The sequence below is a fragment of the Hordeum vulgare genome, chromosome 6H (genome assembly GCF_904849725.1).
Source record: "Hordeum vulgare subsp. vulgare chromosome 6H, MorexV3_pseudomolecules_assembly, whole genome shotgun sequence".
NCBI classification, from domain to species: domain Eukaryota; kingdom Viridiplantae; phylum Streptophyta; class Magnoliopsida; order Poales; family Poaceae; genus Hordeum; species Hordeum vulgare.
In genome coordinates this window covers 406,113,262-406,185,350 of record NC_058523.1, presented here as the reverse complement: position 1 = coordinate 406,185,350, position 72,089 = coordinate 406,113,262, and the positions used below count along the sequence as shown (strand labels likewise).

The 72,089-nt window shown below is 41.9% G+C and overlaps 1 protein-coding gene across 1 annotated transcript; it reads left to right on the top strand.

The window, feature by feature from the left end:
• The first annotated feature begins 30,812 nt into the window (after window positions 1–30,812).
• LOC123405092 (putrescine hydroxycinnamoyltransferase 3-like) lies at window positions 30,813–33,804 on the top strand. The gene is made up of 2 exons (XM_045098930.1): window positions 30,813–31,481; window positions 33,004–33,804. Exons 1-2 carry the CDS (start codon window positions 31,035–31,037, stop codon window positions 33,616–33,618), a joined length of 1,062 nt encoding a protein of 353 aa, XP_044954865.1. The 5' UTR covers window positions 30,813–31,034; the 3' UTR covers window positions 33,619–33,804.
• Window positions 33,805–72,089: the final 38,285 nt, after the last annotated feature.

The window sequence follows — 72,089 nt, the reverse complement described above, 5'->3', positions numbered from 1 at the left end:
TGGTCTTATAGCTCAAAATAATCAGTAAATGCATGAAAAATAACAAATGAAGTCAGAAAGGGTTGTAAATTGATGTTGTGGCTTTGAGTGGTGCATTTTGAACACAATAAAACAAGGGGGGTTCAAATAAGTTCAAAAAAATTCAAATCCCTTTGTAACAGGCAAGTTTCCGTATGAAACCCTAATACTTCGAAGGAGATTGTCTGTTTTGTACACGAAGTGCATCCAGTTTTTGTCGTAAGCCTTTCTACTTTCTTGCACATGCTATGTGTGTGAAATGATACCATGCCAACTTGGAACCTTTTCAGAGTTCATTTCAAATGCTTTACAATTTCATGGTCTTATAGCTCAAAATAATCACTAAATGCATGAAAAAGAACAAATGAAGTCAGAAAGGGTTGTAAATTGATGATGTGGCTTTGAATGGTGCATTTTGAACATAGAAAAACAAGAGGGTTCAAATAAGTTCAAAAAATTGAAATCCCATTGTAACAGACGAGTTTCCGTATGAAACCCTGCTACTTCGAAGGAGATTGTCTGTTTTGTACACGAAGTGCATCCAGTTTTTGCCGTAAGCCTCTCAACTTTCTTGCACATGCTATGTGGGTGAAATGATGATACCATGCCAACTTGGGACCTTTTCAGAATTCATTTCAAATGCTTTTCAATTTCATGGTCTTATAGCTCAAAATAATCAGTAAATGCATGAAAAATAACAAATGAAGTCAGAAAGGGTTGTAAATTTATGATGTGGCTTTGAGTGGTGCATTTTGAACACAATAAAACAAGGGGGGTTCAAATAAGGTCAAAAAAATTCAAATCCCTTTGTAACAAGCGAGTTTCCGTATGAAACCGTGATACTTCGAAGGAGATTGTCTGTTTTGTACACGAAGTGCATCCAGTTTTTGTCGTAAGCCTCTCTACTTTCTTGCACATGCTATGTGGGTGAAATGATGATACCATGCCAACTTGGAACCTTTTCGCAGTTCATTTCAAATGCTTTTCAATTTCATGGTCTTATAGCTCAAAATAATCAGTAAATGCATGAAAAATAACAAATGAAGTCAGAAAGCGTTGTAAATTGATGATGTGGCTTTGAGTGGTGCATTTTGAACACAATAAAACAAGGGGGGTTCAAATAAGTTCAAAAAAATTCAAATCCCTTTGTAACAGGCGAGTTTCCGTATGAAACCCTGATACTTCGAAGGAGATTGTTTGTTTTGTACACGAAGTGCATCCAGTTTTTGTCGTAAGCCTTTCTACTTTCTTGCACATGCTATGTGTGTGAAATGATGATACCATGCCAACTTGGAACCTTTTCAGAGTTCATTTCAAATGCTTTTCAATTTCATGGTCTTATAGCTCAAAATAATCGGTAAATGCATGAAAAATAACAAATGAAGTCAGAAAGGGTTGTAAATTGATGATGTGGCTTTGAGTGGTGCATTTTGAACACAATAAAACAAGGGGGGTTCAAATAAGTTCAAAAAAATTCAAATCCCCTTGTAACAGGCGAGTTTCCGTATGAAACCCTGATACTTCGAAGGAGACTGTCTGTTTTGTACACGAAGTGCATCCAGTTTTTGTCGTAAGCCTTTCTACTTTCTTACACATGCTATGTGTGTGAAATGATGATACCATGCCAACTTGGAACCTTTTCAGAGTTCATTTCAAATGCTTTACAATTTCATGGTCTTATAGCTCAAAATAATCAGTAAATGCATGAAAAATAACAAATGAAGTCAGAAAGGGTTGTAAATTGATGATGTGGCTTTGAATGGTGCATTTTGAACATAGAAAAACAAGAGGGTTCAAATAAGTTCAAAAAATTGAAATCCCATTGTAACAGACGAGTTTCCGTATGAAACCCTGCTACTTCGAAGGAGATTGTCCGTTTTGTACACGAAGTGCATCCAGTTTTTGTCGTAAGCCTCTCTACTTTCTTGCACATGCTATGTGGGTGAAATGATGATACCATGCCAACTTGGAACCTTTTCAGAGTTCATTTCAAATGCTTTACAATTTCATGGTCTTATAGCTCAAAATAATCAGTAAATGCATGAAAAATAACAAATGAAGTCAGAAAGGGTTGTAAATTGATGATGTGGCTTTGAATGGTGCATTTTGAACACCAAAAAACAAGGGGTTCAAATAAGTTCAAAACAATTGAAATCCCTTAGTAACAGACGAGTTTCCGTATGAAACCCTGATACTTCCAAGGAGATTGTCTGTTTTGTACACGAAGTGCATCCAGTTTTTGCCGTAAGCCTCTCTACTTTCTTGCACATGCTATGTGGGTGAAATGATGATACCATGCCAACTTGGAAACTTTTCAGAGTTCATTTCAAATGCTTTTCAATTTCATGGTCTTATAGCTCAAAATAATCAGTAAATGCATGAAAAATAACAAATGAAGTCAGAAAGGGTTGTAAATTGATGATGTGACTTTGAATGGTGCGTTTTGAACACAGAAAAACAAGGGGTTCAAATAAGTTCAAAAATTTAAAATCCCATTGTAAGAGACGAGTTTCTGTATGAAACCCTGCTACTTCGAAGGAGATTGTCTGTTTTGTACACGAAGTGCATCCAGTTTTTGTCGTAAGCCTCTCTACTTTCTTGCACATGCTATGTGGGTGAAATGATGATACCATGCCAACTTGGAAACTTTTCAGAGTTCATTTCAAATGCTTTTCAATTTCATGGTCTTATAGCTCAAAATAATCAGTAAATGCATGAAAAATAACAAATGAAGTCAGAAAGGGTTGTAAATTGATGATGTGACTTTGAATGGTGCGTTTTGAACACAGAAAAACAAGGGGTTCAAATAAGTTCAAAAATTTAAAATCCCATTGTAAGAGACGAGTTTCTGTATGAAACCCTGCTACTTCGAAGGAGATTGTCTGTTTTGTACACGAAGTGCATCCAGTTTTTGTCGTAAGCCTCTCTACTTTCTTGCACATGCTATGTGGGTGAAATGATGATACCATGCCAACTTGGAACCTTTTCAGAGTTCATTTCAAATGCTTTTCAATTTCATGGTCTTATAGCTCAAAATAATCAGTAAATGCATGAAAAATAACAAATGAAGTCAGAAAGGGTTGTAAATTGATGATGTGGCTTTGAGTGGTGCATTTTGAACACAATAAAACAAGGGGGGTTCAAATAAGTTCAAAAAAATTCAAATCCCTTTGTAACAGGCGAGTTTCCGTATGAAACCCTGATACTTCGAAGGAGATTGTCTGTTTTGTACACGAAGTGCATCCAGTTTTTGTCGTAAGCCTTTCTACTTTCTTGCACATGCTATGTGTGTGAAATGATACCATGCCAACTTGGAACCTTTTCAGAGTTCATTTCAAATGCTTTACAATTTCATGGTCTTATAGCTCAAAATAATCACTAAATGCATGAAAAAGAACAAATGAAGTCAGAAAGGGTTGTAAATTGATGATGTGGCTTTGAATGGTGCATTTTGAACATAGAAAAACAAGAGGGTTCAAATAAGTTCAAAAAATTGAAATCCCATTGTAACAGACGAGTTTCCGTATGAAACCCTGCTACTTCGAAGGAGATTGTCTGTTTTGTACACGAAGTGCATCCAGTTTTTGCCGTAAGCCTCTCAACTTTCTTGCACATGCTATGTGGGTGAAATGATGATACCATGCCAACTTGGAACCTTTTCAGAATTCATTTCAAATGCTTTTCAATTTCATGGTCTTATAGCTCAAAATAATCAGTAAATGCATGAAAAATAACAAATGAAGTCAGAAAGGGTTGTAAATTTATGATGTGGCTTTGAGTGGTGCATTTTGAACACAATAAAACATGGGGGGTTCAAATAAGTTCAAAAAAATTCAAATCCCTTTGTAACAAGCGAGTTTCCGTATGAAACCGTGATACTTCGAAGGAGATTGTCTGTTTTGTACACGAAGTGCATCCAGTTTTTGTCGTAAGCCTCTCTACTTTCTTGCACATGCTTTGTGGGTGAAATTATGATACCATGCCAACTTGGAACCTTTTCATTTCAAATGCTTTACAATTTCATGGTCTTATAGCTCAAAATAATCAGTAAATGCATGAAAAATAACAAATGAAGTCATAAAGGGTTGTAAATTGATGATGTGCCTTTGAATGGTGCATTTTGAACACAGAAAAACAAGGGGTTCAAATAAGTTCAAAAAATTGAAATCCCATTGTAACACACGAGTTTCCGTATGAAACCATGCTACTTCGAAGGAGATTGTCTGTTTTGTACACGAAGTGCATCCAGTTTTTGTCGTAAGCCTCTCTACTTTCTTGCACATGCTATGTGGGTGAAATGATGATACCATGCCAACTTGGAACCTTTTCAGAGTTCATTTCAAATGCTTTTCAATTTCATGGTCTTATAGCTCAAAATAATCAGTAAATGCATGAAAAATAACAAATGAAGTCAGAAAGGGTTGTAAATTGATGTTGTGGCTTTGAGTGGTGCATTTTGAACACAATAAAACAAGGGGGGTTCAAATAAGTTCAAAAAAATTCAAATCCCTTTGTAACAGGCAAGTTTCCGTATGAAACCCTAATACTTCGAAGGAGATTGTCTGTTTTGTACACGAAGTGCATCCAGTTTTTGTCGTAAGCCTTTCTACTTTCTTGCACATGCTATGTGTGTGAAATGATACCATGCCAACTTGGAACCTTTTCAGAGTTCATTTCAAATGCTTTACAATTTCATGGTCTTATAGCTCAAAATAATCACTAAATGCATGAAAAAGAACAAATGAAGTCAGAAAGGGTTGTAAATTGATGATGTGGCTTTGAATGGTGCATTTTGAACATAGAAAAACAAGAGGGTTCAAATAAGTTCAAAAAATTGAAATCCCATTGTAACAGACGAGTTTCCGTATGAAACCCTGCTACTTCAAAGGAGATTGTCTGTTTTGTACACGAAGTGCATCCAGTTTTTGCCGTAAGCCTCTCAACTTTCTTGCACATGCTATGTGGGTGAAATGATGATACCATGCCAACTTGGGACCTTTTCAGAATTCATTTCAAATGCTTTTCAATTTCATGGTCTTATAGCTCAAAATAATCAGTAAATGCATGAAAAATAACAAATGAAGTCAGAAAGGGTTGTAAATTTATGATGTGGCTTTGAGTGGTGCATTTTGAACACAATAAAACAAGGGGGGTTCAAATAAGGTCAAAAAAATTCAAATCCCTTTGTAACAAGCGAGTTTCCGTATGAAACCGTGATACTTCGAAGGAGATTGTCTGTTTTGTACACGAAGTGCATCCAGTTTTTGTCGTAAGCCTCTCTACTTTCTTGCACATGCTATGTGGGTGAAATGATGATACCATGCCAACTTGGAACCTTTTCGCAGTTCATTTCAAATGCTTTTCAATTTCATGGTCTTATAGCTCAAAATAATCAGTAAATGCATGAAAAATAACAAATGAAGTCAGAAAGCGTTGTAAATTGATGATGTGGCTTTGAGTGGTGCATTTTGAACACAATAAAACAAGGGGGGTTCAAATAAGTTCAAAAAAATTCAAATCCCTTTGTAACAGGCGAGTTTCCGTATGAAACCCTGATACTTCGAAGGAGATTGTTTGTTTTGTACACGAAGTGCATCCAGTTTTTGTCGTAAGCCTTTCTACTTTCTTGCACATGCTATGTGTGTGAAATGATGATACCATGCCAACTTGGAACCTTTTCAGAGTTCATTTCAAATGCTTTTCAATTTCATGGTCTTATAGCTCAAAATAATCGGTAAATGCATGAAAAATAACAAATGAAGTCAGAAAGGGTTGTAAATTGATGATGTGGCTTTGAGTGGTGCATTTTGAACACAATAAAACAAGGGGGGTTCAAATAAGTTCAAAAAAATTCAAATCCCCTTGTAACAGGCGAGTTTCCGTATGAAACCCTGATACTTCGAAGGAGACTGTCTGTTTTGTACACGAAGTGCATCCAGTTTTTGTCGTAAGCCTTTCTACTTTCTTACACATGCTATGTGTGTGAAATGATGATACCATGCCAACTTGGAACCTTTTCAGAGTTCATTTCAAATGCTTTACAATTTCATGGTCTTATAGCTCAAAATAATCAGTAAATGCATGAAAAATAACAAATGAAGTCAGAAAGGGTTGTAAATTGATGATGTGGCTTTGAATGGTGCATTTTGAACATAGAAAAACAAGAGGGTTCAAATAAGTTCAAAAAATTGAAATCCCATTGTAACAGACGAGTTTCCGTATGAAACCCTGCTACTTCGAAGGAGATTGTCCGTTTTGTACACGAAGTGCATCCAGTTTTTGTCGTAAGCCTCTCTACTTTCTTGCACATGCTATGTGGGTGAAATGATGATACCATGCCAACTTGGAACCTTTTCAGAGTTCATTTCAAATGCTTTACAATTTCATGGTCTTATAGCTCAAAATAATCAGTAAATGCATGAAAAATAACAAATGAAGTCAGAAAGGGTTGTAAATTGATGATGTGGCTTTGAATGGTGCATTTTGAACACCAAAAAACAAGGGGTTCAAATAAGTTCAAAACAATTGAAATCCCTTAGTAACAGACGAGTTTCCGTATGAAACCCTGATACTTCCAAGGAGATTGTCTGTTTTGTACACGAAGTGCATCCAGTTTTTGCCGTAAGCCTCTCTACTTTCTTGCACATGCTATGTGGGTGAAATGATGATACCATGCCAACTTGGAAACTTTTCAGAGTTCATTTCAAATGCTTTTCAATTTCATGGTCTTATAGCTCAAAATAATCAGTAAATGCATGAAAAATAACAAATGAAGTCAGAAAGGGTTGTAAATTGATGATGTGACTTTGAATGGTGCGTTTTGAACACAGAAAAACAAGGGGTTCAAATAAGTTCAAAAATTTAAAATCCCATTGTAAGAGACGAGTTTCTCTATGAAACCCTGCTACTTCGAAGGAGATTGTCTGTTTTGTACACGAAGTGCATCCAGTTTTTGTCGTAAGCCTCTCTACTTTCTTGCACATGCTATGTGGGTGAAATGATGATACCATGCCAACTTGGAAACTTTTCAGAGTTCATTTCAAATGCTTTTCAATTTCATGGTCTTATAGCTCAAAATAATCAGTAAATGCATGAAAAATAACAAATGAAGTCAGAAAGGGTTGTAAATTGATGATGTGGCTTTGAGTGGTGCATTTTGAACACAATAAAACAAGGGGGGTTCAAATAAGTTCAAAAAAATTCAAATCCCTTTGTAAAAGGCAAGTTTCCGTATGAAACCCTGATACTTCGAAGGAGATTGTCTGTTTTGTACACGAAGTGCATCCAGTTTTTGTCGTAAGCCTTTCTACTTTCTTGCACATGCTATGTGTGTGAAATGATACCATGCCAACTTGGAACCTTTTCAGAGTTCATTTCAAATGCTTTACAATGTCATGGTCTTATAGCTCAAAATAATCACTAAATGCATGAAAAATAACAAATGAAGTCAGAAAGGGTTGTAAATTGATGATGTGGCTTTGAATGGTGCATTTTGAACATAGAAAAACAAGAGGGTTCAAATAAGTTCAAAAAATTGAAATCCCTTTGTAACAGACGAGTTTCCGTATGAAACCCTCATACTTCGAAGGAGATTGTCTGTTTTGTACACGAAGTGCATCCAGTTTTTGCCGTAAGCCTCTCTACTTTCTTGCACATGCTATGTGGGTGAAATGATGATACCATGCCAACTTGGAACCTTTTCAGAATTCATTTCAAATGCTTTTCAATTTCATGGTCTTATAGCTCAAAATAATCAGTAAATGCATGAAAAATAACAAATGAAGTCGGAAAGGGTTGTAAATTGATGATGTGGCTTTGAATGGTGCATTTTGAACATAGAAAAACAAGAGGGTTCAAATAAGTTCAAAAAATTGAAATCCCATTGTAACAGACGAGTTTCCGTATGAAACCCTGCTACTTCGAAGGAGATTGTGTGTTTTGTACACGAAGTGCATCCAGTTTTTGTCGTAAGCCTCTCTACTTTCTTGCACATGCTATGTGGGTGAAATTATGATACCATGCCAACTTGGAACCTTTTCAGAGTTCATTTCAAATGCTTTACAATTTCATGGTCTTATAGCTCAAAATAATCGGTAAATGCTTGAAAAATAACAAATGAAGTCAGAAAGGGTTGTAAATTGATGATGTGGCTTTGAATGGTGCATTTTGAACACAGAAAAACAAGGGGGTTCAAATAAGTTCAAAAAAATTGAAATCCCTTTGTAACAAACGAGTTTCCGTATGAAACTGTGATACTTCGAAGGAGATTGTCTGTTTTGTACACGAAGTGCATCCAGTTTTTGCTGTAAGCCTCTCTACTTTCTTGCACATGCTTTTGGGTGAAATAATGATACCATGCCAACTTGGAACCTTTTCAGAGTTCATTTCAAATGCTTTTCAATTTCATGGTCTTATAGCTCAAAATAATCAGTAAATGCATGAAAAATAACAAATGAAGTCAGAAAGGGTTGTAAATTGATGATGTGGCTTTGAGTGGTGCATTTTGAACACAAAAAAACAAGGGGGGTTCAAATAAGTTCAAAAAAATTCAAATCCCTTTGTAACAGGCGAGTTTCCGTATGAAACCCTGATACTTCGAAGGAGATTGTCTGTTTTGTACTCGAAGTGCATCCAGTTTTTGTCGTAAGCCTTTATACTTTCTTGCACATGCTATGTGTGTGAAATGATGATACCATGCCAACTTGGAACCTTTTGAGAGTTCATTTCAAATGCTTTACAATTTCATGGTCTTATAGCTCAAAATAATTAGTAAATGCATGAAAAATAACAAATGAAGTCAGAAAGGGTTGTAAATTGATGATGTTGCTTTGAATGGTGCATTTTGAACATAGAAAAACAAGAGGGTTCAAATAAGTTCAAAAAATTAAAATCCCTTTGTAACAGACGAGTTTCCGTATGAAACCCTGATACTTCGAAGGAGATTGTCTGTTTTGTACACGAAGTGCATCCAGTTTTTGCCGTAAGCCTCTCTACTCTCTTGCACATGCTATGTGGGTGAAATGATGATACCATGCCAACTTGGAACCTTTTCAGAGTTCATTTCAAATGCTTTTCAATTTCATGGTCTTATAGCTCAAAATAATCAGTAAATGCATGAAAAATAACAAATGAAGTCAGAAAGGGTTGTAAATTGATGATGTGGCTTTGAATGGTGCATTTTGGACACAGAAAAACAAGGGGGGTTCAAATAAGTTCAAAAAAATTGTAATTCCCTTTGTAACAGACAAGTTTCCGTATGAAACCCTGATACTTCGAAGGAGATTGTCTATTTTGTACACGAAGTGCATCCAGTTTTTGCCGTAAGCCTCTCTACTTTCTTGCACATGCTATGTGGGTGAAATGATGATACCATGCCAACTTGGAACCTTTTCAGAGTTCATTTCAAATGCTTTACAATTTCATGGTCTTATAGCTCAAAATAATCAGTAAATGCATGAAAAATAACAAATGAAGTCAGAAAGGGTTGTACATTGATGATGTGGCTTTGAATGGTGCATTTTGAACACAGAAAAACAAGGGGGTTCAAATAAGTTCAAAAAATTGAAATCCTTTGTGACAAACGAGTTTCCGTATGAAACCGTGATACTTCGAAGGAGATTGTCTGTTCTGTACGCGAAGTGCATCCAGTGTTTGCTGTAAGCCTCTCTACTTTCTTGCACATGCTATGTGGGTGAAATGATGATACCATGCCAACTGGGAACCTTTTCAGAGTTCAATTCAAATGCTTTTCAATTTCATGGTCTTATAGTTCAAAATAATCAGTAAATGCATGAAAAATAACAAATGAAGTCAGAAAGGGTTGTAAATTGATGATGTGGCTTTGAATGGTGCATTTTGAACACAGAAATACAAGGGGGTTCAAATAAGTTCAAAAAAATTGAAATCCCTTTGTAACAGACGAGTTTCCGTATGAAATCGTGATACTTCGAAAGAGATTGTCCGTTTTGTACACGAAGTGCATCCAGTTTTTGCCGTAAGCCTCTCTACTTTCTTGCACATGCTATATGGGTGAAATGATGATACCATGCCAACTTCGAACCTTTTCAAAGTTTATTTCAAATGCTTTACAATTTCATGGTCTTATAGCTCAAAATAATAAGTAAATGCATGAAAAATAACAAATGAAGTCAGAAAGGGTTGTAAATTGATGATGTGGCTTTGAATGGTGCATATTGAACACAAAAAAACAAGGGGGTTCAAATAAGTTCAAAAAAATTGAAATCCCTTTGTAAGAGACGAGTTTCCGTATGAAACCCTAATACTTCGAAGGAGATTGTCTGTTTTGTACACGAATTGCATCCAGTTTTTACTGTAAGCCTCTCTACTTTCTTGCACATGCTATGTGGGTGAAATGATGATACCATGCCAACTTGGAACCTTTTCAGAGTTCATTTCAAATGCTTTTCAATTTCATTGTCTTATAGCTCAAAATAATCAGTAAATGCATGAAAAATAACAAATGAAGTCAGAAAGGGTTGTAAATTTATGATGTGGCTTTGAATGGTGCCTTTTGAACACTGAAAAACAAGGGCGTTGAAATAAGTTCAAAAAATGGAAATCCCTTTGTAACAGACGAGTTTCCGTATGAAACCCTGATACTTCGAAGGAGATTGTGTGTTTTGTACACGAAGTGCATCCAGTTTTTGCCGTAAGCCTGTCTACTTTCTTGCACATGCTATGTGGGTGAAATGATGATACCATGCCAACTTGGAACCTTTTCAGAGTTCATTTCAAATGCTTCAGAATTTCGTGGTCTTATAGCTCAAAATAATCAGTAAATGCATGAAAAATAACAAATGGAGTCAGAAAGGGTTGTAAATTGATAATGTGGCTTTGAATGGTGCATTTTGAACACAGAAAAACAAGGGGGATTAAATAAGTTCAAAAAAATTGAAATCCCTTTGTAACAAACGAGTTTCCGTATGAAACTGTGATACTTCGAAGGAGATTGTCTGTTTTGTACACGAAGTGCATCCAGTTTTTGCTGTAAGCCTCTCTACTTTCTTGCACATGCTTTCTGGGTGAAATAATGGTACCATGCCAACTTGGAACCTTTTCAGAGTTCATTTCAAATGCTTTTCAGTTTCATGGTCTTATAGCTCAAAATAATCAGTAAATGCATGAAAAATAGGAAATAAAGTCAGAAAGGGTTGTAAATTGATGATGTGGCTTTGAATGGTGCATTTTGAACACAGAAAAACAAGGGGGTTCAAATAAGTTCAAAAAATTGAAATCCCTTTGTAACACACGAGTTTCTGTATGAAACCATGATACTTCGAAGGAGATTGTCTATTTTGTACACGAAGTGCATCCAGTTTTTGCCGTAAGCCTCTCTACTTTCTTGCACATGCTATGTGGGTGAAATGATGATACCATGCCAACTTGGAACCATTTGAGAGTTCATGTCAAATGCTTTACAATTTCTTGGTTTTATAACTCAAAAGAATCAGTAAATGCATAAAAAATAACAAATGAAGTCAGAAAGGGTTGTAAATTGATGATGTGGCTTTGAATGGTGTATTTTGAACACAGAAAAACAAGGGGGGTCAAATAAGTTCAAAAAAATGAAATTCCTTTGTAACAGACGAGTTTCCGTATGAAACCGTGATACTTCGAAGGAGATTGTATGTTTTTTACACGAAGTGCATCCAGTTTTTGCCGTAAGCCTCTCTACTTTCTTGCACATGCTATGTGGGTGAAATGATGATACCATGCCAACTTGGAACCTTTTCAGAGTTCATTTCAAATGTTTTTCAATTTCATGGTCTTATAGCTCAAAATAATCAGTAAATGCCTGAAAAATAACAAATGAAGTCAGAAAGGGTTGTAAATTGATGATGTGGCTTTGAATGGTGCATTTTGAACACAGAAAAACAAGGGGGTTCAAATAAGTTCAAAAAAATTGAAATCCCTTTGTGACAAACGAATTTCCGTATGAAACCGTGATACTTCGAAGGAGATTGTCTGTTCTGTACGCGAAGTGCATCCAGTGTTTGCTGTAAGCCTCTCTACTTTCTTGCACATGCTATGTGGGTGAAATGATGATACCATGCCAACTTGGAACCTTTTCAGAGTTCATTTCAAATGCTTTTCAATTTCATGGTCTTATAGCTCAAAATAATAAGTAAATGCATGAAAAATAACAAATGAAGTCAGAAAGGGTTGTAAATTGCTGATGTGGCTTTGAATGGTGCATTTTGAACACAGAAAAAACAAGGGGGTTCAAATAAGTTCAAAAAAATTCAAATCCCTTAGTAATAGACTAGTTTCCGTATGAAACCCTGATACTTCGAAGGAGATTGTCTGTTTTGTACACGAAGTGCATCCAGTTATTGCCATAAGCCTCTCTACTTTCTTGCACATGCTATGTGGGTGAAATGATGATACCATGCCAACTTGGAACCTTTTCAGAGTTCATTTCAAATGTTTTTCAATTTCATGGTCTTATAGCTCAAAATAATCAGTAAATGCATGACAAATAACAAATGAAGTCAGAAAGGGTTGTAAATTGATGATGTGGCTTTGAATGGTGCATTTTGAACACAGAAAAACAAGGGGGTTCAAATAAGTTCTAAAAAATTGAAATCCCTTTGTGACAAACGAATTTCCGTATGAAACCGTGATACTTCGAAGGAGATTGTCTGTTCTGTACGCGAAGTGCATCCAGTGTTTGCTGTAAGCCTCTCTACTTTCTTGCACATGCTATGTGGGTGAAATGATGATACCATGCCAACTGGGAACCTTTTGAGAGTTCAATTCAAATGCTTTACAATTTCATGGTCTTATAGCTAAAAATAATAAGTAAATGCATGAAAAATAACAAATGAAGTCAGAAACGGTTGTAAATTGATGATGTGGCTTTGAATGGTGCATTTTGAGCACAAAAAAACAAGGGGGTTCAAATAAGTTCAAAAAAATTCAAATCCCTTTGTAATAGACGAGTTTCCGTATGAAACCCTAATACTTCGAAGGAGATTGTTTGTTTTGTACACGAAGTGCATCCAGTTTTTACTGTAAGCTTCTGTACTTTCTTGCACATGCTATGTGGGTGAAATGATGATACCATGCCAACTTAAAACCTTTTCAGAGTTCATTTCAAATGTTTTTCAATTTCATTGTCTTATAGCTCAAAATAATCAGTGAATGCATGAAAAATAACAAATGAAGTCAGAAAGGGTTGTAAATTTATGATGTGGGTTTGAATGGTGCCTTTTGAACACAGAAAAACAAGGGCGTTCAAATATGTTCAAAAAATGGAAATCCCTTTGTAACAGACGAGTTTCCGTATGAAACCGTGATACTTCGAAGGAGATTGTCTGTTTTGTACACGAAGTGCATCCAGTTTTTGCCGTAAGCCTCTCTACTTTCTTGCACATGCTATGTGGGTGAAATGATGATACCATGCCAACTTGGAACCTTTTCAGAGTTCATTTCAAATGCTTTACAATTTCGTGGTCTTATAGCTCAAAATAATCAGTAAATGCATGAAAAATAACAAATGGAGTCAGAAAGGGTTGTAAATTGATAATGTGGCTTTGAATGGTGCATTTTGAACACAGAAAAACAAGGGGGTTCAAATAAGTTCAAAAAAATTGAAATCCCTTTGTAACAGACGAGTTTCCGTATGAAACCCTGATACTTCGAAGGAGATTGTATGTTCTGTACACGAAGTGCATCCAGGTTTTGCTGTAAGCCTCTCTACTTTCTTGCACATGCTATGTGGGTGAAATGATGATACCATGCCAACTTGGAACCTTTTCAGAGTTCATTTCAAATGCTTTTCAATTTCATGGTCTTATAGCTCAAAATAATCAGTAAATGCATGAAAAATAACAAATGAAGTCAGAAGGGGTTGTAAATTGATGATGTGGCTTTGAATGGTGCATTTTGAACACGGAAAAACAAGGGGGTTCAAATAAGTTCAAAAAAATTGAAATCCCTTTGTAACAGACGAGTTTCCGTATGAAACCGTGATACTTCGACAGAGATTGTCCGTTTTGTACACGAAGTGCATCCAGTTTTTGCCATAAGCCTCTCTACTTTCTTGCACATGCTATGTGGGTGAAATGATGATACCATGCCAACTTGGAACCTTTTCAGAGTTCATTTCAAATGCTTTACAATTTCATGGTCTTATAGCTCAAAATAATAAGTAAATGCATGAAAAATAACAAACGAAGTCAGAAAGGGTTGTAAATTGATGATGTGGCTTTGAATGGTGCATTTTGAACACACAAAAATAAGGGGGTTCAAATAAGTTCAAAAAAATTGAAATCCCTTTGTAACAGACGAGTTTCCGTATGAAACCGTGATACTTCGAAGGAGATTGTCTGTTTTGTACACGAAGTGCATCCAGTTTTTGTTGTAACCTTCTCTACTTTCTTGCACATGCTTTCTGGGTGAAATAATGATACCATGCCAACTTGGAACCTTTTCAGAGTTCATTTCAAATGCTTTTCAATTTCATGGTCTTATAGCTCAAAATAATCAGTAAATGCATGAAAAATAGGAAATGAAGTCAGAAAGGGTTGTAAATTGATGATGTGGCTTTGAATGGTGCATTTTGAAAACAGAAAAACAAGGGGGTTCAAATAAGTTCAAAAAATTGAAATCCCTTTGTAACACACGAGTTTCTGTATGAAACCATGATACTTCGAAGGAGATTGTCTATTTTGTACATGAAGTGCATCCATTTTTGCCGTAAGCCTCTCTACTTTCTTGCACATGCTATGTGGGTGAAATGATGATACCATGCCAACTTGGAACCTTTTGAGAGTTCATGTCAAATGCTTTGCAATTTCATGATCTTATAGCTCAAAATAATCAGTAAATGCATGAAAAATAACAAATGAAGTCAGAAAGGGTTGTAAATTGATGATGTGGCTTTGAATGGTGCATTTTGAACATAGAAAAACAAGGGGATTCAAATAAGTTCAAAAAAATTGAAATCCCTTTGTAACAGACGAGCTTCCGTATGAAACCCTGATACTTCGAAGGAGATTGTCTGTTTTGTACACGAAGTGCAGCTAGTTTTTGCCGTAAGCCTCTCTACTTTCTTGCACATGCTATGTGGGTGAAATGATGATACCATGCCAACTTGGAACCTTTTCGAAGTTCATTTCAAATGCTTTTCAATTTCGTGGTCTTATAGCTCAAAATAATTAGTAAATGCATGAAAATAACAAATGAAGTCAGAAACAAAACAAAATAAAATAAATAATTAATTTGAAACAAAATAATGTAAACTTTAATAAAATAGATAAGTAGAAACAAAAAAACTTTAATAACATAAATAAAGTTTGTGAAACTAAAATTATCAAAGTATTTTCTGTTGAGAACATTATAAGCAACTTTTTTTTTATTGAAACTAAAATTATATAAAATTCATGCAACTAAAATTATCAAAGTATTTTCTGTTCAAAATCATTAAAAGCAAAAAGAATTTTCATAAAGAACTTTTTTTGTTAGAAACTTTAATAGCAAAAAGAATTATCGTAAAATAAAATTAATAAGTAATTATAAACAAAATAAAATAAAATAAATAAGTATTTTGTTGTAAGTAGAAACAAAACAAAATAAATAAAGCAAAAAAGAAAACAAAAAAAACTGGGGGAAAAAAAATAGCCACCAACTAGGCCACCACGGCGTGAATACGACTAGAAACCCATCCATGGGCCAGGATTCAGGCCCGCAGTAGGCCGAGAAGGCCCATCAGGCAAAGCAGTAGCAAGTAGGCCCGTAAGCCTGCAGTGGAGAGGAGCTCGAGAGGGGTGCGCAAGTGGGGCTTATAAACCACCGCGCGCCCCTCTCAACTAGCGAGGTGGGACTAAACTTTGGCCGCGACGCGGGCAGCCTTTGGTCCCGGTTGGTGGCACCAACCGGGACTAAAGGGGGTGCATTGGACCGGTTCGTGGCACCAACAGGGACCAAAGGCCGCCGATTCCCGCCCTTTGGGCTGTTGAAAAGTGACCTTTAGTCCCGGTTTGTGCCACCAACCGGGACCAAAGGCCGCCGCTTCCCGCCCTTTGGGTTCCTGAAAAGTGACCTTTGGTCCCAGTTAGTGGCACCAACCGGGACTAAATGGGGCATTGGTACCGGTTGGTGGCACCAACCAGGACCAATGGCTTTGCTATATAAGCCAACACTTGTGAAAATTTCGTTAGTTCTTCGATCCCTCCGACGATGCCGCCAGGCTGCCCGAGCTCGCCGTCGTCACCCCTGCCCCCGACCACGCCGCCGTTGCCCGGCCCGACCACGCCGTCGTCGCCCTCGCCGTGCCTCTACCGCGCCCCTACCCACCCCGTCGACGCCGTCGCCGCCCTTTGCCCCGTCGATCGCCATCGCCCCTGCCCCGACCACGCCGCCATCGCCCCTGCCCCGACCACGCCGTCGTCGCTGCCCTCTACACCAACGCCGACGCCGTGCCTCTCCTTGGTCAGGCCGGTGCCACCCACCGTGTCCTCTTCTTTGTTCATATAAATGAAGATTTGTTTTTTGCATTTTTATAAAAATGTATATATGTATGTATGTTCTCTGTGCATATAAAAGTTAGATTTTTAGTACATTTGGGTACATTTTAGGTTAGTTTTATCTATATATGTTCTCTGATTTAGTACATTTTAGGTTAGTCTCATTTTTAGAAAGTTTTATATATTTAGGAAAAGAAGGAAGAGAAGGAAGAAGGAAGAAGGAAGAAGAAGAAAAAGTTTTATATATGCAAAAGTTACATTTTTAGAAAAGTATTATATATAGCTAGGAAGATAACGAAGAAGAAGAAAAAGAATGAGAGGAGAAAAAGGAAAATAAGAAGAGGAAGAAAGGATAAGAAGAGGAGAGGAAGAAGAGGAGAAATAAATAAGAAGAGGAAAAAATAAGAGGAGAAGAAGAAAGGAATAGTGGAGAAAGAAGAACAAAAATAGAAAAATTTCTATTTTCTTTCTTCTTTCTCCTCTATTTTCTTTCTTCTTCTCCTTTTTTCTTCTTTTTTTTCTTCGATTGCTTCTCTTCTATTCCTTTCTTCTTCTCCTCTTTTTATTTCTTCTTTTGTCTTCTTATTTTTTATCGGGTATGTCGTTGTCGATATACCCCCTCCCGATCGAACTTCAACACGAGGGGGGCTACCGATATACCCCCTCCCCGATAACATTATTTTCCCATGTATATGTATATCGCGTCGTTGTCGATATAAACCCCTCCCGGATAGCTTCGACAAGAGGGGCGGTCGATATATATACCCACTCTCGACCGTGATAACTTATACCATGGGAGCACCCCCTCGGCCCTCTCGCTCGACCAAAACTCTCGAGGACACCCAAACCCTAGAGAAAAACGATGTTGGTCTCCTACCCCCTCCCGCCGCGCCCCTACCCGAGAAACTCTCTCGAGGCCACCCAAAATTGACCAAGTTAAAATAGCGTTGTCGTCAAGGCCACCCCAAACCCTTGAAGCGTTGTGTCGAGGCCACCCCAAACCCTTGAAGCGTTGTCTAGGCCACCCCAAACCCTAGAGAAGCAGCGTCGAGGCCACTAACATGATTCCTTATTATGATTAGCTAGTTAGTTCTACGTTTGCCACTAATATATATCCATTTGTACCATGTTTCAATAATAATTGACATGTTGTAAATATTTTTAGAAACTATGGACCACTCCCGAGACGAAGCAACAAAAGCAATGTTGGGGGAGATAATCGCACAAGGAAGTGATGTCATTGCGTCGTTTCTCTACGACACCGATGGTCAGGAAGGACCGGGTGAAGAGGGCTATGTTCATGATGGCTCCGGTGACCCATTAATGTCGGTACAAGAAGAGGGCTATGTTCATGATGGCTCTGGTGACCCAATGGAGGTACAAGAAGGAGACCGTGATGACGACTCCGGTGACCGAACCGAGTCCGGCCAGGTATATATATATTAGTTAAGCTCGTGCTGACTAGTTAATTGATGCATTCATTGTTTTCATATGTACACATATTAATTAACTCTCGTCTTTCTTCTTTGAAATCTAGCCCTCTGGATCGAGCTCAACTTCGGTAAAGAAACGAGGCCCGAAGAAAAAGTTGCACTCGGGTGAAAGGTTTGAGATCATAGCAATCGCGCGCGATGGCAAGCCGATTGAACCCATCCGGACAAGGGTTGCATTTCGTGCTCAGTGCAGGGTTCTTGTTAGGGACAAGATCCCGATCAGTATCCAGCAATGGTTAAAGCCAAAGAAGGAAGACCCTGAGGTGCCGGCGTCTTATGTCTCCGATATGCAAAAAGAAGATCTTTGGACAACGCTTAAGGCAAATTTCACCCTACCGCTAGAGGAGGATCTAGAGAAGCTAGTTAAAGAGGAATTGATCAAGTCTCATGCTCTTAAGAAGATGGCAGAACTATTCAGGAGGTGGAAGAATGAGCTGAAAACGTTTGTCGACAAAGAAGAGACACCAGAATTCACCGGCCGGTTTGAGAAGATCACAGATCAATGGCCCGCATTTGTGGCCCGCAAGACATCGGAAAAGAGTAAGAAGATGTCAGCGACAAACAAGAAAAATGCTACGAAGAAGAAGCATCACCATCGCACGGGGTCAGGTGGTTACCTCAAAGCCCGACCTTTGTGGGACAAGGCTGAGAATGACCTGATTGCTAAAGGGGTCGAACCAGAGACATTGAGATGGCCAGACCGTTGCCGGACTTGGTTCTTCGGGGTTGGCGGAACCTTGGACCCTGTATCAGGGAAGTGTGTTTGGACGGAAGAGCAACTGCAAATACCCGTCAGGAAGCTTCGTCACTATATCGCCGCAGCACAGGAAGGGACGCTCGTTCCAGACAGAGAGAAGGACGAGCTCACAATGGCCCTCGGGAATCCTGAGCACCCTGGACGGACACGAGGCACGCCAGGCTCCCTTCCGTGGAACGCTGGGTTTCCGGACGCAGGGGGTTACAAAACCCAGGAGAGGAGGAAGAAAGTGGAGCATAGCCAACTGCAGGCGCTGCACGAAAGGGTACAAGGGCTAGAGGAACGAGAAGCAGATCGCAGCAAACGACCTGCCGAAGCTTCCCCTGAAGCTACCCCGCCATCTCAGCAGAGAAGCAGCGTGGCTTCCACCGAGCAGACTCAGCAGCTGGAGCCTGTCTTCACATGCTACCCCGTGGATGCTATCACAGAGTCTCAACATTGCCACCTTATGACGCAATGGATGACATTTAAAGTCAAGGCGGCTGTTGGCTCTGTTTTACCTAATGAACCTGGCTCAACCTACCACGGCCAGTCGATTCCAGAAGGATATGCTAGGGTGATGGTGGATCAAATAACGGACAGATTTGAGGACCTTGAGCTTGACCACCCTACGGGTGAAACGGAGATTCGGCTGGGTTCTTCTCTGAAGACTACATGCCGCGGAAGGAGCTCATCAACCTTCTGAACTGTACGCCTCCGCCTCCTCCTCCTCCTCCGGTGAGTCAGGGCACTCCGCCTCCTCCTCCGCCTCCTCCGGCGAGTGATCAGGGCACTCAGCCTCCTTCTCCGGCGCGTGGCGGCACTCCGCCTCCTTCTCCGCCTGCGCCGGCGCGCCTGAGCAGCCAACTGCCTCCTCCTTCTCCGCCTCGTCAACAAGGGCGGAAGAGACCCGCCGCCGCTCCGGCTCCTCCGGCACGTCGTCCTTCTCCTTCGCCTCGTAAGAAAGGAAAGACAGCCGCAGCCGCTCCGTCTGCTTCGGCGTCTAGCACTACAGCCAGAGGTAGGCAATACAGATACGATCCTTCTCTGAAGACTCCAGAGAAGTTACCATACGAGAGGAGCCAGGAGGAAATCACGAAGATCGTGGAAGCCGAAGTGAAGAACTTCTTTGAAGGGGTGAAAGCAAAAAAACATCCACCTCCGGAGGAGAAGATAGATCCGGTAAAAGCAAAGCGTACTCTGGCTGCCCTGAAGAAACCACGAAAGTCTCCGGCGAAAGGCAACTATGAGCGCATTATTACAAAGTCATTTATCGAAGCGCAACGGTCGGGAAGTAATGTCAGTGATCAAAGGTTAGTAGAACGACGAGATGGGAAAAAAGTTGCCCAGCTCGGCGAACAAGCGAACCAATCGTTCCCCCGCTCAAGGTGTCTCTCGATATCGTCGCTAATCATCCGGGGATCTTGTTTCCCGGTACCAATCCTGCATATTACCTGCCCGATGATGCACATTTTGATTTATTGGAGGTGGACGAACACAAATACGTGCACGGGAAGCTTCTCATCAAAGATGAAAGATCTATAACAACGATGATGCGAAGATTCCATGATTGGTACATGAAAACTTGCAAAGAGTTTGGGGGGAGTAATATTTTGACGCTAAGAGTTAGAAAGGAGCATGACCTCGTTGTACTTGAACTGTTGATGGTTCCATTTGAGGAGTTCTTCCCGTTTTTCAATCTCCTGGCCCTCGATAAATTAATGATCACTTGCTACTGCCTGTAAGTAGTACTACTTCTGTCATTAAGTCTCTATATATAGGTCAGCTCTTTCATTGCATGTATTTTTAATTATCCTCACTATATTATATGCAGATTGAAGATCGTCGAATTGAAGAAAAGACAAATCGGTGATATTGGGTTCATTAACACAAATCTCGTAGATGCATTTATGATTAAATCTCAGGCCAAAGATACCGAGGCCAACCTGCTACAATCGTTTGTATTGAATCAAAACAAAGCTATAATACTCTTCCCTTACGAATTCCAGTGAGTGTTACTGTCTTGTGCATATTCGGTTTCCCTTATTAGTCAAGGTTATAGTAATGTAATTGATGAGTTATGCATGCGTGCGCAGTTTCCACTATATTCTCCTAGAGATTAAGCTTGAGAAGGGACTAGTAACCGTCTTAGACTCGAGACAAAAAGATCCCAACGAGTATGCGGACATGACTGAATTTCTAGAGAAGTAAGTTAAATCGATCATTATCGCACCATATCGGCAACTTTGTTCATTTCCTGATATCAAGTAATTGTTTTCTTTGTCTGACAGGGTTTGGAAAAACTTCACCGCAAAAACTCCGGGACTGTCGAAGAAGCTGCAATTTAGACACCCGAAAGTAAGTACTATAGTAGCATGTTCCACGCATCTCCTAGTGATTCAAACCCTAGTTTCATCAATACCATTTAGCATGCTTGCTAACTATCAGTTTGATTGACCTCTATTTCTTGTAAAGTGGTTGTGGCAGGAACCAGGGAATGATTACTGTGGATACTACATTTGCGAGTCCATCCGTCACACGACCTGTGAGCGGGGCTACTCTGACAAACAATATGACGTGCGTAAATAATAATATTCACAATTTTATTTTCTTACCATCATTTGTGTTCAGTTTCATTTATTCATATATATGTATTGACCCCCTTCTTCAAATTAGATATATCGGATGCGGAATGAACTCCTACCAGCAGATCGTATGCGAGGAATTCAAGAGGAATTGGCGGCATTCTTTCTTGACCACGTGATCGCTAAAGACGGAGAATACCATGTGAACCCTAATGAGTTGAATTTTAATTAGGAGATTATATTGTAAGAGATAATTATATTGTATATATGTAGCCAGTAGCATCGGATAGATATACGACAACTTGTTGTTCGACCAATCTCTCAGAGAAGGAGAGGTGGTCGATATCACTTCTCTTTGTATGCATATGTTCATGACGATCTTCTGTTTCCTTCATTTGCTTACTAGCTAGCGTATCTAGTCCTCTCTATACGTATAGTATGCAGCGTCGACCAAGCACGGAGATAAGAGAGGACACTTCTCTCTATTCATTAGCTAGCTAACACAATATATGAAACACCTAAATTAACCCTCCAAAACCCCCTAACCCCCCCCCCCTTTCAAAAAAACCATCACCTCAAATGCTGACGCGTGGATGCCTTTTGGTCCCGGTTGGTGTCACCAACCGGGACTAAAGGCCCCCGTGCCCGGGCTCGCCGCACCGGCCACGTGGAGGCCCATCTGTCTCGGTTCGTGTAAAAACCGGAACTAAAGGTCAAGGGCATTAGTAACGATATTTTAGTCCCGGTTCCGAAATCGAGATAGAAGGCCCTTACGAACCGGGACAAAATGCCTTTTTTCTACTAGTGATATATGAAATAAAATAAGTAAATTTATACTTTAAAATATGTCTATATACATCGATATATACTTCTTCCGTTGTTAAATATAAGTCTTTGAGATTTCACTACGAACTACATACGAAGTAAAATAAATGAATTTATATTTTAAAATATGTCTATATACTTCGTATGTAGTTTGAATTGAAATCTTTAAAGAGACTTATATTTAGAAATGGAGGTAGTAGTTTATAATAAAAAAAATTAAAAACACATATTTAAAAACAGAGGGAGTATATGGGAATAAAACATAAATAAGGAGTATCTATTTTCCTTCTTTTGACGGGAGACAAGTGTATATGTTTCTCGAACGGACCAATAAATGTCTCCATCGGAGCTGATACAACTAGATTTAGTTGGCATTGACAAAAGAATAAATTCGTACCCGTCCCTCAACAATAATAGGGTCCCATGAACGAGACCATGAGGACGAAACTCCAGCTTACGCGATTAGGACAACTTTAATTCTCAACGTCCCCGTAGCTCCTGACAGGCTAAACTAACAAGCGTACATCAGCTTGGGCGCTAAGGTCTCGACGTTTATCCTCCTATCCCTTCTGCCTTGTCCCGTGTGGCACTCACTGAGGCACTTGCTCGTTTTTTTAACACAATATAGACGCAAGCATTCATATACACGCACATACGTTCACCTCTATAAACGCACACGCGTACACTTTATTTTTATGAACACCTTAAAGAGACTGAGCCAGCATATCATCTTGAGATTTACGAAGTCATGTTAAGCATCTCGTCGTCGACGAGAACGTCTCCTTTCATTGAAAATGTATGGCCGAAAATCCTAAAATAAATAAAGAAATAACGCAAGCATCAGGATTTGAAATCTAATAGGCAAGGGATACGACAGTCTCTCTAACCATTCAACCACACAATGGTTTACAAGCATTTGTTCGTTTACCTCCCACACATGTCACACCCCAGCCACGCCCACTACGCAGCCATCTCGTCTTTGTGTGGTTTGAATTTTATACATAGTATTTTTAGAATTAATAAGTGTAATTTTTTATAAATATTTTTGTAAAACAAAGGTTTACCTTATCCATTAATTAAGTAGAAAAGATTTGTTTAATTTAATTAATGAAAAATTAAGAGAAAATCATACATCATGGGGCTAGTGCCCACTCAAATCGCTGAAGCACCTAGAGCCCAAGCCCACATTTGTCAACAACATGTCAAGAATAGCGCCCCACCATGCAAACACAAACTGCAAGAACCTCGTTCGTCGACGAACAAGTGGGCGTTTCCTCATTGTTGGAAAGAAGAAGGTTTGTAATATTTCTTTTATCCCTTAAATAATGTTGTTATGTATTTATGCATTATTTCTGTTAGAAATAATGGGCTAGACCCATGTTCAATTTCTGAAATTTCAAAAAGGTCCATGAATGAAATGGCAAGTGGTGGTTCTAAAGTGTAGTCTCACCCGGTTAGTGGCGGAAGTTTTTAAACTGTTTGTATAGTGGGTTCTTCCAACCATTCTAAGTGATGTGTTGACGAGAAAAGGCCAAGGCTAGATGCGCACTCGCTCACCTCGCGTGGACGGCGGGGCGTCCGACATGCGCGTGAATAGTTTGCCGGAATCGGGTCCGTGACCTTACAGGGGCGCGACTAGTGTTTGTCCTTTTTTATTTTTTGATGTCATGGCTGATAGGTTGATCGTTTACTTGCCTAGTAAGTTCATGACTTAGAAATCAAGTCGGTTTGAGATCGCAATAGCAAAACGACAATGCCTCTGGTCCTTCCATATATATTGCTCACTGATCGTGTCCAAAGCCACATCAAAATACATATGGTTTTCCCTCACCTAGCAACTTGCGCTCCCACCGTAGTTTATTCCATCATGAACGTCGGCATGCAGGAGAACATGTCTATAAAACCGTTCGTCCTTACGATACTACACCGGGAGAGTACAAATTAGGTCTTTGGAAAGTTTTGTGCGACTACTCAAGCTTATCACCAAGGGTCGTTGTTCGTACAATTCAGGTCGTGCTAACCATCGTCATCTTTGACGTGTATGCATCATGTCGTCACCAACAACTTCATCAACATCATCGCTTCAGCAACAACTACAAGTAGTAGCGAATAATACATCAGTTGTGATGTATTCATGCCTCACTTTATGGGTAATGTTGCATGTGATGTGTTGTTTTGCATCTTTCTTTTCTTATAGTATACTAGCTCATTGCATGCTACTTTATGTTCTAATCATGAATTATTTATTGAAATTGATTATGAATTTGCATAATATTACAACAATCCAAAATCCTAAATGTAGGCAATTTCTCGAGTTAAGTATGGCTAGTTTTGTCCATGCACCATGACCGGATAAGTTTACTGGTGTGCAATTCAAGAGGTGGCAGGTGAAGTCTGTGCTCTAGCTTACTGCTCTGAATTTTTTCTTGTGAGTACTAACATCCAAGAGGGACCTACTGATAAAGATCAGAGAAAGTTCCTAAAAGCCACTACTATATTTGTGGAATGTGTTCTCAATGTTCTTGTTGGTCGTCTGTGTGATATTTACATGCACATACACGATGGGAAGGCAATGTGATGCATTGAATGCTAAAGTTGGCGCAACAAATGCAGACAGTGAAATGTACATCATGAAGAGCTTCCACGACTATAAGATGGTTTATAATCGTTCAGTAGTTGAACAAGCTCATTAAATACAGTGCATTGTAAGGAACTAGGACTCCTTCAGTGCCACTTACCCGATAAATTTGTGGCTGGATGCATGATTGCAAAGTTTCCTCCTTTATAAAGGAATTTCACCACTACTCTGAAACATAAAAGAGAAGAATGTCAGTTGAAAATTTGATTGCATCTCTTGATGTTGAGAAGAAAGCTTGGGCTAAAGACACCAGTGAGAAGGGAGTCAAGGTCTAGCTAAGGAGAGGGTCATCATCCAACAAGATATGGTGTTGTGATGTCTACTACATAATTTTATTCTTGTAGACATTGTTGGGCCTCCAAGTGTAGAGTTTTATAGGAGAGCAACAAATTTCCTTCAAGTGGATGACCTAAGGTTTATCAAATCGTGGGAGATGTAGGATGAATATGGTTTCTCTCAAACAACCGTGCAATCAAATACAATAAATCTCTTGTGTCCCCAACACATCCGATACAATAAAAAATTGTATAGGTGCACTAGTTTGACGAAGAGATGGTGATACACGTGTAGTATGGATAGTAGAAATAGTTTTTTATAATCCGAATAAATCAAAAACAACGGGGTAACAAATAATAAAAGTGAGCATAAAAGGTATTGTGATACTTGGAAATAAGGCCTAGGGTTCATACTTTCACTTGTGCAATCTCTCAATAATGCTAACATAAAAGAATCATCTAATCATCCTTCAATGTGCGACAAAGAATCACTCCAAAATTCATATCTATCAGAGAACATAAGATGAAATTGTTGTAGGTAACAAAACCACCTCAAAGTTGTTATTTCCGTTCAATCTATTGAGACATTCTTATAGATGTCACAAACAGCCCTAGAGTTTGTACTAGAATAACACCTATGATACATGTCATCTAGATACTCTAATGTCACCTCAAGTATCTGTGGGTTAATTATTTAACATGCATCAACCAATTTCAGATTCATCATATTTAATCCAACACAAAGACCTCTTAAAGAGTACCCCAAGATTTTTATCGGAGAAAGTAGGACAAGAACGTGTATCAACCCATATGCATAGATTACCCCATTGTCACGACGGGAATCCGCAAGTTGAGTACCAAAACATATATCAACTGAATCAATAGAACACCCTATTGTCACCACGGGTATCCATATGCAAGATAAACATCAAGTGTCTCAAATCCAATATTAAATCTTACATAAAAAACCTTAAACGGAAATATACAATTCATCACAACAAGATAGCAAGGGAAGAACACCGTATGATCCAACTATATTAACAAAGCCCGTGATATATGAAGATCATGACATCTCAAAAATACACGCGCGCGCGAGAGAGAGATAGAGAAAGAGAGAGAGATCAAACACATAGGTATTGATACATACCCTTAGCACTAAGGGTGAACTACTCCCTCTTCGTCATAGAGACCGCCGTAATGATGAAGATGGCCTTCGGTGATGATTTCCCCTCCGACAGGGTGTCAGAAAGGGATCCGAATGGGATTTCATCTACACAGAGGCTTGCGGTGCCGGAGTGGAAGTTCTAGGTTTATTTCCAAGATTTTGCCTATTTATAGGATTTTTCAACATTGGAATCGCGCTAAACGGAGCCACGTGTGGTCCCATGGTAACATGGCGCGCCCTAGAGGGGTGGGTGTGCCCTGTTGCCTCGGAGGCAACTCGTGGACCTTCTCTGGTGGTTATTTGCTATAGTATTTCTTATATTTTTCAGCAAAAAATTGTTAAAAAGTTTTGCGCGATTCTAAAAACTTTTATTTTTTGCATAAAAACAATACAACGATAATTGTCGTGAAAACAATGTCAGTTTGGGTTAGTTGTAATTAAATCATATAAAGTGCATCAAAATCATATAAAAATTATAAACATGTGTAAATATGACATGAATACTTCATAAATTATCAATACATTGAGACGTATCATGTTGCAAACTGAATGTGAAGTTCGTCGAGGTCCAGCTAAGGAGGCGGGACTCGGCGGCATGCCTCCCCGCCTGGATGTCCACCAGCTATTCGGCTATCACCTGTGGCCTGGTGAAAAGCGACAGAGTCCCTCTCCAAAAACGCAATCGGGCCGACTGCTCGTGGCTACCGTGCACTACGCACATGCCTACTCGCGCTCTCCTGACGTTAGCTGCTTATGTGCCCTGCAACATTTGCTCATTACCTTCTAGCCTATTGGGTGCCCAACGTGGATCTGGGGCTTTGCCATGCTATGGGTGTTGCATCTACGAACTATAATAGCGGGTGCTCCTTGGGCGATGGTTCGTTGTAGCACCCGGATTCAGGGTGGCGGTGGTGCGCAAATCATGGAGCAAGTAAGTTCATTGATAGAATGTGCATATTTGTTTTGGCTACTAGCCGAATGTGTTCATATTTTTGTTGATTACTAGCCGGATGTGTGCATAATTTTGTTGATTACTATCCGGATGTGTGTGCATAGCTTTACTAGCCGTACGTGTGCATAATTTTACTAGCCGGATGTGTGCAAAGTTTTGTTGATCACTAGTCGGATGTATGCATAGTTCTGTTGACCACTAGCCGGATTATTGATAACTATCCAGATGTGTTCATAGTTTTGTTGATCACTATTCGGATGAGCATAGTTTGACAATGTTCTATTTTGTAGCCTTCTTGTGCATGTACAATGTTCAAGAAGTTGGAGAAGAAAACCTTCAACATCATGCATTGTTGGTTGAAGTATAATGGGTAACCCAAGTGAAACATATACATAGCCAAGACCGCTGCCCAATCCACCGAGAAAGAAACCGGTAACCCAACATATCCAACAAAAGAACCACCTAAGAACATTAGAAGAACGTTCCGGGGAAGAAGTGGGAGGAGGAGAGGGTGAAGAGAGAAGGTGTGGCGGTGAAGTTAACAGAGAAGTTTGAGGACATCTTGTCCAAGAAGGAGGATACATACGTCAAGTGCTCGGACATCAAGGGGGGAAAGAAGGCGGAGATATTCAAACTATTTATGGAGACGACCGAAAAGAAGCTAGCGCTTGAGGAGAAGAGGGCCATGATCGAAGAGAATAAGGCATGCTTGAAGAAAAGAAGGTGAAGATCGCCTTCGATGCGGAGGATGCCAAGATGTTGTCCTTGAAGGTGGAGTCATTGGATGCCGATGATAGTGCAAGCCGTGTACTACAAGGTGTTGCAGCGGCAGAAAGACGAGTTGGAGGCGGCAGAGGCGGAAGCTGCATACGCGGCGGCGATGACACCTTGAGCGCGGATGCCCGAATTGCCGGTCCGGAAGGGCAGAGAGACTACCAGACTGATATTATTTTGTGATCGGCCATATAGAAACTTAAGGTTTTTATCATTTATGCCACTAGTTGTGTCCCACTACACATTTTTTTCATTAATGGTTACAATGAGTCTTTGGATGCCGATGATCGTGCAAGCTGTCTGCTACAAGGTCTTGCAGCGGCAGAAAGACGAGTTGGAGGCGTCGGAGGCGAAAGCTGCATACGCGGCGGAGATGACACCTTGAGCGCGGATGCCCGGACTGCTCATTCGGCAGGGCATAAAGACGTTTATGGGGATCGAGTTAGATCCACACTTTATCGTACTCGCATAGAGGGTAGTTAACCTTTAGTCCATGTGTATTTCTGTCATTATAACATGGTAAACGAGTTTTAAGCTGACAATAATGATGTCTAATGGCTTTTTAGCAGTTAATATTCCTAGTGACAAAACTGAGTAATGGAACACAATTAGTGACATAAATGATAAAAGACCAAAAAAATAAGCATACTTACCTCATTTTGGTTGTGATCGGGCTTATGATCTGGCGCTTGTGTGATCCAAAATCGGCGTTTATTTGAATTTAAAATTCACTTAACATTAGATGGCGGTCTCCGGCATAAGTGTCCGTGGAATGGTCCCCTATTCGCGGAGGAGAGAATTTGCAGGTCAACATTGGAGATGACTTAAGAACGACAAATCAGACAAAAAATATTTTTTGCAAAAAAATTATCATACTTGCAAACTAAATTTGTGCAGATATAAATTGTCACCGAAAAAAAGTTGAATTTGCATGTCTAAAATAAGCTTCAACGAGGTGAACTTGGCTAAATCCAAAGGTAAACCCTTCGTGTCTACACGCCGGCCGAAGGCCGGTCGCTTGGTCGCGCTAGCCGCTGGCGGGTGGGACCCTGCATTAACTTCTTTGACGCGGTCCACTTCCTTTCCGTGGATGGCCGACCAACGCGGGTGGTCGAGGAAGACATACGTGACTGTTGGGGCGACGAGCGCTGCTGTCGGGGGCAATTGGGTTGACGAGAGCGAGCGACGCTATGGCCGGAAAGTGCGGCAAGGACACATCAGCGCTGCTTCTAAAAAAAGTTGTTGCCACGGATTTTGCTACATGCTTTAACCGGCATTGCATTTTGCTAGAATCTGTATCAAATTTTTCTACAAGTGACATCACATTTTGCTACATCACACAACCCACGTTGCGGTTTTGCTACAACTAGCATATTTTCTGGGAAACATTCTTTTTCATCCGACTGATCTACGCGATGCGTAAGCCGGCTCGTGCGATTGACACGCGTCCCATGGCTTGGGCCCATGCACCGCTATCCCTCTTCCTTATCTACGCAGCGAACCGCACAGCCACTCGCATTTTTCTCCTCGTCTATATCCTTCGTCTTCCTCCTCCGATTTTTTCTCTATCCTTTGCCCCCACTTCCTCTACTCCTGTCCGCTGCTCGAAAACAAAGGGACGGTCACCGCTCCCCGCAATGAATGCATGGGGCAACAATTGTCACTAGAGGATGCAGCGCTCGGCGGCGGCTTGTCGAGCTGCGACTGCGGCTCATGGCGTTGCAATAGAGTGCTCGTTGCAGACTCCCAGCGCTGCAATGGAGCGCCCGATGGCTCCTAGCGACTCCCTGCACTGCAATGGAGCTCCCAGCGTGGCAATGGAGTAGCCACTAGCAACTCCCAGCGTTGCAATGGAGCGCTCCCGGTGACTCCCTGCGCTGCAAATGGAGCTAGCAATCGGCAGAGGCCGGTGGCGCTGCGACGGAGCTCACAACGCTGCAATGGAGTGGTTGCCGGCAACTCCCGGTGTTGCAATGGAGCTGCCGTCGTTGCAATGAAGCTTTGTCGACGCATCGCCGGGTCGTTAGGCTGCAATGAAGCTCCATCGGTGCTGCAATGGAGCTTCACTGGTCTCGGCGGTGCTCGGTTGTAGGCTTCGTCTCGCTGCTGGTGTTGCTAAGGAGCTTCGTGGAGGCTTAATGTTGCCATGGACAACACATGCAGCTTCTGGTGCAGCTCCATATCGGATGTTCACCAACGCCAGGTCGAACGGCTGGCTAGGCGGATGATTTCCTCGAAAAATCATCCGCCCTTATCCGTAGCAGACATCATATTTTTTTGCTGCAACCGACATTAAATTTTGCTACATCATCATAACTGAGTTGTGACCCACGATGAAAAATTACTACAACCATTGTATTATTTTGTTACATCCCGCATTCTTTTTTGTTGAAACCAACACTACCATGAGACTGTCACATGAAGCCATCGAAGTCGCTACCATGAGGCCATCTCCGCCCGAGCTACGACCATATTCACCGGAGCGATGACCGCCACCGTCGGAGCTATGAGCTACAAGTGTTGCCTCGCGGAGCTGCAACCGCGGGGTGCACCTGTTGCATGGGTGAGCGAGCGACGAGGACAGCCGACGAGGATCGTGATCGATGACGAGGCCGGCCGGTGAGGGCCGCGACTGTCGACCGGCGACGAGGACGGTCGATGAAGACCGCGATCAACAAAGGCGATGTTCATATATAAAGCACGAGCGCCATACGAGATCGACAAGATTTAGAAGGAGGACGTACTTCGTTCAAACATAGGAAGAGGAAGAAGGCGTAGTGGATCGGACGGCTACAGTCCATATGGCTGCTGCCGACCGGCCCAAATTTAGGCGCGCCTAGTACTGCCCAAATCCAAACACACCGTGGATGTGCTTGCCCTAGCATGCTGATACGCATTGCCATCCTCACCCGTAGCATTTAATTGGAAAAATTCAGTTGTACTTGCACCATCGGAAGGCAAAGCCCATATAAATACGGGACCTCCTCTGTGCCAGACATCCACCAAGTAGTACAGCAAGTGTACCGTCGACGAGCCGTGAACCCACTACCATCGAGGCGCACGCAGCCGACCGAGCTCCAAGAATGGCAGCCACTCCGGCGTCACCACAGGTGCACATCGAGTCCGTGCAGACGGGCTTGCCGACCCGCCTCGTCGAGCCCGACAGGACGCGCGTCATAGCCGTGGCCGCGCCGCCGCTCCCGGCGACCGCGCTGCAGCGGCGCCTCCGCGCGGTTTTCTACTACCGCGGCGACGACGCGCCGCTGGAGGAAGGCATATGGGTAAAGGAGTCGCTGGGCGAGGTGCTGTGCTTCTTCCCGGAGATGGCGGGCAGGCTCCGGCGGCACGCCGACGGGTCGTGGGAGGTGAAGCTGAACGACGCCGGGGTGAGGTTCCAGCAGGCAACTGTGGAGGTGACCATGGAGGATTTCCTGGCGGACAAGGAGCGGCCGCGTAAGGAGGCAGCGCTGGCGCCGTGGGTGGACGTGAGCGCCGAGGATCCTGATATGTGCTCGCTCCTCTTCATGCAGGTATATGCACGCACCAGCTTCTGATTTTTTCTCAACAAATGGCTATTTTTCGAACTGTTAGATCAACGTCTAACCATTATTGTTCTCGTATACCGTATGATTTACAAAAATAGACACAAACATCTTGCTAAATTTGCACAGGTCATATGGATTGATAAAAAAACTTTTAGTACTGAGAATTACAAAAATATTTATGATGAAAGGTATTATCAAAAATAAAAGTTAGGCCACAGAAACAAGTTGGGTATAATCCAGGACCAGGGGTTTTACGGGTTGAATGCTAACATACACATGACAAACATAAAGAAAAGAGATACAAGTCACTCACAGTGACAGTCCGGTAACTCGTTTACCGGCGTATACGTAAGAGTGCCCGTGTTTCTTTAACCTAGACCAACCAAGAACTCACCAACACAGTCGAGAATCCTTCCCTCCTTGCCCAGTATAGCGACGTGACACTGGTATAGTCCGTGAGCTCCCCCTGCCAGACAGAAATGACACCCATTTTATTTTACCCACCTTTAATCTGAGGCTGCTCATAATGAGGAGTAACATATATTAATATCATGCATATGTTACTATTGTATGATACTACCTTCATAGTGCATAGTATCATAGCATTTATTGACATGCATGATACATAGTAGCATAACATTTAATATGGTACGGTATCTACCTATGTTACTATAATCCTTTTTTTTAATTACTTACCACATCACCATGTTTGCTAGTCCTAAAACTATGTTATTAGCTATGATACCCACCACTCTCCTCTAAAAAAGGCTCATGTTTGGCATTTATAGCGGTGTCTCACTGGCTGTTGGTGTGGCCGTGTGGGGCTAACCAGTCAAATCCATACATACCCATATATACATACTACGTATGTGTGTACTCCGGCTAACCTAATTAACTACCAAAAATGTTCATCTCTAGTGACCATCATCACCGTTCTGTTGTACCTCGATCCTCCTTGCTGGAAACGTTTTGTCAGTTTGATGCAGTTGCACGCTTGGTTCTTTTATGGCAAGGAAATAAATTAGTCTTGCACATAGTAGTTGACAAGTACTGACCGGCTTGCTGTTTGTTGCTCATGACGTCTGCTCCCTGATCTCCTTCTTTCCCTAGCTAAAACCAGCTTACTCACTCATGGGTCATGGCCGAATCTTAGACCAAGTAACGACGCATTTATATGGCCGATAAACGTCGCCGACCAAGTTAAATAAACCGCTACGGTGGGCGCCATGCATCATGTGAGTGTCCATTCAATGGCGAAACCTAATAACAGCCTGACGTGTTTAATGCAATGCAACCCATTCACTGCAGTGCACACTTGAGCGGACCTGTCCACGACCGACACAGTGGGCCTGTATTCCCCACTCTACAGTTGTACTCCCACAAGTCATAATAATAATACCCCCTAAAAATAACTACTAATACTACTTCGATTCAATTATTTAGCCAAAAAAAAAGTGCATGTATTCTGACTGATGGCCTGATGGGCCTCCTGTGTTGTGCGCTGCAGCTGAACCGGTTCGAGGGCGGGGGATACGCCATCGGCGTGAGCTGCACGGTGCTGCTGGCCGACCCGCTGTCGCTGGCGAGGTTCCTCCGGGCGTGGGCGCGCACGCACGCCGAGATGAAGGAGCAGAGCAAGGTCGCCCCCACGCCCATGATGCAGTACATGGCCTACTTCCAGCGCCCGGAGATCTGCTGCAAGCGCATCAGGTCCTTCCCCGTCGACTCCGTCGCCGCCGACGGCGTCCACGCCCAGACCGTGCTCTTCAGGGCCGCGTCAGGCGACCTCCGCGCGCTCGCGGCGGCCTGCATCGACCGGGCGAGCGAGGAGCTCGGGGCGAACAGGCCGTCGCGCTTCACGCTCGTCGTCGCCCCCGGAGACCCCGCCCGCGGGGCGACGGCCGTCGAGACGTCGGTCACGGCGGATGGCCTGAAGAAGGACGGCGCCGGCCACGCGCTGGAAGCTGCGGCGTGGGGCGAGCTGGGGCTGGAGGAGCTGGCTATCAGGGACGTCAAGCCCGTGCATGTGTCCTACAGAATCGTGGCGGGCGGAGACGAAGGGCTCGTCGTCGTCATGCCCGACGGCGATGGTTTCCTCGTCACGGCCACTGTTCCGAAGTAGACACGGCAAGGGAATTTTTTTTAAAAGAAATACTGCATGATATTTGTTCCGGGGACCCAAATAAGCCCAATGTTAGCCATCGATATCCACAAAATTACGTTATAACATCATATACAAATTGTACTTTACTTCGAAAGAGACATTTTCCTACCGTATACAACAATATCTACTCCCTCTGTTCACAAATGTAAGCTGTTCTAACTTTTTTCCTGAATCTGATGTATATAGACACATTTAAATGTGTTTGTTTACTCATTTCAATCCTTATGTGGTTACTATTAAAATATCTAAAACGTCTTACATTTATGGATTGAGGGAGTATTATTTCTAACTAGCCAGGTGGCCCTCGCATTATCTTAAACGTGTCAAAAGTGTATAAAAAATTGAATTACAATGAATGGTTCTAATCCCATTTGATTGAACTATATTTGATCAACTTTAATTTGCGGATGCATAATTTGGGCGTTCCATTTCCGAAAAGAGTACCATAATTTAATTATAGACGTATGTGTTTTATATACGTGGCATTAGATAAGTACATGCCAAATAAAAGATACACTTGAGGCAGTTCCTTTCTGATGTTAAATTGATTTATAAAGGAAAAATCCATATTCTCGGTTGTTCATAATGACAATGAGAGTAAAAAAAGAGATTTTGAAGATTTACCATTTTTGGATCTATTAACTAAGGGTGTGTGGGGGGGGGGGGCTTCTAGCTTGATTCTCTTTTTTGGTTGACCATGTGCTTTTACTATAAAATGAATATGGTATGTCATGGAAATATTTGAGCCATATAAATTTTGAGACATGGAACATAACGACTAAAACCACACATCACTATAAGGGAATTTGTGTTTGTGCTTGTATGATCATTTGTATTTTATATGGTATTGTGAATGGGCGATGAAATAAATTGCTTAATGAAGTCAATATATATATATATATATATATATATATATATATATATATATATATATATATATATATATATATATATATATATATATATATATATTTGCATCATAATAGGTAATGCTTTTATTTTTCATGTCTATACGAGCGTAATTTTTACAATCTCATGGTACCCTCGTTATCCTTTTAAGCCGGTCACACATATCTCATCTTACTAATAAAAGGAGGATGTATCATATAGACGGTTGGTGGTTTTGTATTTTGTTAAAACTTTTGACGATACTTTTTGTATGATATTAATATTTATTGCTTCTAAAAGGTATGCAATGGTCTATTTATGGTGGTCTCGTTAGGTACACTTGGGAAGATGGACAATTAGGTCAATGGTCGCCTTTCTTAATCCATTCGACCTAGTTTTGCAGGAGTAAGTGATATATAAATAAGAAGAGAGTCTACTAGCTGACAGGCTGATGTTTTACTATGATAGATTCTTAATATTAATTTTTGTTCGACTATAACTTTGCATTCAATAAAAAGATCCAAAAATTGCTATTGTCCGTTATATCAATGCAACAATTTGTACCTATTTTCTCTAAGAATAAGACTAGGTGGTTTCTGTATATTTCTTTTTGGGAACAACTGGATAGCCGCCTATATGTGCCTTGTGTGGTTTTTCTCTCTTTCATGAGAGTGATGTTTTGACTCATAGAGTGATGTTTTCGACTATTCGTCATCCTGGATAAGGAATTCTTATTCCTCATTCCACTTCTTCACGCATAATATTACAATGCGTAGTTAAGGGATCTTCCGTGAGAAACAAATGTGCCATGCATTTCTGGTAAGATTATAACATGATGGAGGAGAATCTAATGCATGTGAGATAAGAGTACAACATGACGATGAGGTAAGATTACGATGTGTCTCAGGTAAAATTACCACATCCAAAAGAAATCATGTCTTTTTCTGAGTTTACACTAGGGTGAAAAATTACTTATTCTTCATCCTGGATGACAAATAGACTTGGATTGACTATTCGTCACCCTCGGTGTGGAATAGTTATTCTTCACCCCCTTTATTTTAACATCAATTCAACGTAATTTTATGTTTTAATTTTTTTTCTTATTTACTATGTAAAAAGTGACCGTAAGAAAAAATATAGTCGCCATAAAAATATATTTTACGTTACGTAAAATTACAAACGTAATAGCACAGTTTAAAATATACATAAAATATAATTTTTCTTGTTTTATGACTTATATTTTTATTTTATTGTACCAAATTTTACGTAGTCATTCAATATAAATATAATTAATTGTTTCCAAATGTAATATATTTATAAAACAATTGTAAGATTACGTCGGGTGAAGAATAACTTATTCAACACCCTAAGTGATGAATAAAGTGCAGAATAAGTTATTCTTCATTCAAGGTAATCTCACAATCGTCTCATAAGTAAATTACATTTTGTATACAAATAGATGGATGCTCTACGTAAAATTAGGCATGCGAAAAAACAATATTATTGGTTATAAGACCATAAAAATTACATTTCATGTATATTTTACACTGTGTTTTTAAGTTTGTAATTTTAGGAAACATAAAATATATTGTTATGGTGATTTAATAGTTTCTTACATTCTCTTTTTATGTACGAAGAAAGACAAAATGACGGGATGTAATATGGTGCATTGATTTCACAATTGATGGGGTGAATAATAATAAAAATAATAATAATAATAATAATAATAATAATAATAGAAATACTAGGAGTTGAGAGAGAAATCTCCATGTGTTCCGAGAAAATACTCGCCACCAAGAGACTGTGTTCTTCTTCGCTGCGAGAGATTTGTCTCAGACCGAGGAGGTAGCATTACTTGTTCCTCGAGTAATGTTGCCGTTATTGTGGGAATGATCCTAACAATGAATACTAGGGGTACGAATGAGGGGCGGAGCCTATCTACGACGCAAGTGTCATTCGGATTTAGCGAGTTTGGGCCCCTCTTGGAGGAGGTAAAGACCCTACGTCGCGTGCCCGAAGGCTTGTGTTTTCTCTAGTGGTGTTTGATTACAACGAATGATGAACCCTTGTCATAGAGCTCGATGGTGGATTATATACAATCTGCCAGGACCCGCCGGGCATCATTACAAGGGCATTCAGTCAGAGTAATTGCATGTCTTCCATGTCCGTTCTGGTAACGCTAGTCTTGACTGCACTTCATGTATCGTTTTAAGTCCCTCAGACGTTGAAGATCTACGTCGCCCATGCTTTCCATGTCCGAGTGTTGGTGCATGACTGACTGACTCGAAGACGTCCGAGTGACCCCATGGGTCCGAGTGGATCCAGTGTATGCATCTGTAGTCCTCGCATTTGTAGTCCTGGCATTAATGGCCGTGTAGGTCCTTAGGTAGGCCCTGGATATCCGTTCCATGACCCTACCATTAATAGGTGGCCTTATCAGTCGTTGCTCTTAAATCCGGCTGTTAAGAATGTGTCAGTTGGCCATTGTCTGGATCGTGTGTCCAAAATGGGCATTTCCCTTCAGGGAAGGCTTAGGCTATAAATAGCCACCACACCGACTTTGTTCGGTGGCTGCTCCATTTCATTCCGAGATATTTGTGAGGTTCCCTCTCTCCTAAGTGATTTGAGTTTAAAATCTACCGAGAGAAAACACAGAGCTGAAAAATTAGACAGTGGTTTAGCATCACTCGAATCTAAGTCTAGTACGCTCCACCTATTACTCTTGACAGTTGCCAACTCTCTAGACGATTATGTGTCAAAGTATTCAGAAACCAAGAGTAATTGTGGTTCTCGAAGAATTGTGTAAAGATTCAGAGATCGCCTCAAGTATCTACCTCGAATAATCGACATTAGTTGATGAATCAATTGTCGAGGAGAATAAAGTGAAGAGAGTTTATCTTCGGTGTTAAGTCACAACCCCACCAATCAGACGTAGTCCTTTTGCAGAAGGGCGAACTGGTCTATCAAACACATTGTCGCCATCGAGCACCCACGGTGATTCTTACCGCATCTATCATTACCTTCAGTGTTCTACAAGGCATATCAATCATGTGATTTCCTTCGATGCTTGACCTATAATATCTTTTCACATTCTAGTTGTTGCTCGATTTAACTTATTTTTCTTTCGTTCTGCTGATGGATTCTGAAAGTTTAAGTTTTTCGAAAGATTTTTAGATCCCATTCACCCCCTCCCTCTGGTAGACATACTTTGTTCCTACGACTTTCCAGTTTCACTTCTATTTTATTTTGTACATGTGCGCCAACAAACCTTGTGAAAGGATCGATATGGTTGACAAGAGGGGGGGGGGTGAATAGGAAACTACCATTTTTTGCACTTCTTAAAAAATTAGGGTTAACAACAAAAGGTTCTCCAGATGAACAACTAGCTAGGTGAGCAACCTATATGATGCTAACAACCACGACAACAAGTGCAAGCAAGGAATACACCACAACACTAATATATACAAATTAAAGGTAAGAGATAACCGCAAGAGGAACCGGTGGAGACAAGGATGTGTTACCGAAGTTCTTTCCCTTTGATAGGAAGTACGTCTCCGTTGGAGCGATATGGAGGCACAATGCTCCCCAAGAAGCCACTAGGGCCACCGTATTCTCCTCACACCCTCACACAATGCGAGATGCCGTGATTCCACTATTGGTGCCCTTGAAGGCAGCGGCCGAACCTTTACAAACAAGGTTGGGGTAATCTCCACACAAAGCTTTAGGCTCCCAACAAGACCACGAAGCTTCAACATAATGGAATGTGGCTCCGAGGTGACCTCAACCGTCTAGGGTGCTCAAACACCCAAGAGTAACAAGATCTGCAAGGGATCAATGGGGGGAATCAGATATCTCTTGGTGGAAGTGTAGATCAGGGCCTTCTCAACCAATCCCTAGGAAATCAACAAGTTTGATTGACTAGGGAGAGAGATCGGGAAGAAATGAGCTTTGGAGCAACAATGGAGCTTGGGGAGGTGAGAGGTAAGCTTCACACGGAAGAAGACCCCTTTATATAGTGGGGGGGGGGGCAATCCAACAGTTACTCCCCCCACTCATAGCACTAGCAGAGCGGTACTACCACTGCTAAGATCAGTACTATCACTGCTAGGAGTGGTACTACCGCATAGTGGTTCAACAACCATGGTAGTAATAAATTACTACCGTGCCTACCACTGCTGAGGCAAAAGGATGCGCAAAAAGTACAATGGAGCGGTAGTAAAAAACTATTACCGCCCAGAGAGCGGTACTACCGCCCAGAGAGCGATAGTTAAAAACTACTACCGCCCTGAGGGCGCTACTACCGGTGGCCCCAGCGGTACTACGCTGGTCCTTTTGCTCATACAAGGAAAAACATGTTGGAGCTCCATTGAATCATGGGAAAGGTGGTGCAATGGAAATGTGTACGTGTTGATTCCACCCAAACCTTTCCGAAGCGGACCCCCTCTTAATAGTACAGATTTCCTACGACTCAAATCCACCAAAGAGAAACATAGAAAGCATCCATCTTTGAAATACTCGGAGGGGCACCGAATCGTCTTGTTCCTAGTCATGAATTATCTGAAATGCTTAATGCACACTATTAGTCTACACTGGCATTGTCATCAATCATCAAAACCACTTAGGGAGAAGTATGCCCTAACAATCTCCCCCTTTTTGGTGGATTGATGACAATATAGGATTTGCACTAAAGGATATAAAAATAACATATGCAAACCCAAAATCTACAAACTAGAGACATGCTCCCCCTGGATGTGTGCATACTTTAGAGAAAATACATGGTATATCCAGCACACAACCAAAGAAAGGCACCCCCTAGATTTTAGAGACGAGGCATTCCTTGCAACAAACTAAATAAACACTAAGCATGGAAGCAAGACATAACATGTGAGCATGAAGATAAGGGCACGTAATAATTAGACTCACAAGCTACTAATATACTGGATAATATTGAGATAATAAAGATAGAGGAGTGATAGCATATGTCTCACACCATATGATAAAGTATGACGTCTCCTGGTCTCACACAAAAAGCAAAAACAACCAAAGTAGCAATGAAAGTTTAACAAATAAAGCAACATAGAAAACGAGGAAAATCGCAAATCCTACACTCTCTCCCCCTTTGGCATCGAGACACCAAAAAGGCAAAGAGGGCACCTACAACACAGGTGGTAGCTCAAAATGAAGAGGACTCAGCCATCGAACTCCTCAACATACTCCTCATCAGTCTCGTTGTGTGTCTCCTCATCAGACTCCTTGTCAGACTCAACCCACTCAAGATTCTTCTTTTTCATCCAAGCAGCTTCACGAGTGATATCTTGCTCAGACCCACTGGAGATGAGCACGTTGAACTTCCTCATAATCAGTTTGTCACGCTAACGGCTCTCCTTCTGAGAAACATCAGTCATGTACTCCCCCTTCGCCTGCATGCAGGACAAGGTCTTCATCCGGTCCGTGAGCTTCTTGGCCCAAGATGGCTCGATAGAGGAAGGCACATGTGACTCTGGAATGCCCTCATCCTCAGCCGCAGCCTCATCCTCATCAGTATCCATAGTGGCATCAACAAGTGTAGTGGTGGTGTTGGCCCACTTGTTCTTCTGTCGTAGCTTAATAGCCTCATGATGGATCCAACCGGGAGCTTGTAAATTGATGTCTGCTATGCAACCTTCTCCTTGTAAACGTTGTTGGGACTCCAAGTGGAGAGGTTTGTAGGACAGTAGCAATTTTCCCTCAAGTGGGTGACCTAAGGTTTATCAATCCGCGGGAGGCGTCAGATGAAGATGGTCTCTCTCAAGCAAACCTGCAACCAAATAACAAAGAGTCTCTTGTGTCCCCAACACACCCAATACAATGGTAAGTTGTATAGGTGCACTAGTTCGGCGAAGAGATGGTGAAACAAGTGCAATATGGTTGGTAGATATAGGTTTTTGTAATCTGAAATTACAAAAACAGCAAGGTAACTAGTAACAAAAGTGAGCACGAACGGTATTGCAATGCGTGGAAACAAGGCCTAGGGTTCATACTTTCACTAGTGAAGTTCTCTCAACAATGATAACATAATTGGATCATATAACTAGCCCTCAACATGCAACAAAGAGTCACTCTAAAGTCACTAATAGCGGAGAACAAACAAAGAGATTATTGTCGGGTACGAAACCACCACACGGTTATTCTTTCTGATCGATCTATTCAAGAGTCCGTAGTAAAATAGCACGAAGCTATTCTTTCTGTTCAATCTGTCATAGGTTTCGTACTAGAATAACAAATTAAGATACATATCAACCAAGACCCTAATGTCACCTAGATACTCCATTGTCACCTCAAGTATCCGTGGGCATGATTAAACGATATGCATCACATAATCTCAGAATCATCTATTCAACCAACACATAGAACTTCAAAAACTGCCCCAAAGTTTCTACCGGAGAGTCAAAACGTGTGCCAACCCCTATGCATAGGTTCCCAATGTCACGAACCCGCAAGTTGATCACCAAAACCTACATCGAGTACTGACATGAATCAAACGTGTGCCAACCCATATGCATAGGTTCCCAATGTCACGAACCCGCGAGTTGATCACCGCAGGTAGACACGTGCAAGACATACATCAAGTGTTCTCAAAGACTCAAACCGATAAGATAACTTCAAAGGGAAACTCAATTCATTACAAGAAGGGAGAGGGGGAAGAACATCATAAGATCCAACTATAGTAGCAAAGCCCACGGTACATCGAGATCAAGACATCTCAAGAACACGAGAGAGAGAGATCAAACACATAGCTACTGGTACATACCCTCAGCCCCGAGGGAGAACTACTCCCTCCTTGTCATGGAGATCGCCGGGATGATGAAGATGGCCACCGGAGATGGATTCCCCCTCCGACAGGGCACCGAAACGGGCTCCAGATTGGTTTTTGGTGGCTACAGAGGCTTGCGGCGGCGGAACTCCCGATCTAGGTTTCTTTCTGGAGGTTTCTCGATTTATAGGACCAGATGGCGGTGGAGTTGCGTCAAGTGGGCCCCTCAGGGGCCCACAAGCTTGGTTGGCGCGGCCTGGGGGGGGCGTCGATAGGGCTTGTGGCTTCCTCGGGACCCCTCTCCGGTATCTTTTTCTTCCGGTATTTTTGATATTTTCCATAAAAAATCATCGCAAAAGAATTATTCCATTTGGACTTTGCCTGAAAAAGGGTCAAAAAACACGGAAAAAACAGGAACTGACACTTGGCACTGAATTAATAGGTTAGTCCCAAAAAAGATATAAAAGGCATATAAAACATCCAAAGTTGACAAGATAACAACGTGAAACCATCAAAAAATTATAGATACGTTTGAGACGTATCAAGCATCCCCAAGCTTAACTCGTGCTCGTCCTCGAGTAGGGAAGTGATAAAGAATGAATTTTTGATGCTTTCATTCTACCTGGCATAGATGTCCTTTGTAACTCCTCTCATGTGACGTGAATGTTCAGATCCATTAGATTCAAAAAAATAGTTTGCTATTGACGTGGAGACAATAATAATTCAAGCAAACTAGCAAGGTAATCATGAACTTTCAAAATATCAAGGCCAAAAGAAAGTTATCCCTACAAAATCATAAAGTCTGGGTATGCTCTATCATCCTTGCAAAACGAATTTGAATCATGCACAACCCCGGTATTGGCCAAGTAATTGTTTTCACACCTTTACTTTCTCAAACTTTTTCAACTCTCACGCAATACATGAGCGTGAGCCATGGTTATAGCACTATAGGTGGAATGGAGTGGTGGAGGTTGTGAGACAAAAAAGGAGAAGATGGTCACATTGACTAGGCATATCAATGAGCTATTGAGATGCTTATCAATAGATATCAATGTGAATGAGTAGGGATTGTCATGCAAGAGATGCACTAGAGCTATGAGTATGTGAAAGCTCTTAAGGAAAACTAGTGGGTGTGCATCCAACTTGCTTGCTCACGAAGACCTAGGGCAATTTTGAGGAAGCCCGTCATAGGAATATACAAGCCAAGTTATATAATGAAAATTTCCCACTAGTTATATGGTGGTGACAAAACGAGATACTCTCAATCATGAAGATCATGGTGCTTAATATGAACCACAAGTGTGGAAAGGAGATAGTAGCATTGTCCCTTCTCTCTTTTTCTCTCATTTTTTGGTGGGCTCTTTGGCCTCTTTTTTTGTGGGCATCTTTGGCCTCTTTTTGTAAATGGGCTTCTTTGGCCTCTTTTATCTCCTCACATGGGACAATGCTCCATCAATGATGATCATCACACTTACAACTCAAAACTTAGAGCAATGATGACTCTATATGGAATGCCTTCGGTAGTGTACTGTGACAATGATCTAGCATGGCATAGACATCAATGGAAACATCATGCTAGCTATCTTATGATCATGCAATGGCAATGTAGAAGCTGTGGCACATGTCATGGTGGTAGTTGCATGGCAATATATCTCGGAATGGCTTTGAAAAAGCCATAGTAGGTAGGTATGGTGGCTGTTTTGAGGGAGGCTAATGGTGGTTTTATGTACCGGCGAAAGTTGCACGGCACTAAAGAAGATAGTGATGGTGCAAGGTGAAAGTGCATCTAAACCATGGACTCAACATTAGTCATGAAGAACTCATATACTTGTTGCAAAAGTTTTAGTAGAAATCGAAACAAAGCATTCAACGCATACTCCTAGGGAAAGGGTTGGTAGGTATAAACCATCGCGCGATCCCGACCGCTACACAAAGGATGACAATCAATAAACTAATCATGCTCAAACTTCATCACATAGCGGTTCACCATACGTGCATGCTACGGGAATCATTAACTTCAACACAAGTATCTCTAGATTCACAACACCATACTAACATAACTTAAATATTACCACAACCACATCTCAAAACTGATTGAGAGGAATTAAGCTTCTCTTTCTACTCAATGCACATGAAGATGGAAGTTTTCGTAACCCTTTGGGTAACTACCACTTTTTGGACTACTTTCATAGCATAAGCCAACTACCAAGCCACGCACCGCTGTGCTCTAAAAGATATAAGTGAAGCACATAGAGAAAAATCAACTAGCTCTAAAGATATAAGTGAAACACATGTGAGCTGAATTGCCTAACTCAAAGGATATAAGTGCAGCTCGACAAAATCACGGTGAGTGCATGTCTCTCTCTCTAGGTGTGCAGCAAGGAAGATTGTGACACAACAAAAATAAAAGAATCCTACGATAGAAGACGCTCCAAGCAAAACACATATCATGTGGTGAATAAAAATATAGCTCCAAGTAACATTACCGATGGATTGAAGACGAAAGAGGGGATCCCTTCCCGGGGCATCCCCAAGCTTAGGCTTTTTCGCATCCTTGAATCAACTTGGGGTGCCGTGGGCATCCCCAAGCTTGAGCTCTTGCCACTCTTTATCTCTTTGTCCATAAGAACTTCACCCAGAACTTGAAAACTTCACAACACAAAACTTAAACAGAAACTCGTGATATCATTAGTATAAGAAAGCAAATCACCACTTCCTTAGGTACTGTAGCAAACTTAAATTCTACTTATGTTGGTGTTGGGTTGCTGTATTTTCACTTTTCCATGGCTAGTACCCTCCGATACTAACCATAGTTTCATCAAAACAAGCAACCAAAACAACAAAAACAGAATCTGTTAATAGCAGACCAGTGTGTAGCAATCTGTATACTTCGTATACTTATGGTACTTCAAAAAATCTGAACAATTACGATAGTCTGAAGAAATTGCATAGAAATCAGGAACAAAAATAATAAACTCAAAATCTCTTACAGAATAAAAATGAAAATTCTTTTCGTGAGCAGAAAGTTTCTGTCTTTTTCCAGCATGATCAAGCAATCATCACCAAGACTAATCATAACGGTTTTGCTTGGCGCAAACACAAAAAGAAACACAAAAGACACAATCATAACAGAATTATGATGGCGTGGAGAAAACAAAACAGGAAGCAAAAAGCAAAGAAAAATTTATTCATTGGGTTGCCTCCCAACAAGCGCTATCGTTTAATGCCCTTAGCTAGGCATTGATTTCAATGATGCTCACATAAAAGGTAAGGATTGAAACACAACGAGAGCATCATGGAGCAAATGGCTAGCACATTTAAGTCTAACCAACTTCCTATGCATAGGGATTTTGTGATCAAACATTTATTGGAGCAAGAATCAACTAGCATAGGAAGGCAAAACAAGCATAGCTTCAAAAATTTCAACATATGGAGAGGAAGCTTGATACTATTGCAATAAGTAGAAGCATATGATCCTCTCTCATAGTAATTTTCAGTAGCATCATGAATGAATTCAACAATATAACCAGCACCTAAGGATTTCTTTTCATGATCTACAAGCATAGGAATTTTACTACTCTCCACATAAGGAAATCTATTCTCAAGAATAGTAGTGGGAGTATTGTAAAAGACTTGATCACTACAAATTGTGTCCACAATGAAAAAGTAAGGTTTAGCAAAGGGGTTCTCGAGAGTATGACAAGTTTATCATCCCTCTTCTTTAAAGCATAAGTATCCTCACAATAATCATCATAGATAGGGGGCATGCATTCATCAAAATGATTTTGATCATTCAAAGTGGAAGAACTAAAAAGATCATCTTCATCAAATATAGCATACCCAAGCTTGGGGCTTTGCATATCATTAGCATCATGGGTATTCAAAGAATTCGTGCTAATAACATTGCAATCATGCTCATCATTCTCATATTCCATGCCAAGCATTCTATGTAATTCTTCTTTCAGCACTTGAGCACAATTTTCCTTCCCATCATGCTCAGGAAATACATTGAAAAGATGGAGCATATGAGGCATCCTCAATTCCATTTTTTTGTAGTTTTCTAGCGAAAGAACAAGAAGCGAAAAGATTCATTGCAAGATCTAAAGATATACCTTAAAGCGCTAACCTCCCTGGCAACGGCGCCAGAAAAGAGCTTGATGTCTACTACGCAACCTTCTCCTTGTAGACGTTGTTGGGCCTCCAAGTGCAGAGGTTTGTAGGACAGTAGCAATTTTCCCTCAAGTGGGTGACCTAAGGTTTATCAATCCGCGGGAGGCGTAGGATGAAGATGGTCTCTCTTAAGCACCCCTGCAACCAAATAACAAAGAGTCTCTTGTGTCTCCAACACACCCAATACAATGGTAAGTTGTATAGGTGCACTAGTTCAGCGAAGAGATGGTGAAACAAGTGCAATATGGATGGTAGATATAGGTTTTTGTAATCTGAAATTACAAAAACAGCAAGGTAACTATTAACAAAAGTAAGCACGAATAGTATTGCAATGCGTGGAAACAAGGCCTAGGGTTCATAATTTCACTAGTGAAGTTCTCTCAACAATTGTAACATAATTGGATCATATAACTAGCCATCAACATGCAACAAAGAGTCACTCCAAAGTCACTAATAGCGGAGAACAAACGAAGAGATTATTGTCGTGTACGAAACCGCCACAAAGTTATTCTTTCTGATCGATCTATTCAAGAGTCCGTAGTAAAATAGCACGAAGCTATTCTTTCCGTTCAATCTTTCATAGAGTTCGTACTAGAATAACACCTTAAGATACATATCAACCAATACCCTATTGTCAGCTAGATACTCCATTGTCACCTCAAGTATCCATGGGCATGATTATACGATATGCATCACATAATCTCAGAATCATCTATTCAGCCAACACATAGAAATTCAAAGAGTGCCCCCAAAGTTTCTACCGGAGAGTCAAAACGTGTGCCAACCCCTATGCATAGGTTCCCAATGTCACAAACCCGCAAGTTGATCACCAAAACATACATCGAGTACTCACATGAATCAGACGTGTGCCAACCCATATGCATAGGTTCCCAATGTCACGAACCCGCGAGTTGATCACCGCATATAGACACGTGCAAGACATACATCAAGTGTTCTCAAAGACTCAAACAGATAAGACAACTTCAAAGGGGAAATTGAATTCATTACAAGAAGGGAGAGGGGGAAGAACATCATAAGATCCAACTATAGTAGCAAAGCCCACGGTACATCGAGATCAAGACATCGCAAGAACAAGAGAGAGAGAGATCAAACACATAGCTACTGGTACATACCCTCAGCCCCGAGGGAGAACTACTCCCTCCTCATCATGGAGATCGCCGGGATGATGAAGATGGCCACCGGAGATGGATTTCCCCACCGGCAGGGTGCTGGAACGGGCTCCAGATTGGTTTTTGGTGGCTACAAAGGCTTGCGGTGGCGGAACTCCCGATCTAGGTTTCTGGAGGTTTCTGGATTTATAGGACCGAATGGCGGTGGAGTTGCGTCAAGTGGGCCCTTGAGGGTCCCACAATCTTGGTTGGTGCGGCCTGGGGGGGGCACGCCGACAGGGCTTGTGGCTTCCTCGGGACCCCTCTCGAGTATCTTTTTCTTCCGGTATTTTTGATATCTTCCATAAAAAATCATCTCGAAAGAATTATTCCGTTTGGACTCCGCCTGAAAAAGGGTCAAAAACACGGAAAGAACAAGAAGTGGCACTTGGCATTGAATTAATAGGTTAGTCCCAAAAAAGATATAAAAGGCATATAAAACATCCAAAGTTGACAAGATAACAGCGTGAAACCATCAAAAATTATAGATACATTTGAGACATATCATAACTCTACATGTGGCAAGGCCGCCGCCCACTTCTTCTGGATCAGGTAAAATAGATAAGGGCCATAGATGGGAACCTTACGGTTAAAAAATGCTGACTAAAGCTCACTCCACATGACGTGTAACACATCAAGCGGTCCAGAGGTACGAGTCCGCCCTTTCTGACACATCAAAAGCATATCCACCAGGTATGAATGCACCCGGTCCTTGTTGCCAACGACCGGAAAAAGAGTGTTGCGAAAGATACGGTGCATGACATCAAGGAATGGGTTCAACACGTGAGAGACCTCACCAGATGGGGACACCTTCTCAATAAAGAAGTGCAGCAACTTCTCCTTAGGTGTAGCAGATGGCTTAGCCTGTGGGCGCAAACCAACTTCGTGCTCAAACCCCTCATCACGAACGTTCAGAAAATCCATAAATTCCTTCCAAGTAGCCGACAACCTATCCCCATTGGTCATTGATGACGAGATGATGGATATACTTCTCGCCCCTAGTTGGTTACCCCAAGTGGAAGGTGGAGATGTAGTCAGGAGCAAATTTCCCTTACACGGACACTGTAAGGTTTATCGAACCAGAAGGACTCCTAGGCTCAACAAGTAGGTGTCTTCCACCCCGGCGCTAGCAGAAGACGTGGACCTGCACACACAACAAATAACTTAGCCCCCAACGAGTACAAAGAGGTTGTCAATCTCTCTGGCCTTGTAGTTTTCAAAGGATCAAAACACAAGCGGGAAGGTAATAGTCATTGCAATGGAAAAGTAAATGAAAGCGGTAAATGATGGAGGTGTAAACAATGGTGGTGATATGGACCGGAGTCACATGATGTTCACTAGTGATGTCTCTCTCCGAAAACACGATAAACAACTATGCTAGGGTAAACAAATCACAGTTGGGCAATTGACAGAATTATGATCGCACCACAATGCTAATTATGCTCCTTGATAGTTAGATGTTCAATAGTAATGGGCAGTACGCCAAGACAAGAAGACCGTTTATTCATCAGCATCTACTTACTAATCATCTACCTTGAGATATCTATCCAGAACATCTCTTCGGTATTAAGTTGCGAGCCCCACCCAAAGTGTAAACTCAAAGCAACAAACAACTGCATTAACGAACTATGCATAAGGTAAACAATACTTGCAACCGTGGTCACAAGCACCGTTGTTTTCTCCCTGGTGGCAACAAGCACATCCCCTAGTCTCATGTTTCTGTCCATCAAGCTAGACATCGAAGGGCCCGAACCCACAATCATGCATAACACTCCCTCTTGGAGTTACGATCTACTACTTGGAAAAAGCAATAAAAAGCAACGGAAAACATGCATGAATCACTAAGAAACATAATATAAAAGGATAATCAAATATATAACTGATGACAATTTGAACATAATCTCATAATCTATCGGATGCCAACAAACCGAGCATAACAATAGCAAGAGAATTACATAGATGCCTTGATCATGTAGGGCAGCTCACAAGGACTAACCATTGAAGCACAAGATTGGAGAGAAGACATCACATAGCTACTGGTCATGGACTCATGGTCCAAGGAGGACTATTCACGGCACGTCCGGGTAGCGTCCATGGCGGTGGAGAAGCTCCCGGAGGTCAATCCTCCCTCCGGCAGGGTGCCGGGAAGAGGTCTCCTGACGCTCCCGATCTCGAAAGCGCTGTGGCGGCGGAACGATGGAGAAACTTGCGATTCCAGAAAATCTAGGAGGGTTTCCTCTCGGGACTCTAAATATAGGCCAAATGAGGGTACTGGAGGAGGTGGGACCCACCCAGGCGACCTCCTGGCGCGGCCTAGGGCCTGGTTGCGCCACCAGGCCGCCTGGGAGGCCCCTGGCCCTCCTTCGGTTATCCGGAAGCTTCTGTTTTGCTGATTTTTTATATATATATTATGGACTTTTTTGGGCTTCGGAAAATTGGGTAAAAGGCCCTGCAAAATAGACATCAGCAGACAGAAACTGGCACTAGGTGCACTGAGTTAGTAGGTTAGTCCAAATATATGTGAAATGATATAAAAGTGTAGGAAAACACATGACAATGTCACCCAAAAGATCATGGAACAAGCAGAAATTATAGATACATTTGGGACGTATCAACATCCCCAAGCTTAATTTCTTCTCGTCCTCGAGTAGATAAATGATAACACAATAATTTCTGTGGTGACATGCTAACACACATATAAGAACTTCAAAGTAAAGCAAGTGAGATATGCAATTCAAGTCAAGACAATAACAAGCAAGAGTCTATATCTAGTATTGAATTTAGCAAATTAAGAACATAAAGGTGCAAGAGCTCTCGCTGTCCGTGACTTGAATGTCTCCAAATGGTGTTTGTGTGCAAGAAGTGGGAGATGGGTTGAGATCATAAAATATTTTTTTAATTGAGAACTCAATCTACTAAGCCTCACACTTAGTCTCCTTCGGTATCTTATTTTGACTCATCCCTAGACCACTTGTCAGGCACAAGTCAAAATGATCGTCTCCCTTTCGATTTTGAGCACTGATGCAATTGATGAGCGTAAGCAAGATATGTTGGCACTTAGGATGGCAAATAGAATAATGATGGGGAAGGAAGACAAAAAGGTGTGAAAGGCTCACATCAATGAGGACAACCATAGGCGAGAGAAAGCCAAATGATAGATATGATGTGAGGAGTAGGGATTGACATGTAACGGATGCACATACGAGCTAAGGTAAGCTCTCCAATGGAACTAGTGGGGGTGCATCCAACTTGTTTGCTCATGAAGACCTAGAGATCATTTGAGTAGGCTCATCATTCGAATATGCAAACCATGTTCTATAGTGTAAGGGTCCCCACATAGTTACGCATGAATGATAATCTCTATGTAGTTCGAATATAGCAATGGAGTACAAGTGTGGATATTTCAAAAGGAATAATAGTGTTGCCCCCTTCTCTCTCTTTTTTTAATTTTGTGTGGCATCTTTGGCTCTTTCTTTTTATCTCTCATTTGTCCTCTTTGGGATCTTTTGTTTTGTCCACTTTGGGATCTTTTCCTCACTTAAGGGAAACACTCTATGTTTTACATGAATAGAAAGAAAAATCATTACACTTTATAAGAAGTACTCAACATAAAAGACAAGTGAAAACTATCATGATGTATGCAAATGTATGCCTCTGCCAGTGTAGCAGGATATGCAATGATAGTAGCGCATCATGTAGCAGTAATAAGGGTAAGGCCCAACTAGCATGCAGCTCTATGATCATGCAAAAGCATGTATGACATGAAGATCAAGTCATGATATGATGGATGTTGCATGGCAATGTATCTCGGAAAGGCTATGGAAGTGCCTTAATAGGTAGGTATGGTGGCTATTTTGAGGAAAGATATAATGAGGCTTATGTATGACAGAGCGTATCATGTCATGGGTTTGGATGCACCGGCGGAGTTTGCATCAACTCTCAATGTGAGAAAGGGCAATGCACGGTACCGAAGAGGCTAGCAAAATATGGTTGGTGGAAGCGCCAACAATCAAATACTCACATTAGTCCGAAGAACTCATACACTTATTATCGGTAACTCTCTATCTAGTTAGGAGGTTCACAAAGAGACAAGACCCCGAGGAGGAGTGTTTGGGGGTTTGGTTATCCTTGCGCATCCTCGACTCATGGTAACGTGAGGGTACTCTATATATTCCAATCCCTCGAGAGGTTAGCGATCAATTTAGTAGCTAGAGTTCTCAACTAATTTTTATTTTTTGAAAAACACACGGATTTCCCAAAATACGACACCTATCACTAATAGGCTCAAGCTCTTGGCACCAATAGTCCAAACATTACTTAAATCAATACCTCAAAACTATTGCAGGTTACTACTATACTTAGATAGCAATCTCAATTACCTACTCATGCAAGACACACAACTCAGTGCAACAAAACAAATCTCTAAACAATATAAGCATGATAACTCAAGAGAGTTCCAAAATCAACCTAAATAATAGCTCGTAAAAATATAAGCATGAAAACTAAGAGCTAAGCATGACAATAGCTACAAAAAGATGAAGAACACACAAAAAGATAAGCATGAAAAGCTATGTTGTGTTCTAGAGTGGAATGGAGCGTGTGTCTCTCCCAAACAAATTAGGCTTGGTTCCGAATTGTTATGAACAACAAGAAGAACTAAAACAAACTAAAAAGTAAAGAGCGGGACGCTCCAAGCATAGCACATATCATATGAAGTGATAAACATATAGCATGGAGATGGACGAACTAATGATTGTTGATAGAGAAGGGGATGAACGGGGGCATCCCCAAGCTTAGACGCTTGAGTCTCCTTTGAATATTTCTTGGGGTGCATGCGGACATCCCTAACTTTGAGCGCTTGACACTCCTATATCTTCTTTCATCATCTCTCCCATCGCATACTTGAAAACTCCCTTCATACAAAACTCATCATAAGCTGATTAGAGTGGTTAGTTCCCTTAATAAAATAATTCAATATCTGCTGGAAATAAATATTTTCATGAAAAGCTACTGCTTCTCATGATTCCCAAAGAGTTTTTGAAAACAAAAAGCAAGCTTAGGATTCGCAAAACAATGGAAACACAAAACATGGCAGAATTTGTGAAAAACAGAACAACGGGTAGTAAATAATTTATTCGGGGCACTTATGCAACTTAAATAAAAAAAACTCAGAACAGATGCCAGAAAGACAATTATATGGATCATGCTGTCAAAAACATTCAGATCAAAAATATGATCTGGTGAAGTTTAGGAATTTTTACCGTCGAGAGACAAAATCTGTTTCTGGACAGCATGTCACAACTTTTGAACTTTCTTGCAATTGGAGGCTATAACTTGGCACAAAGCTTAAAAATAAAGATACAATGATGTTGCTACAGTAGTAACACACATCAAGACCACTAAAACAGAAACTAAAAACAAATTTGGTTGCCTCCCAACAAGCGCTTTCTTTTATGCCTTTGAGCTAGGCACAATGCAAGAAGATCAAGTTGTATCAAGTGAACCATCATCAAGATCATCAAAGAGCTCTTCAGTAATACAACTAGTCTTAAGAGGACTCTCAAAGAGAGGCTTAGTGGGAACACTTCTAGGAGAAAAAGCAAAGGTATTAAGACCAATTGGAATTTCATTTCTAATTTTATTTAAGAGAGGTATCTCTTCCAAGGTCTTCACAGGTTCAACACCCTTAGCAATAGGTATACTTGTTTTGGGTAGAGGAACCTTGGGTACGTTAATGAACCTAGGTCCCTTCCTTGTGGGGGTTTCTACCTTTTCAGTCTTGATGAAGGATAGAATAGATCCTAAAGTTTCAAAAATATCCTCGATCTTATCAATCCTATAAGGATCCACATCATGGGATTTAAGGGTCTCCAAAATTTTATAAACTTTGTTTATGGAGCTATCAAGTCTATTTAAGTTCCCTTGAATCCTACAATCTACTTCATTAATGTTACTCATGCTTGGCATCTCTAGCTCTATTTTCTCAAGTTTACTCATAACATGAGATAAAGTGATATCATCCTTTATGTCAACAATATGTGGGATTCCGACAAGATTTTCCATAACGTTAAGAGCCTCCCCACCGGGTGTTCCAAGAAATTCCCTCCTATTGCTGTGAATAGAACAAACCTATGCCAAGAAGTAATACCAACATAAAAATTTCTAAGCAAAATAGTGGTGGATTGCTTCTTGGTGGCTCTATCTTGAGAATTTTTAATTCTATACCAAGCATCTTTCAAACTTTCTTCAACCCTTTGTTTGAAGGTGAGAATCTCTCCTTCGGGTGCAACACTAGAGGCAAAGGATTTAGGCATACTTTCTAAACAAAACAAAGTAACTATTTTTTTTTGGTTTTTGATATAAGACACTAAAGCAAAAACTAAAAAGACTAAAAAGCAAAGGTAAAAGATAGTGTGCAACTCCCCTATCTTGAAGACTGCAGTCCCCGGCAACGGCACCACAAATCCGCTTGATGACAAGTTGATGGATATACTTCTCGCCCCTCGTTGGTTACCCCAAGTGGAAGGTGGAGATGTAGTCAGCAGCAAATTTCCCTTACATGGAGACTGTAAGATTTATTGAACCAGAAGGACTCCTAGGATCAACAAGTAGGTGTCTTCCACCCTGGCGCTAGCAGAAGACATGGACATGCACACACAACAAATAACTTTGCTCCCAAGGAGTACACATAGGTTGTCAATCTCTCCGGCCTTATAGTTTGCAAAGGATCAAAACACAAGCGGGAAGGTAATAGTGATTGCAACGGACAAGTAAATGAAAGCGGTAAATGATGGAGGTGTAAACAATGATGGTGATAGGGATCGGAGTCACATGATGTTCACTAGTGATGTCTCTGTCCCAAAAGTCGATAAACAACTATGCTAGGGTAAACAAATCGCAGTTGGTGAATTGACAGAATTATGATCGCACTACAATGCTAATTATGCTCCTTGATAGTTAGAGGTCTAATAGTAATGGGCAGTACGTCAAGACAAGTAGACTGTTTGTTCATCAACATCTACTTACTAATCATCCACCCTGAGATATCTATCGAGAACATCTCTCCGGTATTAAGCTGCGAGCCCCACCCAAAGTGTAAACTCAAAGCAACGGACAACTGCATTAACGAACTATGCGTAAGGTAAACAATCCTTGCAACCGTGGTCACAAGCACCATTGTTTTCTCCCTGGTGTAAAAAGCACATCCCCTAGTCTCATGTTTCTGCCACTCAAGCTAGACATCGAGGGGCGCGAACCCACAATCATGCATAACGCTCCCTCTTGGAGTTACGATCTACTACTTGGACAAAGCAATAAAAAGCAACAGAGAACATGCATGAATCACTAAGGAACATAATATAAAAGGATAATCAAATATATAACTCATAAAAATTTGAACATGATCTCATAATCCACCGGATCCCAACAAACCGAGCATAGCAATAGCAAGAGAATTACATAGATACCTTGATCATGTAGGGCAGATCACAAGGACTAACCATTGAACCACAAGATTGGAGAGAAGACATCACATAGCTACTGGTCATGGACTCATGGTCCAAGGAGGACTACTCACGACACGTCCAGGAAGCGTCCATGGCGGCGGAGAAGCTCCCGGAGGTCAATCCTCCCTCCGACAGGGTGCCGGGAAGAGGTCTCCTGACGCTCCCGATCTCGGAAGCGCTAGGGCGGCGGAACGATGGAGTAATTTGCGATTCCACAAAGTCTACAAGAGTTTCCTCTCGGGACTCGAAATATAGGCCAAAGGAAGGCACGAGAGGAGATGGGACCCACCCAGGTGACCTCCTGGCGCGGCCTAGGGCCTGGACGCGCCAGCAAGCCGCTTGGGAGGACCATGCCCCCCCTCTGGCCCTCCTTCACTGATCCAGAAGCTTCTGTTTCGTTGATTTTTTATATATTTTTTCTGGATTTTTTCGGGCTTCGGAAAATTGGGTAAAAGGCCCTGCAAATAGGCATCAACAGACAGAAACTGGCACTGGGTACACTGAGTTAGTAGGTTAGTCCAAATATGTGTAAAATGATATAAAAGTGTAGCAAAACACATAACAATATCACTCGAAAGATCATGGAACAAGCAGAAATTATAGATACGTTTGGGACGTATCAGTCATCCAAGCCATCGTGCGTGCTGCATCAGAGTGGAAGCGCACTGTAACAAAGAACTGAGCCACTATCTCAGGATCAAAGTCAAGGTGAAACATGATGAGCTCCGCAACCTCAAGCTGTTCCACCATGGTCAGAGCTTCACCAAAGTACGTCGGGTCCTTCTTCAGATGGTCCATGTCAATCCACCGAACCGATACATATATTTTTTTTCTTGGTCTTGATCACATCTTCATAAATGAGAGCATGCTGCTTAGACCAGAATAGTTCACATCCGGGGAGCTGAACCCTCTTGTTGTCATAGGGGTTGATCTTCCGGCGAAGCTGAAACTCAGCTAGTGGCATAGCATTGTTGGGGAACGTTGCATGGGAAACAAAAAATTTCTTACATGCACGAAGACCTATCGTGGTGATGTTCATCTACAAGAGGGAGATTTGATCCACATACCCTTGTAGATCGCTCAGAGGGAAGCATTAAGAAACACGGTTGATGTAGTGGTACGCCTTCACGATCCGTCCCTCGAACCGTCCCACGATCCGTCCCACGAACCGTCTCGCGATCCGTCCCGATCTAGCGCCGAACGGACGGCACCTCCACGTTCAGCACACGTACAGCTCGATGACGATCTCGGCCTTATTGATCCAGCAAGCAAGACAGAGAAGTAGATGAGTTCTCCGGCAGCGTGACGACGCGCCGGTGTTGGTGATGATCTATTCTTGAAGGGCTCCACCCGAGCTCCGCAGAAATCTAATCTAGAGGAAGAACTACAAGGTGTAGGTTTGAGTTGCACGTGGAAAAGTTGTGTCTCAAAACAGACCTGAACCTCTAGTATATATAGGAGGAGCCTAGGGGTGGGGCAAAGCCCTAGGGCGCCGGCCAAGGAGGCCTCCTTGGGTCGGCCGACTTGGGGAAGGGAGGAGTCCTTCTCCAATCCCACTTGGATTAGGACTCCTTCCTTATTTTCCCACCTCTTTTGGATTTTCCAATTTTTCCTCATGGGCTTTCCTTGGATGACTTTGTCAGCCCATTATACCTTATTGTACATCCAATAAACTTACGTGGACCCCTTGGCGCGTGGTGGTCCCACCCAGTGGCCCCCCAGAACCCATTCGGGACTCTCGGCACACTGCCGGCAATGCCCGAAAACTTTCCGGAATCCAAACACCAACTTCCTATATATCAATCTTCGTTTCTCGCACCATTCTGGAAACCCTCGTGACGTCTGTGATCTCATCGGGGACTTGGAACAACCTTCGGTCACAACACATATAACTCAACTAAACTAAAACGTCACCGAACCTTAAGTGTGCAGACCCTGCTGGTTCGAGAACTATGTAGACATGACCTGAGACACTCCTCGGTCAATATCCAATAGCGGGACCTGGATGCCCATATTGGATCCTACATATTCTATGAAGATCTTATCGGTTGAACCTGAGTGCCAAGGATTCATATAATCCTGTATGTCATTCCCTTTGTCCTTCGGTATGTTACTTGCCTCAGATTCGATCGTCGGCATTCGCATACCTATTTCAATATCTTTACGGGCAAGTCTCTTTACTTGTTCCATAATACAAGATCCCGTGACTTACACTTAGTCACATTGATTGCAAGGCTTGTTTGTGATATTGTATTACTGAGTGGGCCCCGAGATACCTCTCCGTCACACGGAGTGACAAATCCCAGTCTTGATCCATACTAACTCAACGGACACCTTCGGAGATACCTGTAGAGCACCTTTATAGTCACCCAGTTACGTTGCGACATTTGATACACACTGTTGGGGAACGTCGCATGGGAAACAAAAAATTTCCTACGCGCACGAAGACCTATGATGGTGATGTCCATCTACGAGAGGGGATGAGCGATCTACGTACCCTTGTAGATCGTACAGCAGAAGCGTTACAGAACGCGGTTGATGTAGTGGAACGTCCTCACGTCCCTCGATCCGCCCCGCGAACAATCCCGCGATCAGTCCCACGATCTAGTACCGAACGGACGGCACCTCCGCGTTCAGCACACGTACAGCTCGACGATGATCTCGGCCTTCTTGATCCAGCAAGAGAGACGGAGAGGTAGAAGAGTTCTCCGGCAGCATGACGGCGCTCCGGAGGTTGGCGATGATCTTGTCTCAGCAGGGCTCCGCCCGAGCTCCGCAGAAACGCGATCTAGAGGAAAAACCGTGGAGGTATGTGGTCGGGCAGCCGTGAGAAAGTCGTCTCAAATCAGCCCTAATTGCTCCATATATATAGGAGGAGGGAGGGGGGCCTTGCCTTGGGGTCCAAGGACCCCCCAAGGAGTCGGCCGAGCCAAGGGGGGGAGGACTCCCTCCCAAACCGAGTTGGACTTGGTTTGGTGGGAGGAGTCCCCCTCCCTTCCCACCTCCTTCCTTTTTTTTTCTTTCCTCTTGATTTTTCTTCTCTTGGCGCATTGGGCACTTGTGGGCTGTCCCACCAGCCCACTAAGGGCTGGTGTGGCTCCCCCAACGCCTATGGGCTTCCCCGGGGTGGGTTGCCCCCCCGGTGAACTCCCGGAACCCATTCGTTATTCCCGGTACATTCCCGGTAACTCCGAAAACCTTCCGGTAATCAAATGAGGTCATCCTATATATCAATCTTCGTTTCCGGACCATTCCGGAAACCCTCGTGACGTCCGTGATCTCATCCGGGACTCCGAACAACATTCGGTAACCAACCATATAACTCAAATACGCATAAAACAACGTCGAACCTTAAGTGTGCAGACCCTGCGGGTTCGAGAACTATGTAGACATGACCCGAGAGACTCCTCGGTCAATATCCAATAGCGGGACCTGGATGCCCATATTGGATCCTACATATTCTACGAAGATCTTATCGTTTGAACCTCCGTGCCAAGGATTCGTATAATCCCGTATGTCATTCCCTTTGTCCTTCGGTATGTTACTTGCCCGAGATTCGATCGTCAGTATCCGCATACCTATTTCAATCTCGTTTACCGGCAAGTCTCTTTACTCGTTCCGTAATACAAGATCCCGCAACTTACACTAAGTTACATTGCTTGCAAGGCTTGTGTGTGATGTTGTATTACCGAGTGGGCCCCGAGATACCTCTCCGTCACACGGAGTGACAAATCCCAGTCTTGATCCATACTAACTCAACTAACACCTTCGGAGATACCTGTAGAGCATCTTTATAGTCACCCAGTTACGTTGCGACGTTTGATACACACAAAGCATTCCTCCGGTGTCAGTGAGTTATATGATCTCATGGTCATAGGAATAAATACTTGACACGCAGAAAACAGTAGCAACAAAATGACACGATCAACATGCTACGTCTATTAGTTTGGGTCTAGTCCATCACGTGATTCTCCCAATGACGTGATCCAGTTATCAAGCAGCAACACCTTGTTCATAATCAGAAGACACTGACTATCATTGATCAACTGGCTAGCCAACTAGAGGCATGCTAGGGACGGTGTTTTGTCTATGTATCCACACATGTAAATGAGTCTTCATTCAATACAATTATAGCATTGATAATAAACTATTATCTTGATACAGGAATCATAATAATAACTATACATTTATTATTGCCTCTAGGGCATAATTCCAACAGTCTCCCACTTGCACTAGAGTCAATAATCTAGCCCTCACATCACCATGTGAATTACATTGTAATAAATCTAACACCCATACAGTTCTGGTGTCGATCATGTTTTGGCCGTGGAAGAGGTTTAGTCAGCGGGTCTGCTACATTCAGATCCGTGTGCACTTTGCATATATTTACGTCCTCCTCCTCGACGTAGTCGCGGATTAGGTTGAAGCGTCGTTTGATGTGTCTGGTCTTCTTGTGAAACCTTGGTTCCTTTGCTAAGGCAATGGCACCAGTGTTGTCACAGAACAAGGTTATTGGATCCAGTGCACTTGGCACCACTCCAAGATCCGTCATGAACTGCTTCATCCAGACACCCTCCTTAGCCGCCTCCGAGGCAGCCATGTACTCCGCTTCACATGTAGAATCTGCTACGACGCTTTGCTTGGAACTGCACCAGCTTACTGCACCCCCATTAAGAATAAATACGTATCCGGTTTGCGACTTAGAGTCGTCCGGATTTGTGTCAAAGCTTGCATCGACGTAACCATTTACGGCGAGCTCTTCGTCACCTCCATACACGAGAAACATCTCCTTAGTGCTTTTTAGGTACTTCAGGATATTCTTGACCGCTGTCCAGTGATCCACTCCTGGATTACTCTGGAACCTACCTGCCATACTTATGGCCAGGCTAACATCCGGTCTAGTGCACAACATCGCATACATGATAGAACCTATGGCTGAAGCATAGGGGACGGAGCGCATATGCTCTCTATCTTCATCAATTGCTGGGCACTGAGTCTTACTCAATCTCGTACCTTGTAATACTGACAAGAACCCTTTCTTGGACTGTTCCATTTTGAACCTCTTCAAAACTTTATCAAGGTATGTGCTTTGTGAAAGTCCTATCAGGCGTTTTGATCTATCCCTATAGATCTTAATGCCTAGAATGTAAGCAGCTTCTCCTAGGCCCTTCATAGAGAAACTTTTATTCAAGTAACCTTTTATGCTCTCCAAAAGCTCTACGTTGTTTCCAATCAGTAATATGTCATCCACATATAATATTAGAAACGCCACAGAGCTCCCACTCACTTTCTTGTAAATACAAGATTCTCCAACCACTTGTATAAACCCAAATGCTTTGATCACCTCATCAAAGCGTTTGTTCCAACTCCGAGATGCTTGCACCAGTCCATAAATGGATCGCTGGAGCTTCCACACCTTGTCAGCATTTCTAGGATCGACAAAACCTTCGGGTTGCATCATATACAACTCTTCCTTAAGGAAACCGTTAAGGAACGCCGTTTTGACATCCATCTGCCAGATTACATAATCGAAAAATGCAGCTATTGCTAACATGATTCTGACGGACTTAAGCATCGCTACGGGTGAGAAAGTCTCATCGTAGTAAACTCCTGGAACTTGTGAAAAACCCTTTGCCACAAGTCGAGCTTTATAAACGGTCACATTACCGTCAGCGTCCGTCTTCTTCTTAAAGATCCATTTGTTCTGAATAGCCTTGCGGCCCTCAGGCAGTATCTCCAAAGTCCACACTTTGTTTTCATACATGGATCCTATCTCGGATTTCATGGCTTCTAGCCATTTGTTGGAATCTAGGCCCACCATTGCTTCTTCATAATTCGCAGGTTCATTGTTGTCTAACAACATGATTGATAAGACGGGATTACCGTACCACTCTGGAGCAGCGCGTGATCTCGTCGACCTGCGTGGTTCAACATAAACTTGAACTGGAGTTTCATGATCATCATCATTAACTTCCTCCTCAACCGGCGTCGCAACGACAGAGGTTGCCCCTTGGCCTGCGCCACCATCCAGAGGGATGAGAGGTTCGACAACCTCGTCAAGTTCTATCTTCCTCCCACTCAATTCTCTCGAGAGAAACTCCTTCTCGAGAAAAGCTCCGTTTTTAGCAACAAACACTTTGCCCTCGGATTTGAGATAGAAGGTGTACCCAACTGTCTCTTTTGGGTAACCTATGAAGACGCACTTTTCCGCTTTGGGTTCCAGCTTTTCAGGCTGAAGCTTTTTGACATAAGCATCACATCCCCAAACTTTAAGAAACGACAAATTTGGCCTTTTGCCATACCACAGTTCGTATGGTGTCGTCTCAACGGATTTTGATGGTGCCCTATTTAAAGTGAATGCAGCTGTTTCTAATGCATAACCCCAAAATGATAACGTCAAATCAGTAAGAGACATCATAGATCGCACCATCTCTAACAAAGTACGATTACGACGTTCGGACACACCATTACGCTGTGGTGTTCCAGGCGGTGTTAACTGCGAAACAATTCCACATTGTCTTAAGTGAGCACCAAACTCGAAACTCAGATATTCACCCCCACGATCAGACCGTAGGAACTTGATCTTCTTGTTATGATGATTTTCCACTTCACTCTGAAATTGCTTGAACTTTTCAAATGTTTCAGACTTGTGCTTCATCAAGTAGACATAACCATATCTACTTAAATCGTCAGTGAAGGTGATAAAATAACGATATCCGCCGCGTGCCTCTACGCTCATTGGACCACACACATCGGTATGTATGATTTCCAACAAGTCACTTGCACGCTCCATTGTTCCGGAGAACGGAGTCTTAGTCATCTTGCCCATGAGGCATGGTTCGCACGTGTCAAGTGAATCAAAGTCAAGTGACTCCAAAAGTCCATCAACATGGAGTTTCTTCATGCGCTTTACACCAATATGACGCAAGCGGCAGTGCCACAAAAATATGGCGCTATCATTGTTTACTCTAACTCTTTTGGTCTCAATGTTATGTATATGCGTATGGCTATCAAGATTCAATATGAACAATCCTCTCACATTCGGTGCATGACCATAAAAGATGTTACTCATAGAAATAGAACAACCATTATTCTCAGACTTAAAAGAGTAACCGTCTCGCAATAAACAAGATCCAGATATAATGTTCATGCTCAACGCAGGCACTAAATAACAATGATTTAAGTTCATCACTAATCCCGATGGTAGCTGAAGTGACACTGTGCCGACGGCGATTGCATCAACCTTGGAACCATTTCCTACGCGCATCGTCACTTCGTCTTTCGCCAGCCTTCGTCTATTCCGCAGTTCCTGCTTCGAGTTGCAAATGTGAGCAACAGAACCGGTATCGAATACCCAGGCACTACTACGAGAGCCGGTTAAGTACACATCAATAACATGTATATCAAATATACCTGATTTTTCTTTGCCCGCCTTCTTATCTGCCAGATACTTGGGGCAATTGCGCTTCCAGTGACCCATACCCTTGCAATAGAAGCACTCTGTTTCAGGCTTAGGTCCAGCCTTGGGTTTCTTCGGCGGATTGGCAACAGGCTTGCCGCTCTTCTTCGAATTGCCCTTCTTGCCTTTGCCGTTTCTCTTGAAACTAGTGGTCTTGCTCACCATCAACACTTGATGCTCTTTACGGAGTTCAGACTCTGCGACTTTCAGCATCGCAAACAACTCGCCGGGAGACTTGTTCATCCCTTGCATGTTGTAGTTCAACACAAAGCCTTTATATCTTGGCGGCAGTGATTGAAGGATTCTGTCAGTGATAGCTTCTTGCGGGAGTTCAATCCCCAGTTCAGCTAGACGGTTTGAGTACCCAGACATTTTGAGCACATGTTCACTGACAGACGAGTTTTCCTCCATCTTGCAAGCATAGAATTTATCGGAGGTCTCATACCTCTCGATCCGGGCGTTCTTCTGAAAGATAAACTTCAACTCCTGGAACATCTCAAATGCTCCATGACGCTCAAAGCGACGTTGAAGTCCCGGTTCTAAGCCGTACAAGACTGCACATTGAACTATTGAGTAGTCCTCCTTACGCGCTAACCAAGCGTTCTTAACATCCTGATCAGCCGTAGCGGGTGGTTCATCTCCTAGCGCAGCATTAAGGACATAATCCTTCTTCCCAGCTTGTAAGATTAGCTTAAGATTACGAGCCCAGTCTACAAAGTTGCTTCCATCATCTTTCAACTTAGCTTTCTCTAGGAACGTATTAAAATTCAGGATGACACTCGCGTGAGCCATGATCTACAACACAAATATATTCAAAGTGGACTTAGACTATGTTCAAGATAATTAGAGTTCAACTTAATCAAATTATATGCTAAACTCCCACTCAAAAAGTACATCTCTCTAGTCATTTGAGTGGTTCATGATCCACTTACACTATCCCAAGTCCGATCATCACGTGAGTTGGGTATAGTTTCAGTGGTAAGCATCCCTATGCTAATCATATCAACTATATGATTCACGATCGACCTTTCGGTCTCATGTGTTCCGAGGCCATGTCTGCACATGCTAGGCTCGTCGAGCTTAACCCGAGTGTTCCGCGTGCGCAACTGTTTTGCACCCGTTGTATGTGAACGTTGAGTCTATCACACCCGATCATCACGTGGTGTCTCGAAACGACGAACTGTAGCAACGGTGCACAGTCGGGGAGAACACAATTTCGTCTTGAAATTTTAGTGAGAGATCACCTCATAATGCTACCGTCGTTCTAAGAAAAATAAGGTGCATTAAAAGGATTAACATCAGATGCAATTCATAAGTGTCATGATATGGCCATCATCACGTGCTTCTTGATCTCCATCACCAAAGCACCGGCACGATCTTCTTGTCACCGGCGCCACACCATGATCATCCATCAACGTGTTGCCATCGGGGTTGTCGTGCTACTTATGCTATTACTACTAAAGCTACATCCTAGCAAAATAGTAAACGCATCTACAAGCACAAACGTTAGTATAAAGACAACCCTATGGCTCCTGCCGGTTGCCGTACCATCGACATGCAAGTCGATATTTCTATTACAACATGATCATCTCATACATCCAATATATCACATCACATCGTTGGCCATATCACATCACAATCATACCCTGCAAAAACAAGTTAGACCTCCTCTAATTTTGTTGTTGCATGTTTTACGTGGTGACCAAGGGTATCTAGTAGGATCGCATCTTACTTACGCAAACACCACAACGGAGATATATGAGTTGCTATTTAACCTCATCCAAGGACCTCCTCGGTCAAATCCGAGTCAACTAAAGTTGGAGAAACCTTCACTTGCCAGTCATCTTTGAGCAAAGGGGGTTACTCGTAACGATGAAACCAGTCTCTCGTAAGCGTACGAGTAATGTCGGTCCAAGCCGCTTCAATCCGACAATACCGCGGAATCAAGAAAAGACTAAGGAGGGCAGCAAAGCGCACATCACCGCCCACAAAACCTTTTGTGTTCTACTCGAGAAGACATCTACGCATGAACCTAGCTCATGATGCCACTGTTGGGGAACGTCGCATGGGAAACAAAATTTTTCCTACGCGCACGAAGACCTATCATGGTGATGTCCATCTACGAGAGGGGATGAGCGATCTACGTACCCTTGTAGATCGTACAGCAGAAGCGTTAGAGAACGCGGTTGATGTAGTGGAACGTCCTCACGTCCCTCGATCCGCCCCGCGAATAATCCCGCGATCAGTCCCACGATCTAGTACCGAACGGACGGCACCTCCGCGTTTAGCACACGTATAGTTCGACGATGATCTCGGCCTTCTTGATCCAGCAAGAGAGACGGAGAGGTAGAAGAGTTCTCCGGCAGCGTGACGGCGCTCCGGAGGTTGGTGATGATCTTGTCTCAGCAGGGCTCCGCCCGAGCTCCGCAGAAACGCGATCTAGAGGAAAAACCATGGAGGTATGTGGTCGGGCAGCCGTGAGAAAGTCGTCTCAAATCAGCCCTAATTGCTCCATATATATAGGAGGAGGGAGGGGGCCTTGCCTTGGGGTCCAAGGACCCCCCAAGGAGTCGGCCGAGCCAAGGGGGGGAGGACTCCCCCCCAAACCGAGTTGGACTTGGTTTGGTGGGAGGAGTCCCCCTCCCTTCCCACCTCCTTCCTTTTTTTTTCTTTCCTCTTGTTTTTTCTTCTCTTGGCGCATTGGGCACTTGTGGGCTGTCCCACCAGCGCACAAAGGGCTGGTGTGGCTCCCCCAACGCCTATGGGCTTCCCCGGGGTGGGTTGCCCACCCGGTGAACTCCCGGAACCCATTCGTCATTCCCGGTACATTCCCGGTAACTCCGAAAACCTTCCGGTAATCAAATGAGGTCATCCTATATATCAATCTTCGTTTCTGGACCATTCCGGAAACCCTCGTGACGTCCGTGATCTCATCCGGGACTCCGAACAACATTCGGTAACCAACCATATAACTCAAATACGCATAAAACAACGTTGAACCTTAAGTGTGCAGACCCTGCGGGTTCGAGAACTATGTAGACATGACCCGAGAGACTCCTCGGTCAATATCCAATAGCGGGACCTGGATGCCCATATTGGATCCTACATATTCTACGAAGATGTTATCGTTTGAACCTTAGTGCCAAGGATTCGTATAATCCCGTATGTCATTCCCTTTGTCCTTCGGTATGTTACTTGCCCGAGATTCGATCGTCAGTATCCGCATACCTATTTCAATCTCGTTTACCGGCAAGTCTCTTTACTCGTTCCGTAATACAAGATCCCGCAACTTACACTAAGTTACATTTCTTGCAAGGCTTGTGTGCGATGTTGTATTACCGAGTGGGCCCCGAGATACCTCTCCGTCACATGGAGTGACAAATCCCAGTCTTGATCCATACTAACTCAACTAACACCTTCGGAGATAGCTGTAGATCATCTTTATAGTCACCCAGTTACGTTGTGACGTTTGATACACACAAAGCATTCCTCCGGTGTCAGTGAGTTATATGATCTCATGGTCATAGGAATAAATACTTGACACGCAGAAAACAGTAGCAACAAAATGACACGATCAACATGCTACGTCTATTAGTTTGGGTCTAGTCCATCACGTGATTCTCCCAATGACGTGATCCAGTTATCAAGCAGCAACACCTTGTTCATAATCAGAAGACACTGACTATCATTGATCAATTGGCTAGCCAACTAGAGGCATGCTAGGGACGGTGTTTTGTCTATGTATCCACACATGTAAATGAGTCTTCATTCAATACAATTATAGCATGGATAATAAACTATTATCTTGATACAGGAATCATAATAATAACTATACATTTATTATTGCCTCTAGGGCATAATTCTAACACACACAAGGTATTCCTTCGGTGTCAGTGAGTTATACGATGTCATGGTCATAGGAATAAATACTTGACACGCAGAAAACAATAGCAACAAAATGACACGATCACATGCTACGTTTATATTTTGGGTCTTGTCCATCACATGATTCTCCTAATGATGTGATCCCGTTATCAAGTGACAACACTTTTCCATAGTCAGGAAACCTTGACCATCTTTGATCAACGAGCTAGTAAACTAGAGGCTTACTAGGGACAGTGTTTTGTCTATGTATCTCCATATGTATTTGTGTTTCCAATCAATACAGTTATAGCATGGATAATAAACAATTATCATGAACAAAGAAATATAATAATAACTAATTTATTATTGCCTATAGGGCATATTTCCAACAAGCATCCCAATCGACAGTGTTTTCCTTGTTCTTGTGAGCGGGTCGCTTGAAATTGCGCTTCGGAGCCTTGGATCCCTTGGGTGCATCTGAAGTGCGAGGTCGCATGGAACTGCCATCCCGAGGGGGGTTTGAGCGCGTGGAGCCACCACCTATGACACGCAACGCAAACACAAGAAAATGATAAAAGAGGTCAAGGCAAAGACCAAAGCAATCCATACAATCAGAGAGAAAGGAGAACTAGGAGGACAAAACATGTGCATTCAGGGAATAGCGGTAGTACCGCTAGTCAAGCGGTAGTAAAACAATTACTACCACTCTGGCAACGGTAGTACCACTGCTCAAGCGGTAGTAAAAGTTTACTACCGCCCTGACAGCGGTAGTATCGCTCCACTACGGTAGTACTGTGCCAGGAGGACCAGTAGTACCACATGGGCAAAAAGTGCTAAATCTGTCATGAAAAACTTCAGAATCAGTACTACCGGAGACTCAAGTACACATATTGTATCCTATTTGGTATTAGTTTTACCAGACAAGCACTCTCCAACTCTCTTTTCATGAAAACATTGTGCCATGAAACGATGACCTAACTCATATGCCCCCAACCCTAGATTCAATAAGAACGAAGCAAAGAGAAGGGAACGATGGCAATACCGAGATCCATGGCACGAGGGAGAGGAGGGAGACAATCCCACGAAACGGAATCAGAGGCGAGTGGACGGAGAAGGAGATCCGGCGACTCCCTCGGGCACCGTTTCTTGGGAAGAGAGAGAGCCACAAGATGAATGAGTATGGGGGGAGAAAGAACTGCCCCTGCCCTAATGTAACCCCCTGTGGCCGTGGAGGTATGGTAGTACCATGGTCATTGCGGTAGTACTGCTTGGCCAGCGGTAGTAAAATTTTACTACCGCTCGCTAAGCGGTAGTACCGCTCGTCCAGCCGTAGTAAATTTTTACTGTTGTGCCTGGAGCGGTAGTACGATGCCCTCTTCAACAAAAAACAATTTTGAACTTTGCCACAACTAGAAAAAAATGCAGGAAAACCCAAATGAAGATATGAAAAGTGAAATGAGCACGAAACATGAACATTGAACCGAATCTTCTCACGAAGAGAGGGCAGTGGCCGGAGCCACCAATGTTTGAGACAAATGGTATGACACCACGAAGAATTATCCTTGGGTTTATGACCAAAGCTCCTCCTTGAAGCACAAGTGACATCAACAATGGCTAATGTGAAAGACATGATCAATTTATGCATAATGGGGGGAAGGAGAGTTCATTGAGAGAACAACACTCCCCCTATGTCCATGCCTACACCTAGAGCAAAATATAATGATGAGTGAGGTGTGGTGTGCCTAGTTTCAATCCACATTGCTTTAATGAATGATATTTAGCTCATGCCTTAACTCGCGAAACCTTGCTTCATCTAGAGGTTTGGTCAAAATATCCACAAGTTGCTCTTGAGTGTTGATGAAGAGGACCTTGATACGTCTCCGTCATATCTATAATTTTTGATTGTTTCGTGCCAATATTTTACAACTTTTATATACTTTTGACAACTTTTTATACTATTTTTGGGACTAACGTATTGATCCAGTGCCCAGTGCCAGTTCCTGTTTGTTGCATGGTTTTTGTTTCGCAGATTATCCGTACCAAACGAAGTCCAAACGCAATAAATAAACCTACGGAGATTTTTTTTAGAATATTTATGATTTTTGGGAAGAAGAATCAACGCAAAACGATGCCCGAGGGGGTCACAAGCCCCATAGCCGTGGCCTGGGGGTGGGGCCGCGCTTGGCAGGCTTGTGACCAATCCCTAAAGAGGTTGGGGCCCTTCTTTCGTCGCAAGAAATATAATATCCGGAAGAAAATCGTGTTAAAATTTCAGCCCAATCGAAGTTACAGATCTCCAGGAATTTCAGAAATGGTGAAAGGCACAATCTGGGAGCGCAGAAACACAAGGCCACAAAGAGAGAGATCCAATCTCGGAGGGGCTCTCGCCCCTCCACCGCCATGGAGACCATGGACCAGAGGGGAAACCCTTCTCCCATCTAGGGAGGAGGTCAAGGAAGAATAAGAAGAAGGGGGGCTCTCTCCCCCTCTCTCCCGGCAGCGCCGAAACGCCGCCTGGGACATCATCTGTGACGGCAATCTACACCAACACCTCCGTCATCTTCACCAACACCTCCATCACCTTCCCCCATCTATATTCAGCGGTCCACTCTCCTGCAACCCGCTGCACCCTCTACTTGAACATGGTGCTTTATGCTTCATATTATTATCCAATGATGTGTTGCCATCCTATGATGTCTGAGTAGATTTTCGTTGTCCTATCGGTGATTGATGAATTGCTATGATTGGTTTAATTCGCTTGTGGTTATGTTGATGTCCTTTGGTGCCCATCATATGAGCGCGCGCGTGGATCACACCATAGGGTAAGTAGTATGTTGATAGGACTATGTATTGGAGGGCAAGGGTGACAGAAGCTTCAGCCTTGCATAGAAATTGATGCATATGGGATTGAAGGGGGGCAATATATCTTATTGCTATGGTTGGGTTTTACCTTAATGAACGTTAGTAGTTGCAGATGCTTGCTAATAGTTCCAATCATAAGTGCATATAATTCCAAGAAAGGGATGACATGCTAGAAGTGGCCTCTCCCACATAAAACTTGCTATCGGTCTAGTAACATAGTCAATTGCTTAGGGACAATTCCGCAATTCCTACCACCACTTTTCCACACTCGTTATACTAACGTAATTGTTTCTTCATCGAAACAGCCCCTAGTTTTTATTTACGTGTTCTTTACTTTCGTGCAAACCTATCCTATCACCCCTACAAAGTACTTCTAGTTTCATACTTGTTCTAGGTAAAGCGAACGTAAAGTGAGCGTACAGTTGTATCGGTGGTCGATAGAACTTGAGGGAATATTTGTCCTACCTTTAGCTCCTCGTTGGGTTCAACACTCTTACTTATCGAGAAAGGCTACAATTGACCCCTATACTTTTGGGTTATCAAGACCTTTTTCTGGCGCCGTTGCCGGGGAGAGATAGCGTGGGATGAATATTCTCGTGTGCGCTTGTTTTCTTTATCACTAAGTAGATTTATTTGCTGCTCTAAGTTGTTCTCTATCTTTAGTTATGGATATGGAGCACAAAATACCAAAAAAATTAGGTGTACTTGCTACTCATGGAGATGGGGAACCTCCTAAAACCCTCGATGCTCGTTATGTGGAAAATATTATGCACTTCTTTAATAATTCTGAGAAAACCCCATTAAGTTATACAATGGGATACACGTTGGATCAACGTGAATACTTTAGGGATTATCGCTTGACTCAAAAAGGGAAACTATTATGGGATCAAATTCAGTTGTTGAAATGGTATGCTTGGGAGTTATGCTCGAGATATGATGTTACTTGTTGCTCTAGGATGAAGGCTCAACACCTTCCCTTTTCTTCTAAATTTAATGCTAATGAAACCTTGGCTTCTTATGCTAATGGTATATATGATAACTATGATGTGGAACAAATAGAAGAGTTTGTTGCTTTTCTGGGTGCTTATGAAATTGAAGCTCTGTTTAAAAGGCGTGATGATAATGATGATGATGCTTACCGATCTGAAAATTTGGTTATGCTTCGTTATTGTTATACTAATTATGAATAAAATGCCCATATTGATCGATTTATGGATAAATTCTACACTGCCCAAGAAGAGACTAATATTTTGCTGGGAACTATGGAAGAAGAAAATGTTGAAACTGTGAGCTCATTAGATGAAAAATATGACGAGGACAGCGAAGAACAAAAGAAGGAAAAGCGGACTAGCTACCCGTGCCCACCTTCTAATGAGAGTAACTCTTCAACTCATACATTGTTTAATTTCCCTTCGTTCTTACCGAAGGATGAATGCTATGTTGATTGCCATGATCCCCTGGATTCGTTTCAAATATCCCTTTTTGATGAACTTGATGCTTGCTATGCTTGTGGTCATGATGCCAATATGAATGATGCTTATGAAGATGAACTTGCTAAAGTTCCTTATGTTAAACATGAAATTTTTGCTATCACACCCACTTATGATAGTCCTATTATCTTTTTGAACTCTCCCAACTACACTATATCGGAGAAGTTTGCTCTTATTAGGGATTACATAGAGGGGTTGCCTTCTAATATTACACATGATGATTTTGATGAATATAATATGCATGTGCTTTCTGATCCTACTTGCAATTATTATGAGAGAGGAACTACATCTCCACCTCTCTATGTTTCCAATACGATAAAATTGCAAGAAACTGCTTATGGTATATTTTGGCATTTACTTGATGTGCATGAATTGTTCTTTTATGACATGCCAATGCATAGGCAGAGAGTTAGACTTCGTCATTGCATGATATATGTTGCCTTGTGCTCACTACTAAATTACAAATCATTGTTAATTAAAATTGGCTTTGATATACCTTGGGATCCGGGTGGATCCAGTACTTGAGCACTTTATGCCTAGCTTAATGGCTTTAAAGGAAGCGCTGCCTGGGAGAAAACCCGGAAGTTTTAGAGAGTCATTTATTTCTGTTGAGTGCTTTTATATAGTTTAAAAAAAATAGAAGGGAACTTAAAACTGTTTCAAAAAGAGAAGCGGTTGAAAGGTGATGCATTGCGGAAGTGAGGGTCGACCTTGAACACTTGTGTTCATGCTCATGGCAACAATGTAGAATTTTTCATGGAAGTTTCTCGCAAAAATAATTATCCCCTAGTACATTTCCGTTGTATTACGAAAATAATGTGCCAAGCAAAGCCTTTATGTTTAGTTTTGGTGATAGTTGTTTGATCATGCCGAAAAAGACAGAAACTTTGTGCTCACGAAATGATTTTTAATTCCTATCCAGAAATAGCTTTGGAGTTGATTATTTTTTCTTCTAATTGATATGCAAATTTCCCTGATTGTCATAATTTTTGGAGTATCAGAAGTATGGTATGTGTTCAGATTACTACAGGCTGTTCTGTTTTTGACATATTCTGTTTTCTATGCATTGTTCTCTTATTTTGATGAATATATGGGTAGTATCGGGGGGTATGAACCATGGTGAAGTTGGATTACAGTAGATATAATGCTAATATAAATTTGGAATGAGTTCACAACAGTACTTAAAGTGGTGATTTACTTTATTATACTAACGGATCTCACAAAGGTTTTGTGGAGTTTTGTATGATTGAAGTTTTCAAGTTTTGGGTGAGACCACGATGGATGAAGGAATAAGGAGAGGCAAGAGCCTAAGATTGGGGATGCCCAAGGCACCCCAATGTAATATTCAAGGAATACTGAAGCGTCTAAGCTTGGGGATGCCCTGGAAGGCACCCCCTCTTCCGTCTACAATCTATCGGTAATTTTACTCGGAGCTATATTTTTATTCGTCACATGATATGTGCAAATGCTTGGAGCGTCTTTTGTGTTTATTTTTTCCTTTTATTTTATGCACCATGCTGGTGTGAGATAGTCCTTGGGTGATTTATAGAATACTCTTTGCACTTCACTTATATCTTTTGAGTATGGCTTTATAGAATGCTTCATGTGCTTCACTTATATCATTCGAAGTTTGGATTGCCTGTTTCCCTACACATAGAAAACCCCCATTTGTAGAATGCTCTTTTGCTTCACTTATATTTGTTAGAGCGGGGCATATATTTTCTAGAAAGAATTAAACTCTCGTGCTTCACTTATACCTATTTATAGAGTTAACAAGAGTTGGTCATTCACATGGTTAGTCATAAAATCCTACATAAAACTTGTAGATCACTGAATATGATATGTTTGATTCCTTGCAATAGTTTTGCGACATGAAGATGTGATATTAGAGTCATGCTAGTGAGTAATTGTGTATTCATAGAAATACTTGTGTTAAGGTTTGTGATTCCCGTAGCATGCACGTTTGGTGAACCGTTATGTGACGAAGTCGGAGCATGATTTATTTATTGATTGTCATCCTTTGTGTGGAAGTCGGGATCGCGCGATGGTTAACTCCTACCAACCCTTCCCTTAGGAGCATGCGTTTAGTACCTTGTTTCGATGACTCATAGACTTTTTCAATAAGTATGTGGGTTCTTCATTACTAATGTTGAGTCCATGGATCATACGCACTCTCGCCCTTCCACCATTGCTAGCCTCTCTATTACCGCGCAACTTTCGCCGGTGCAT

Coding starts and splice junctions, on each gene's coding strand:
- LOC123405092 (XM_045098930.1), top strand. CDS start 31,035: ATGGCAGCCACTCCGGCGTCACCACAGGTGCACATCGAGTCCGTGCAG. Junction 31,482..33,003: donor GCTCGCTCCTCTTCATGCAG/GTATATGCACGC, acceptor TGTGCGCTGCAG/CTGAACCGGTTCGAGGGCGG.